At 36.8% G+C, this 72,089-nt stretch overlaps 2 protein-coding genes and 2 pseudogenes across 3 annotated transcripts; all 4 read right to left on the minus strand.

Moving 5' to 3' along the window:
* Positions 1 to 9,609: 9,609 nt before the first annotated feature.
* Positions 9,610 to 10,715, minus strand: LOC138435201 (olfactory receptor 6C2-like; annotated as a pseudogene).
* A 12,204-nt stretch (positions 10,716 to 22,919) lies between these two features.
* On the minus strand, positions 22,920 to 25,379 carry LOC138438257 (olfactory receptor 6C2-like). Of its 2 annotated transcripts, none has more exons than XM_069586430.1 (2): positions 23,126 to 24,045; positions 22,920 to 22,929 (listed from the first exon to the last, which is right to left on the minus strand). In XM_069586430.1, the coding sequence occupies exons 1-2, from the start codon at positions 24,043 to 24,045 to the stop codon at positions 22,920 to 22,922; spliced, it is 930 nt and encodes a 309-aa protein (XP_069442531.1). The 2 variants fall into 2 exon arrangements, with proteins under 2 accessions (XP_069442531.1, XP_069442532.1); XM_069586431.1 differs by lacking the exon at positions 22,920 to 22,929 and adding an exon at positions 25,370 to 25,379 and having other exon boundaries at positions 23,110 to 24,047.
* A 21,767-nt stretch (positions 25,380 to 47,146) lies between these two features.
* LOC138435202 (olfactory receptor 6C2-like) lies at positions 47,147 to 48,084 on the minus strand (annotated as a pseudogene).
* A 21,753-nt stretch (positions 48,085 to 69,837) lies between these two features.
* Positions 69,838 to 70,773, minus strand: LOC138438259 (olfactory receptor 6C2-like). Its single transcript, XM_069586434.1, has one exon. It carries the CDS (start codon positions 70,771 to 70,773, stop codon positions 69,838 to 69,840), a length of 936 nt encoding a protein of 311 aa, XP_069442535.1.
* Between the last annotated feature and the right edge of the window lie 1,316 nt (positions 70,774 to 72,089).

Genomic DNA, 72,089 nt, shown 5'->3' on the forward strand with positions numbered 1-72,089 from the left:
CAAACTGTTAACTGCATCTTGTTTTACCTGTCAAGCAGATGAATAGCTGTATCCTTCTGGGTGACTATTCTTCCTTTCATGGTGAATCTGTCAGTAAGATACTCAAATAGAAAGCCAAGAAATTTGCATATGAATACATAATTTTCAAAAGCTATTCATCTTAAAATATATGCTTTAATTTTAGTCCACTTTATTTATGTATCTCCAGTTTTAAAATCTTTATTTTTGGTAAATTTTTAATACTAAAAAATCTCAACTATATTGAAATAGCTTTGTGAATGCACCACTGTTTTATTTATTTATTTAAATTTATTTTAATTGGAGGCTAATTACTTTACAATATTGTGGTGGTTTTTGCCATAGATTCACATGAATCAGCTATGGGTGTACATGTGTTCCCCATCCTGACTCTTCCTCCCACCTCCCTCCCCATCCCATCCCTCAGGGTCATCCCAGTGCACCAGCCCTGAGCACCCTGTCTCATGCATCAAACCTGGACTCGTGATCTATTTCACATGTGATAATATATACCTTCCAATGCTATTCTGTCAAATCATCCCACCCTTGCCTTCTCCCACAGAGTCCAAAAGTCTGTTCTTTACATCTGTGTCTTTTTTGCTGTCTCGCATATAGGGTCATTGTTACCATCTTTCTAAATTCCATATATATATGTGTTAATATACTGTATTGGTGTTTTTCTTTCTGACTTACTTTGCTCTGTATAATAGGCTCCAGTTTCATCCACCTCATTAGAACTGATTCAAATGCATTCTTTTTAATAGCTGAGTAATATTCCATTGTGTATATGTACCACAGCTTTCTTATCCATTCATCTGCTGATGGACATCTAGGTAGCTTCCATTTCCTGGCTATTGTAAACAGATGTGCCACTGTTTTAAATCAGTTTCCAACACATTATTATGTATTTTGTTTTCTACAATTGATGAAATGTCTGCAAAAGGCATATTTTATAAACGTTATTGCTTGATTTCACAATAATTTCTGGAATTAAAATCTCAAGGTAAAAGAAGATATTTATTTAGAAATTTTGTACTCATTTACCAAAGAATCATCTATAAACTTTATCACTTTTTCCTTCAAATCACTATGTGAATGTGTAATTGTACCCACACTGAAATTACTACAAAGTATCATGTGCTTTTTTCTTAAGATTATTGACACTTGTGTTTGATATAGTGTTACTGAGTCTTAACTCCCACAGTTTACACCATGGAATATTCATTTGATCAGTCTGCATTTAAGGTTTCTAACCTTGTCTTTCACAGGTAAAGGTTTTTCTCCTTAAAATTTCCATTTATGTTTCTTTAATACATATTTCCTTAATATTTTAAAATCAGAGTTTAAGAAATTTCTAGTTCTTGATTAGGCTTAAGAGTTGTTCACTAGTTCTTCCTCAGATCTCATACCGATGTTTTACTAACATATTTCAAATATTTTTTGGTTTTGAAGTACTATCTTCAGGACTGAAGTGTCTCATATAAATTAATAGAAAGCAATTTGCTTTTCAATTTCCTGGTGAAATTCAATTACATATATTATTGGTTGTCATTTGTTCTCTTAAAATACTCACTGTCTCCCAAAGTTAAGGCAGGATTATCTCTTACTGTATGACTGATTATTACTGTTAAACTCAGAGAATTATTGTAACCATTATAGGAAAGGAGAGATGCCAATGATTTTTTTGAAGAACTTTGACATTCCTAGGAACTAACTTTAAGGACACACCAAAATAAATTCAATCAATAATTGTAATTAAAGGGAAGGATACTGTTTTCAGTCTTCCTAATCTGTTATTCCTCCACCCAGTGACATCTAAATCTTTATATGATAATATGCTCTTTTCTTCATCCTTGGTGGTAGCCCTTATTCCAAAATATTCTTCAATTATTGCAGTCATTAATAATGACAGTTTTTAAGAGGCAAAGTTTAAGAAAACATTTCGCATCCTTCAAAGACTTACATATTTTTAAAAAGTGCCTAGATAAATAGTTTTGTCAATGTTATTATGTAAGTTGTCATATTGGATGATTTTGAAATATATATATATATACACACACTTTTTTTCTCTTTAAAAAAGGAAGTGAGAATGTGGCAGAGATGACTTCTCACTACATATAAATTCACATCATCATTATGTAAACTATAAAAACCAGCATTGAAAAAACACAATGCAGGACTTCTTTGGTGGTCCAGTGGTAAAGAACCCACCTGCTAATGAAGGGGACACAGGTTCTGGCCATGATCTGGGAAGATTCCACGTGCTGTGGAGCAACTAAGTCCAGACACCACAACTACTGAGCCTGGGCTCTAGAGTCCATGAGCCATAACTGCTCAGCCTGCGTGTTGCAGCTACTGAAGTCTGTGTGCCCTTGAGTCCATGCTCTGCAACAAGTGAAACCACCAGGATAAGAAGCCTGCACATGGCAGCTAGAGAGTAGCCCCCCACTCACCCAACTGGAAAAAGCCCATGCACGGCAACAAAGAGCCCGTAGAACAACAAATAAATACATAAGGTGGAATATGTTTTAAAAATATATAATGCAGACATACTTGTGGATCTTCATGTAATGATTCAAATATTAATTGATTTGGGTAAATCTGATGAAATCTGCTTCTCAGAGAAAAATCATCCAATAGATCTATTAAACATGAAAGTAAAAGAAATGGCCACTTTTCTTACTCCTCTGAGAGTTAATAATAGCTTAAGCAAGTTCTCTAACAAAAAGAATCATAAAGCCTAATTTAATGAAGCGAATCTATTAGAAAAAGTTTGTGAGAGACTTCATTTTCAGCTTATGACTTCACTTACCCGACTGGTGCTGTGGGAGGGTCACGGTAATTAAAACTCTGAGTCTTTTAATCTCCAATACACAGAGATTTTCAAACCAGGAACTTTATCACCTTTACACCTAGCAAATATTTCTGGCTCTGTCTTGACTGAAACTAAAATACTGTTCAACCATTTTCCCCTCTTGCTCTGAAATCATTGATATTATGACTTCTCTGTTTAGGGTAAAAGGCTTTTACACTATTAAGATTTATATTTGATTTATTTGCTAAATCTCCAAGTAAATAATAAACAACTGGGTCCTTGGTGACCCAGATTCAAACATCACTAATGAATCTCCTTTGTAATGAACCTGCGTAAAAATCCTGAGAGATGCAATAGGTGGGCAGTGTCCTTAGAGACACGAAGATGTTACAATAGCAACAAGCACAGGTGAAGACAAAACGGTAAAAAACCAGAAGGTCAAGAAGTAGTTTGCTTTTTCTGCATTTCTTCCTTAGCACATGAAAGATCACAACTTTATCTCACTTGCTACTTTTGTCTCAATCGTTAAGTAAGATAACAAATTTGGAAAACACTAGAAAACTCAAAGCAAGTGATAACTCTCTTTCATATCCTAAAAATATGAATATTTTTAAAATACTATTTTTGTCTCCCCTTTGAACATTCTTAAGATGTGGCTATATGGGTTCATATAAAGATAGTTTTCTTTTAATTCAAATAAAGATATGCTTTATTTTCATGATAAATTTGTGGGAGTAAATTTGGAGTAAACCTGTGTACTTAAAAAAACCCTGTAGTATATGCACTAGTAATTTCTTGAGCTGTGGGTTGTAAATGGTAACCTTTCTTTCATTTTATATACTAGAGGGATGGAGAGAGAGAGAACAAACAAGAGAGAAAACATATGAGTCAAATAAGAAAGCAGAAAGTGAGAGGGTAGATTTAAACATGACTCTAGCAGTACTTACAGAAAATGCAAATGTATTAAACATTGCCAAATTAAACAGAAAACAAACCCAATCATACAATTTTAAAAAGACATTCATAATGACTATTTTCTGTTTATGAGACTCTTTATATAAGTACATGCATTGGTAAGAAAAGCAGGGGGCAAATAGATTTAAGGGATTAGATTTGGTAGACAGCATGCCTGAAGAACTATGGATGAAGGTTCATAACATTGTTCAGGAGGTGGCGACCAAAACTATCTGTAAGAAAAAGAAATGCAAGAAGGCAGAGTGGTTGTCTGAGGACTCCTTACAATAGTTGAGAAAAGAGGAGAAAGTGAAGTGAGTGAAAGGGAAAGATATACCCAACTGAATGCACAGTTCCAAAGAATATCAGGGAGAGATAGGAAAGCGTTCTTAAGTGAACTGTGCAAAGAAAGAGGGGAAAATAAGAGAGTGAGAAAGACTAGAGATCTCTTCAAGAAAATTGAAGATACAAAGGGAACATTTCTTGCAAAGATGAGCACAATAAAAGAAATGGTATGGACCCAACAGAAGCAGAAGATATTAAGAAGAGGTGGCAAGCATATACAGAAGAACTGTGCAAAAAAGTCTTAAAGACCCAGATAATCACGACGATGTGATCACCCAAGTAGAGTCAGACATATTGGAGTGGGAAGTCAAGTGGGCCTTAGGAAGAATTACCATGGACAAAGCTAATGGAGATGATAGAATTTAAGCTGAGCTATTTCAATCCAAAAGATGATGCTGTGGAAGTGCTGAATTAAAAATGCCAGCAAATTTGGAAAACTCAGCAGTGGCCACAGGACTGGAAAAGGTCAGTTGTCATTCTGATACCAAACAAGGGCAATGCCAAAGAATGTTCAAACTAGTGCACAATTGCACACATTTCACATGCTAGCAAGGTAATGCTCAAATCTTTCAAGCTAGGCTTCAACAGTATGTGAATTGAGAACTTCCAGATGTTACAAGGTGGATTTAGAAAAGGCAGAGGAACCAGAGATCAAATTGCCAACATCAGTTGGATCACAGAGGAAGCAAAGGACTTAAAAAAAGTATATACTTCTTTCTTCATTGACTATGCTAAAGCCATGGACTGTGTGTGTGTGTGTGTGTGTGTGTGTGTTAGTTGCCTAGTCATGTCTGACTCTTTGCAGTCCCATAGACTGTAACCCACCAGGCCCCTCCGTCCATGGGACTCTCCAGGCAAGAACACTGGAGTGGGTTGCCATTTCCTTCTCCAAAAGGAACTATGGAAAGAAAGTGAAGTTGCTCAGTTGTGTCCGACTCTTTGCGACTCCATGGACTGTAGCCCACCAGGCTCCTCCATCCATGGAATTCTCCAAGCAAGAGTACTGCAGTGGGTTGCCATTTCCTTCTCCAATTACTGTGTGGATCACAACAAACCAGAAAATTCTTTAAGAGATGAGAACACCAGAGCACCTTACCTGCCTCCTGAGAAACCTGCATTCAGGTCAAGAAGCAACATTTAGAACTGGACATGGAACAAAGGACAGGTTCAAAATCGGGAAAGAAGTGCATCAATGCTATATATTGTCACCTTGCTTATTTAACTTATATGCAGAGTGTGTGCATCGTATCCGACTCTTTGCAACCCCATGGACTATAGCCTGCCAGTCTCCTCTGTCTATGAAATTCTCCAGGCAAAAATACTGGAGTGGGTTTCCATGCCTTCCTTCAGGGGATTTTTCTGACCCACGACTGAACCTATGTTTCCTGCAGCTCCTGCATTGTAGGTGGATTCTTTACCACTGAGCCACCAGGGAAGCCTGCACATGCAGAGTACATCATGTGAAATGCAGGGCTAGATGGAGCTCAAACTGAAATCAAGATTGCTGGGAGAAATATAAATAACTTCAGATATGCAGATGATACCACCACAATGGCAGAAAGTGAAGAAGAACTTAAGAGCCTTTTGATGAAGGTGAAAGAGGAAAGTGAAAAAGCTGGCTTAAAACTCAACATTCCAAAAATTAAGATCATGGCATCTGGTCCCATCACTTTATGGAAAATAGATGGGGAAAAATGGAAACAGTGACAGATTTTATTTTCTTGGGCTTCAAAGTCACTGCAGATGGTGACTGAAACCATGAAATTAAAAGACACGTGATTCTTGGAAGAAAAGGTATGAGAAACCTAGACAGTGTATTAAAAAGCAGAGGGATCAATTGCTGACAAATGTCTGTATATTCAAAGCTATGATTTTCCCATAGTCATGTACAGATGTGAAAGTTGGACCATAAGGAAGGCCAAACAGTGAAGATTGGATACTTTTGAACTGTGATGCTGGAGAAGACTCCTGTGAGTCCCTTGGACAGCAAGGAGGTCAAACCAGTCAATCCTAAAGGAAATCAATCCTGAATATTCCTTGGAAGGACTGATGCTGATCCTGAAGCTCCAGTGCTTTGGCCACCTGATATGAAGAGCCAACTCTTTGGAAAAGACGCTGATGCTGGCAAGATTGAAGGCAGGAGGTGAAGGGGCAACAGAGGATGAGATGATTGGATGGTATCACTGACTCAGTTATCATGAGTTTGAGCAAACTTCAGGAGATGGTGAAGGACAGGGAAGCCAGCTTGCTGCAGTCCATGGGATCACAAAGAATTTGACATGACTGAAAGACCGAACAACGACAACAAGCAGAATGAAGGATACAGACAACATGACCATGTCATTAAATGCAGAAAATGCTTTTGACAAATTGAAACCACTTCATGATTAAAATTAGTCAACATACTGGCTACAGAAGAAAGGTATGCTTATGTTAGCTGGATTGATGGAGAATGACAGAAATGGCACCTGCCAGTGATGGGCTAGCTGTGTGGTGAGGAGTAAAGCAATGATGTCTGCCAGCACTTCCATACTGGAGAAATTTCCTGCAGATCCCTGCTCATCAGGTATCTGCCCTAAAGTTAGTCAATTGATCTCTTTGTCCTGTCACCCAAGTTCTTGTTAAGCCACTGTCTCTGCGCTAGGACTTAGAGTGAGTTTGTGCAAGACCCTTCAAGAGTGGAATCTCAGTTTTCCACAGCCCTCAGGCTCTCCCTAACACAAACCCTGTTAGTTTTCAAAGCTGGAAGTTTCCAAGTTCTTTTTCCTGGTGCAGGTCCCCAGAGCTGGGGAGTTTGATAAGGGGAGCTTCAGACCCCTTGCTCCTTAGTGAGTACCACAGTAGTTGTGGTATCCATCCTGCTTGTGGGTCCTCATGTCATGGGTGTGGGATCTGACTGGACTGCATTTCTGTCTTTCTCACCAATCTTGATGTGGCCTTTCAAAAATATTCTTTGTTGTAGAAAACCTGTTCTGTTAGTCTTAGTCATTCTCAGGGGCAATTGTTCTGTATAGAGCTGTAGTTTTTTAAAAAAATATAAATTTATTTATTTTAATTGGAGGTTAATTACTTTACAATATTGTATTGGTTTCGCCATACATCAACATGAATCTGCCACAGGCATACACGTGTTCCCCATCCTGAACACCTCTCCTCCTCCCTCCCTGTACCATCCCTCTGGGTCGTCTCAGCGCACCAGCCCTAAGCATCCAGTATCATGCATTGAATCTGGACTGGCAATTCATTTCATATATGATATTATACATGTTTCTATAATATCATATATGAAACAGCTGTAGTGTTGATATGTCCATGAGATGAAGGAAACTCAGGACCTTCCTGGACTGTCACTTTAATCTGTAATCCCATCCATTTGACTCTTTATAATTATTTTTTTTCATGTAAGAGTTTGGGATTTTCCTTAATAAATAATTCTTTTTCAAGAATTGTGAGATTTTTTTCATTTAATATATTTGAAGGTAATGTTTTCAGTATAATTTGTTTACTGCTTTTATATACATGCATTTTGTATACAGTTTTTGTCATTGTGGCAGATTTTAAATTTGCAATATAAAAAAAAAGTTTTAGTGACATTGTTACAGAAGAGAAAGCTTAGTTCAAAGCAGCAGTTTGAATAGATAATTTCTTCAGACCTGGTTTATATGTTTGTGTGATTTTGATTGGGGTGGAGGAGAAGAAATGCCCTTTAAGTGGAAATGAAATGCAAATTGAGACCTATATGAAAACTAGAAGTATAATGGAAGGATGAGGGAAAGAACATTTATTTTTTACAGAAGCAACAGCAAATGCAAAATCATAGAGATAACAAGAGAAAGTCCAAAGGATGGCCATGAGACATTCTTCTTAGAAGGGTTTCAGAAAACTTAACATGAAAGGTTAAATAGTAGTTTTATGAACTCTTTGAGAAAAATTGACATTTTGCCATCTTCTAATCTATAAGCTATTGATTTCAAGAAAAAATTAACTTATTTTTTTTAACTTTTCATTCATATTACTTTTTAATTATCTTAGACTTCCATGTATATTGCTGGTTTGGTTTTCTTGATTTTTCTTAAAAATTTTTGTTCCAATGATATACAAAAAATTATTGCTTAATGTGTGTACATTTAGAATTTGAATGTCATATTTTATTTTAGCAATTGAGCAATTTTGAAAATAGTAGCAGATTCTTTAATTCCTCAACTGCAATTAATGTTTAGACATTGTACTTAAAATAATTGCATATGCATTTAGAAAAGAGTTTTTCCTTACATTTATTCAAGATACTATTTATTCTGTATAATCTGTGAATTTAAAATTTTTAAATTATTTACATTGTGTATGTTCTTTTATTTTTGAATAAACTGCAGGATCCTAGATATCATATTCTGCTGCCATTTAAAACGGCACTTATTTGGACATGTATTGATTTTAATTTTCTTTACTTTTCAATGGAATCATGTTCAGTTCAGTTCAGTTGCTCAGTCGTGTCCGACTCTTTGCGACCCCATGAATCGCAGCACAACAGGCCTCCCTGTCCATCACCAACGCCCAGAGTTCACTAAGACTCACGTCTATCGAGTCAGTGATGCCATCCAGCCCTCTCGTCCTCTGTTGTCCCCTTCTCCTCCTGTCCCCAATCCCTCCAGCATCAGAGTCTTTTCCAATGAGTCAACTCTTCGCATGAGGTGGCCAGAGTACTGGAGTTTCAATTTTAGCATCATTTCTTCCAAAGAAATCCCAGGGCTGATCTCCTTTAGAATGGACTGGTTGGATCTCCTTGCAGTCCAAGGGACTCTCAAGAGTCTTCTCCAACACCACAGTTCAAAAGCATCAATTCTTTGGTGCTCAGCTTTTTTCACAGTCCAACTCTCACATCCATACATGACCACTGGAAAAACTATAGCCTTAACTAGACGGAGCTTTGTTGGCAAAGTAATGTCTCTGCTTTTCAATATGTTACTCCCTGCTAAATGTGATTTAAAACTTTTTTAGTACTATAGGATGATTGGTGAGGTAAACATGTTTAGGAATATTACCAATTTAAAAGAAGTCTGGATGATGAACTGTCAAGAGATAAGCACTCAAAAAATTTAAATCAGTTAAAAATTTCAGCAACATTTATATTGGAAGATAGGAAGAGCACTTTAATTTTTTGCAAGTCCAATAAAATTTAATTTCCATATTTGATTTGCATTAAAATTTTTCTTTCCTTCAATTGTGTTTGCTGGATTAGAGTAGAATCAAGTTTATTTTTATTAGATAATTATTATCATGTCTTCTGACTGAGTTTTTTTTCTAGGAAGACTTGTTTGCAGAGGGATTAAAGGAGAGAACTCATTAGTAGATAGTGTTCTTTCTGGGTGTAAGTAAAGTTTGAGAAAACTGAGAGATCAGATCAAAAAGAGATAGACAGATTTGGGGACTTAATGGCTTATGCTTGATTTGATATTTTATTACTGGACATAAGCACTCTTTTACTTCTTGGACACCAGTGCAAGTTTTTTGAAAGAATCGCCGAAGGCTTGTTTTACTTGTTTTGTCTTTCAGAGTGTAAATGAATGGGTTCAACATGGAAGCAATAGATGTCAGCACTGTCACACCCTTGTTAATAGCCACTGATTCTCTTGCTGAAGGTTTGATGTAGATGAAGATACAGGTTCCATAGGTGATGGAAACCACAATCATATAAGAAAAACAGGTAGAAAAAAGCTCTTTTGCTTTGCTGAGCAGAAAGGAGTCTTAGAATGCTTTTGATGATGTAAATGCAGGATAGAACAACACATACAAAGGTCAGAATGAAGATCAGCACAGCAGAGACAATAACCAACTGCTCTATGAGCCATGTGTCTAAGAATGAAATCTTCAAGATAAGAGATGCATCACAGAAAAAATAATCAATTACTTGAGTCACAGAATTTTAAATTTAGGAACAGAACAAGTGTGGTAATATGATCAACAAGCTGGACATCCAACAGCAGAGGACAAGCCTCTGGCAGATTCTCCTGTTCATGATGGTCACATAATGAAGGGGTTTGCAGATGGCCACATAACTGTCATAGGACATGGTGGCCAGAAGGAAACTCTGTTACTCCAAAGACATCAGTATAAAACGTTTGAATAATACAAATAGTATATGTAATTGTCTTGTCACCTGTTGCTATGTTGTACAAATATCTAGGGATATCTAACAGTTGTAAATGAAATTTCTAATAAAGGGGTGTTTTAAGGTGAAAGTGAAGTTGCTCAGTCATGTCTGACTCTTTGCAACCCCGTTGACTGGAGCCTACCAGGCTCCTTCAACCATGGAATTTTCTTTGCAAGAGTACTGGAGTGGGTTGCCATTTCCTTCTCCAAGAGCTCTTCCTGACCCAGGGATCAAACCCAGGTCTCCTGCATTGCAGGCAGACACTTTACCGTCTGAGCCAAGGTGTGGATCCACTGAAGTGAGGAAAATGATGGTCAGATTCCCAGTTATACTCAACATGTATGTGAGAAATAGAAACATGATAATTAGAATCTGAAGTTGAGGGTCATCCATCAGTGCCAACACAATGAAGGTTGTGATTGTATGATTTTTCATCACTGACAACTGAATTCTATTCTATTCATATAAAATTTAAAAATATTTTATCAGATGTTTATTTGAATAAAGTGGTATTAAAGTCAGACAGTGATAAAGAATGATTACTAGAAATTAATTCATAGGCAGTTTCTTCTCTAAAGTAGTCATTGATATTGCCAATACTCTGGTGGCTAGGTTACTCAATTGTTTATTTTATTGTTTTGGCAGTTTTGTGATAGAAACTAAACATATCTTAAAAATTATTCTATAATCCCATTTTCATATTTGATTTCACATTTTTAACCTATATACAAGATAGAATTTTCTCATGTAATTAGATTTGATCTACCATGGTTGTGATTTAACACACTTAAGGTTTTTCTTACAGCTAATATTCCTTTCTAATTTGAAGATGAATATTTAAATATAATAATTTGCTTCATGTCTTTTCTAGAAGATCTGGTCATGTTTTATTTTGTGTTTTAACATGCAACTTTCACACTGTTGGATGACTGCTCTGACTCACCTTATGTTTCTCTGCTAGTGTGCAATTTACACTCAGTGTCCACTGGATACACAATTTAGAGAAAATTTTAATGCACAATTTATTTGCTACAAGTGAAGAAGTGTTTGGTCCAATGATATATAACGGAAAAAACTGCACATATTTCTCTTATGCGTTCAGTCCGTTAAGTATGGTAATGCTCTAACACCTTGTTATCACAGTCACTAAGTTCAAAATCAAATTTAATACTAAATGTACTCTCCATGCACCTGTCTTGATTTTCTCTATAAGTCTTCATGGTAGTGGCAGCTGTCTGGCGATAAGAGCAGATCTGAGGCGAGATTTTCATCATTCAACACCTGGCTTTCCAACCTTTGTTGGTATGAACTTGGGATGTGTCTTGAATTCTCAGGCCTTCAGTTGGGAATAATAATAATCTCTATCATATATTTTAAAAATGACCAGAAGAAGTAATACATTTATAATAAAATCTGATGCATGGGCTCTGCTTCATAAATATCAGCTGTTATTTTCTGGACTCCTACAGATAACTGATGTGATATAAAACTCACAAATCCAATGTGGATTTTGCTCTGTGTAACTCATATCTTCTTTCTATTCCTTATTCCTTATAATCAAGAGAAGAGATTCTATTTAGTGAGAAATTACCATGAGATAGGTATTGCAAGTAAGTGCTTCACAATGATTATATGTTTGAAAAAAATCTCTCCTCTTATCTCTCTTCTACACTGATACTACTTCCCAGTCTCCCAAACAACCTGGTCTCAACTATTCATTTGTGACTTTCACTTTCAGTATCATTTCTACTGAAAAGTCTTCTAGTCTATGACTAAACCCCCTGAATGTGCCCATTTTGTCTGAAAAGTCTTCTAAAACTATTGCCCATAAAACTATCAACTGGACCTTATTTGTGCTCCCATAACAAGTAATTGCTACTTCTGTCTTAATGTTTCCTCAAAGAAATTAAGTCTGTTAAATTAATCAGGGACTGTTGTCCTTTTTTCTAGCTTTACTACCCAAACTAACACAATTCTAGACTTATAGTCAATGATAAGATACATTGTTGTATAAACATACTTATTTATTTGCTTATATAATACATTCAAACCTATGTTCTGCCCTATTTGGATTTTATCTTGAAACTGTTTTGTCACTGATTTTGATTCTTTCAATTTTATATATCCCTGTATTTAAAATGGAGGAATATTTTCTTTTTTACATTTGAAACAGTAGTTTTGCTAGTGAATAAAATTATGCGTACCATGAAATTATCACCCTCTTTGTTTATGTTATTACCTTCCATGCTGGCCAAATTCTTTTTATTTATTTAAATATGAATTTATTTATTTTAATTGGAGGTTAATTACTTTACTTTTTTTATTAAAAAATAAATTTGTTTATTTTAATTGGAGGTTAATTACTTTACAATATTGTATTGGTTTTGCCATACATCAACATGAATCCGCCACAGGTATACACGTGTTCCCCATCCTGAACCCCCCTCCTTCCTCCCTCCCCATACAGTCCCTCTGGGTCGTCTCAGTGCACCAGCCCCAAGCATCCAGTATGATGCATCAAACCTAGACTGGCAATTCGTTTCATATATGATATTATACATGTTTCAGTGGGATTCTCCCAAATCATCCAACCCTCGTCCTCTCCCACGGAGTCCAAAAGACTGTTCTATACATCTGTGTCTCTTTTGTTGTCTTGCATCTCTTCATTGTTTTAGCTGTCAAGTAGTTGAATAGTGGTATCCTTCTTTTTTGCTTTCGGGTTGAATCTGGTAGTAAGACACTTAAGCTGAAGGTCAAATTTGCATAGATTAATACACAATTTTTGCAAGCTATTCACCTTAAAATAAATAATAAATATTTTTACATCTCTAGAAGATAAGTACACAATTTACATCTATTTAATTTCAAGTCACTGTATTTGTATAGCTATAGTCTTTAAATCTGTTTTTAGTTTTGATAAATTCTTATTATTTAAAAATCTTACCTTTATTGAAATAGCTTTGTGAATGCACAACAATTTTAAATCAGTTTCCAGCAAACTTTTATGTATCTTTGTTTTCTATAATTGATAAAATGTCTGCAAAAGGCATCTTTTTATAGACATTATTGCATAATTTCATAATAATTCAAATATTAATTTAGAACTTTTATACATATTTACCAAGTTATCATCTATAAACTGTATATCATTTTTTATTTCAACTCACTGTGTGACTATGTAATTGTATCCACTCTGAAATTGCCACAAAGGATCATGTGCCTTTTTTTCAGGATTATCAATGGTTGTATTTGATACAGGTTTTGGTGTCTTTAGGTCTTAATTCATGCAATTACACCATGGAATATTCATTTGTTCAGTCTACATTTAAAGTTTTCATCCTTGTCTTTCACAGATTAAGATTTTTCTTCCCTCTGAAATTTCTATTTCTTCAATGCTTATTTGCATAATATTTTATTTTTTTATTTTTATTTTTTTATTTTTTAAATTTTAAAATCTTTAATTCTTACATGCATTCCCAAACATGAACCCCCCTCCCACCTCCCTCCCCATAACATCTCTCTGGGTCATCCCCATGCACGAGCCCCAAGCATGCTGCATCCTGCGTCAGACATAGACTGGCGATTCAATTCTTACATGATAGAATACATGTTAGAATGTCATTCTCCCAAATCATCCCACCCTCTCCCTCTCCCTCTGAGTCCAAAAGTCCGTTATATACATCTGTGTCTCTTTCCCTGTCTTGCATACAGGGTCGTCATTGCCATCTTCCTAAATTCCATATATATGTGTTAGTATACTGTATTGGTGTTTTTCTTTCTGGCTTACTTCACTCTGTATAATCGGCTACACTTCCATCCATCTCATCAGAACTGATTCAAATGAATTCTTTTTAATGGCTGAGTAATACTCCATTGTGTATATGTACCACAGCTTTCTTATCCATTCATCTGCTGATGGACATCTAGGTTGTTTCCATGTCCTGGCTATTATCAACAGTGCTGCGATGAACATTGGGGTACATGTGTCTCTTTCAATTCTGGTTTCCTCGGTGTGTATGCCCAGAAGTGGGATTGCTGGGTCATAAGGTAGTTCTATTTGCAATTTTTTAAGGAATCTCCACACTGTTCTCCATAGTGGCTGTACTAGTTTGCATTCCCACCAACAGTGTAGGAGGGTTCCCTTTTCTCCACACCCTCTCCAGCATTTATTGCTTGCAGATTTTTGGATCGCAGCCATTCTGACTGGTGTGAAGTGGTACCTTGTTGTGGTTTTGATTTGCATTTCTCTAATAATGAGTGATGTTGAGCATCTTTTCATGTGTTTGTTAGCCATCCGTATGTCTTCTTTGGAGAAATGTCTATTTAGTTCTTTGGCCCATTTTTTGATTGGGTCATTTATTTTTCTGGAGTTGAGCTGCATAAGTTGCTTGTATATTTTTGAGATTAGTTGTTTGTCAGTTGCTTCATTTGCTATTATTTTCTCCCATTCAGAAGGCTGTCTTTTCACCTTGCTTATATTTTCCTTTGTTGTGCAGAAGCTTTTAATTTTGATTAGATCCCATTTGTTTATTTTTGCTTTTATTTCCAGAATTCTGGGAGGTGGATCATAGAGGATCCTGCTGTGATTTATGTCTGAGAGTGTTTTGCCTATGTTCTCCTCTAGGAGTTTTATAGTTTCTGATCTTACATTTAGATCTTTAATCCATTTTGAGTTTATTTTTGTGTGCGGTGTTAGGAAGTGATCTAGTTTCATTCTTTTACAAGTGGTTGACCAGTTTTCCCAGCACCACTTGTTAAAGAGATTGTCTTTACTCCATTGTATATTCTTGCCTCCTTTGTCAAAGATAAGGTGTCCATATGTGTGTAGATTTATCTCTGGGCTTTCTATTTTGCATAATATTTTAAAACCAGAGTTTAAGAACTTTCTAATTCTTGATTTGATAGAGTAGTTGTTCAATAGCTCTTCCTCAGCTATCACACCAATTCTTGACTAACATACTCAAATATTTTTTAAGTTTAAACTAGTGATTCCAGGATTTGGACATCTCATCAAAATGAATAGAAAGCAATTTTCTTTTCAATTTCCTACTGAGATTCAGTTAGTCATATGATTGGCTCACATTTGTTCTTTTAAAATATTCACTTTCTCCAGAGGTTAGGACAAGATAGTCTCTTACTTTATGACCAGTTATTATAGTAAAACCTGAAGGTTTATTGTAACTATCATTGGAAAGGAGAGATGACAAGGATTTTTTTTTGAAGAACTTTGACATTCCTAGGAACTGTAGAGACACACCAAAATAGCTACATTAGATACTTTTAATCAAAGGAAAGGATTCTCTTTTCAGTATTTTTAATCCATTATCCTCTGCCCAGTGACATCTAGAACTTCACATGATAACAAACTCTTTCCTGTACCCCCTGGGCAGTAACCTTGATTCCAAAACATTCTTCATTATTGCAGTCATTAATAATGAAATGTTTTGAGAGGAAAAGTTCAAGAAAATATTTTGCATTTTTTAAAGACATTCATAGTTTTTGAAAGTGCAAGGATAACTAGTTTTGTCAATATTGTGGGCTAAATTTTCATATTGGGTGATTTTACCAAAGATACACATTTTTTTCTCTTTAAAAAGAAAAGTGACAGTATGGCAGAGATAATTTTTCACCACATATAAATTCACATTAAATTTATGTAAGCTATAAAAATAAGCATTCAAATATACAATGCAGAAAGATCTATGAACCTTCATATAATAATTAAAACATTAGTTATATCTGATTTTGGTAGAAAATCTGAAAAGTAAATCAGATTTACTGAAGGCAAAAGTAAATGCAATGGCCATTATACTTACTCTTCTGAGGGTTAATAATAGCTTCAGCTGATTCTTTACCGAAAAGAGTCGTAAAGCCCAATTTGATGAAGAGAATCTATTAGGAAAAGTTTGTGTGAGACTTCGTTTTTCAGCTTATTACTCTACTTACCCTGACTGGTGCTGTGGGAGGATCAGGGTAACTAGAACTCTGAGTTTTGTCCTCTCCAACACACTGAGAAATTTTCAAACTGAAAATTTTGGTCACCTTTATGCTTAGCAAATATATTCTAGCTCTGTCTTGATTGAAAGTAAAATATTGTTCAACTATTTCCCCCTCTTGCTCTGAGGTCACTGATATTATGGCTACTCTGTAAGTGGTTTAAGATTTATTTAACTTAATTTAACTTTAACTTTAGTTAAACTTATTTAACTTTATTTAACTACTAAGATTTATATTGATTCATTTGCTAAACCTCCAAGTAAATAATAAGCAACTGGATCCTTGGTGACCTAGATTCAAATATGACTAATTTGTAATGAACTTTGTCTCCTTTGTAATGAACTTGGGCAAAAATCCTGAGAGATGTACTAATGTGGGCAGAGTCCTTAGAGACACAAAGATGCCACAATAGCAACAGGCACAGGTGAAGACAAAACAGTAAAAACCAGATGGTCAAGTGGTTTTCTTTTTCTGCATTTCTTCCTTAACATATGAAAGATCACAACTTTATCCCACTTGCTACTCTTGTCTCAATTATTAAGTAATATTACAAATTTGGAAAGTATTAGAAAAAGTCAGTGATAACTCTTAATATTCTAAAAATATGAATATTTAAAAAACTACTATTTTTATCTCTCCCTTGAGCACTCTTAAGATGTGGCTATGTGGGTTCATGTAAAGATAGTTTTCTTTTAATTCAAATAAAGATATGCTTTCTTTTCACAGTAAGCTTAATTGTGGATTCTATCATATATCATTTTTATATCAAGATATTTATACTTTCTTTCCATGATAAACACTGGTGTGGGTGTTTGCTGCTGCTTTTCAGTCTTCATCTTATTTTCTTGGATTAATACTGTGTACTTAAAAAAGAAAAAACTATAGTATAGGCACTAGTAATTTCTTGAGCTGTGGGCTGTAAATGCTAATTTTTCTTGCATCTTAGATATTAGAGGGATGGAGAGAGAGAATAAACAAGAGAAAGAGGAAGTAACATATGAGTCAAATAAGAAAGCAAATAGTGAGAGAAAATATTTAAACACAATTTTAGCAGTAATTGTGAGAAATGCAAATATAGTAAATATTGTCAGATTAAACAGAAATCAAACCCAGTCATAAACTTTTAATAAGAAACATAGTAAATTTTTTGCTTATGTGACACTTTATATAAGTATACACATTGGTAACAAAGGATAAAAGTTACCTGGAGATATATTGTGTAATGCTATAAAAAAACTTTAGTAATTATACTATTATCAGACAAAGCAAACTTTAAACAAGTTATTGTTTACATGAACAACTGTTCATATCAGCTTTATTTGAGCTATTGTTGTTATTAGGTCTCTCAGTTTATCCAACTCTTTGTGACCTCATGGCTTGCAGCACGCCAGGCCTCCTCTGTTGTCCCCTTCTCCTCCTGCCTGTATCTTTCCCAGCATCAGAGGATGAAAGGGTTGGATGGCATCACTAACTCAATGGACATGAATTTGAGCAAACTCCAGGAGATAGTGAAGGACAGAGAAGCCTTGTGTGCTGCTGTCCATGGGGTCACAGAGTCAGAAATGACTTTGTGACTGAACAGCAACAAAACTTGGAAAAGTTGCTTAATAAAAATCAACATACAAAAACATAGTACCTCTACACAGTAGCCAGAAACAATTAGAAAATAAAAATTAAAAATCCATATAAAAACTTTATTAATTACATAGGAATAAATCCACCAAAATATCCCAGGAAATGTCTATCAATATTGTGCAAGGCCTCTACACACTTAAAACTGAAATTTTTTGAAAGTAATGAAGACACCAGTGGGTTGGCTCTATACCATGTTTTAATGTATTGGAACTCTCAGTGTTGTTAAGACATTAATTTCCCCCAACTTGGCCTATATATTCAGTGCAATCTTAAAATCACTAATGATAATTTTTCGTTGCAGAAATCCCTAACGTTTTTAAAGCTTTATGAAAAACAAAGGGCTGAAAAGAACCTAAGTCACATTTAGGAAGCAGAAGAAAGTTGTTTGAATAACAATGAGTGTATCCATGCTCAGTCTTAGTTGCGTCCAACTGTTTGCAACCCCATGGAGTGTAGTCTGCTAGGCTCTTCTGTCCAGGATTTTCCAGGCAAGAATATTGGAGTAGGTTGCCATTTCCTACTCCGGGGAATCTTCCCAAACTTCTAAAATAAATTAAAAACAGAAATCTAATAAAAAGGCAAATTATTTTAGTAGGCACCTTACACAAGGATGTCTGATATCCCAAAAGCATATGATAAGGTGTTCAACATCACTGAAAAGTGAAAGTGAAGTCGCTCAGTCACTCAGTCGTGTCCAACTCTTTGTGACCCCGTGGACTGTAGTCTACCAGGCTCCTCTGTCCATGGGATTCTCCAGGCAAGGATTCTGGAGTGGGGTGCCATTTCCTTCTTCAGGGGATCTTCCTGACCCAGGGATCAAACCTGGGTCTCCCACATTGCAGGCAGACGCTCTACCCTCTGAGCCACCAGGGAAGCCCAGTTATGACTAAAATAAGTAGGTTTGACAAAGTTGCACATTGGCAAAAATGTGGAGCAATGACAACCTTTATCCATTGCTAATAGGAGAGTAAATTGGTACAACATTTTCAATAATTATTTGATAGTTGAACACACAGCTACCATATAGCCTATCAATTCCATTTCTAGTTCTATATGCTAAAGATATGAGTGCATATGTCTGCCAAAAAGAAATATAAGAAAATTCTTAGCAGCTTTATTTATAAGTCAAATATGTGAAAAGCCTGAATTTCTATTATGAGAAAATGATTAATGATTAATGAATTGTGCTATGTTTCCATTATTGACTACAACTTATAAATTTAAAGAATAAATTATTGCTGGCATAACAGCTTGGACTGTACAGACATAATGTTGAGCAAATGAAACGAGACTCAAACCAGTTCATCCTGTGCACTTCTATTCATATAACAATCATGAACATACAAAACTAATAATGTTCAGCATTGTAAGGCAGTATAGCAGATTCATTTGGGAGTATATTTATCTGGAGAGGCATGAAAGAGATTTCTATGCTTCTGAGAGTATGCTATATTTGCATCTGTGTAATGTTTAGATCAAACCAGTCAATCCTAAAGGAAATCAATCCTGAATACTCATTGGAAGGACTGATGCTGAAGCTGAAGCTCTAACACTTTGGCTACCTGATGTGAAGAGCTCACTCATTGGAAAAGATCCTGATGCTGGGAAAGATTGAAGTCAGGAAAAGGGGACAACAGAGGACGAGATGGTTGGAAGGCATCACCAGCTCAATGAGTTTGAGCAAGCTCTGGGAGATGGTGAAGGACAGAGAGGCTTGGTGTGCTGCAGTCCATGGGGTCGCCAAGAGTAGAACATGTCTGAGTGACTGAACAACAGCAACAAAGATTTACGTGGGTATCTATACTTACAAGAAGTCATCAAACCTTACACAGTGAATTTTTTTCTTTATATTACACCTGAATGTTTGAAAAATATTTGTGGTTTTAGAGACACATACTGAAATATTATAGATGAATTAATATGTACATCTATTTCAAATAATCAGTTAGGGGTTGAGAGGAATGGACCAGTTTGTGGATGGGACAATATTGGCTATAAATTGATGCTTGACACTGTGATGCATACAGCAGTGAACGTTATGAAATTTTCTGTATTTATATCAGTTTAAAATTAATGAAATAAAAGTATGTAACACATGGCTTGGTACAGAATAAGCACCTCAAAATATATGTCTTTGAAATTAGAGTTTTTTAAAATACACGTTTGGACATTTCAAAGAACTTAGGAGACTAGTTCTGATTAGGGCTGAAAAAGGCTGGCATTTTGAACAAGGACTGTAGGGGTAGTACTTATCAGTCTGGGTCCTCTGTTAAACTTTTCGTGAGCCTGAGCAGCAAGGGACTGTTATTTCTGCAATGCAATACAGGCCTCCTCCAAGACACCTGTCTCAAGATAGGTGAGGGGTATTATTGCAATCTAAATTTCTAGAAACTGAACTTTTCTAGTAACTTCTTTTGTTGTTCAATTGGTAAATCGTGTCTGATTCTTTGTGACCCTATGGACGGCATCATGCCAGGCTTCTCTGTTGTTCATTATCTCCCAAAGTTTGCTCAGACTCATGTCCATTGAATTGTTGATGCCATCCAACAATCTCATCCTCTGTTGCTCCCTTCTCCTCCTGCCTTCAATCTTTCCCAATATCAAGGTCTTTTCCAATGAGGTGGATCTTTACGATAACATTGTCGAACTGAGGGTGAAGGCATGGACGAGGCCAATTAAGGAAATGTGAGATGATTGGGCAAAGGTGCAAAAATGCTGTGGAGAAAAATAAGTCACCAGAGAATCAGAACTTCTGTAGCAGAATGAACTGGAATAAATGCTGTGGAAAAATTTAAACAATGAGTTGCCAAAAAGCTTTGCCTATGTTAGAAAGAGCTTCTCAAGTTCCCTGAACTCATTTCAACCTGCTGCTTTTATTAACCCCTCAAATACTCATGAGTGTTGCTCTAAGAAGCCACAGGTTCAAATATTCAGATTTCCATTATTTATGTTAATTTATCTGTATTATTTATGCTAGTAGGCCCAACATTTATATTTTCATTCAATAGCTCTTTTAATTTTTATTTCATAGATTGATTTCATTTATTCATTGTCAGTCTTATATTAAAAAGCTTTATTGTATTTTGTAGTTTAAGCTTGTGAGCATTTTTATTATGTATTGCTTATACGTGTGGGGTTTGCTTGAGGAGTTACTTGAAAATATCTTACTGAAAGTGTTTCTCTGGTAAGGCTTCTTTAAGTTAAAAACAAAATTTTTGGTCAAACACACAGAATTTGAATTCTGGATCTGCTACTAACCAGTTTGGTTAATCTGAAGACTTTTAATATAAATATAGCACGAGACATATGTGCAATTCAGAATTTTCTAGTAGCCATATTATAAAATAAAAATGAAATTGTTAATAAATCCAGATTTACTCAGTTGTGTCTGACTCTTTGTGACCACAGACTGTAGCCCACCAGGCTCCTGTGTCCATGGGATTTTCCAAGCAAGAATACTGGAGTGGGTTGCCATTTCCTCCTCCAGTGGATCTTCCTAACCCAGGGATCGAATGTGCGTCTCCTGCATCCACTCATTGGCAGGTGGATTCATTACCACTGAACCACTTGGGAATCTTAAATCCAGTGCATCAAAATATTCTTTCAACCTGATATCAATATAAAATTATTTTTGAGATATGTCACAATCAAATTCCTTGAAGTGTAGTTGATGTCTTATTTGACCTGTTTGTTTCTCAAGGTGTAAATTGTGAAAGTTAATAAATGCAATTTCAACTAATACAAGGTCAAGAGGCCTGTATGGGGTCTCATGTCCTAGGACAGCCCCAGAGCCCAACAGGAAGAAGAAAGACTTCCTCTTTTTCTATGGCAAGAGTTCAGCCTGTAAGAGACTGTCACAACTCAGCCAATGCTAAGTCATATACTCTTTGTTTACTACAGCCCTCCCAACTTCTTTCCCCCTCTTTAAAAGAGTCCCCATTCTTGTGTGAGGACTTCTATATGGCTCACCATAGTTGTAGACTACAAATCACAGTTCTTTTTGATCTTGAATAAACACTTTTTTTTTTTTGCTGGAGAAATAACTGGCAATCTTTTTAAGTAAGCAAAATGAAGGGATTCAGCATAGGAGGCAGTGAGCACTGTCACAACTTTTTAGTAGCTGCTGATTCCTTTACTGATGATTTAACAAAGATGAAAATACAGGGAAGTCCCTCTTCTAATCATTTTCTTACCAGCCAATGCATACTGTTAAAAGTTGATGTGTAGAAACAAATACTGATGTATTGGATTGGCCCCAAAATTCTTTCAGAGTTTTCTGTAAGATGTTCTGGAAAAACCTAAATGAACTTTTGGCCAATCTAATACATAAATAATCATTTTCCTCAAAAATTCACACAGAAAAATTGTTAGCACTTTAATTGCACACATTTTCTGTTTAAATTGATCTGTAAGTCTGGAATTTTTAGAGTATTCAATATTGTAAGAGACTATTTTTATAATTCAGTTTCTATCTTAAGATACAATCATTTGTAATAGTTTCTTTTTTTAACTTAAAAATATATTTTTATTGTTGCTTCTTGTGATGGTTATGTTTTTTCAAATGCTCTGGTCATATATAAGTATATCTTAAGTATATCTTAAGTATCTTAATATATACTTATATTCTTAAGTATATCGCCAGTCCAGGTTCAATGCATGATACTGGATGCTTGGGGCTGGTGCACTGAGGCGACCCAGAAGGATGGTACAGGGAGCGAGGCGGGGGGCGGTTCAGGATGGGGAACACATGTATACCTGTGGCGGATTCATGTTGATGTATGGCAAAACCAATACAATATTGTAAAGTAATTAACCTCCAATGAAAATAAATAAATTTATATAAAAAAAGAAATGTAAAGGCAATACATTTTTGGGTTTTCTATTCTGTTTCTAATACTTGAAATGGTGCCTGACATCAAAAAACACCCTTGAAATTAAAAAAAGGAAAAAGCAATCACACAATTACCCTGTTCAAAACGTACCATGAACTTGTAGGTTTTCCTTCTTTCATTTCATTGTTAGCCCTTTGGTAAACTCTTGTTAGGGTGTAATGTCATTCTTCATACTGTCTTTTTAAGAGAGCTGCCTGAAACAGTTTCCATACCAGGAAAGAAATGACTCAAAAGCTTAAAGATACATACTTAGGAACAAATGATCTTTTTATGAAAAATTGATTCCTTTACATTAGCAAATTCCATTAGATCTTTGAGAATAATGCAATTCTTTTGATTGCATCACCAAAGGCTTGTTTAACTTGCTTGTTTCTCAAGGTGTAAATGAAGGGGTTCAGCATAGGAGCAATTGAAGTAGTGAGCATTGCCACACCTTTATTAATACCTGCTGATTCCTTTGCTGAAGGCTTAACATAGATGAAAATACAGCTTCCATAGGTGATGGAGACCACAATCAAATGGGAAGAACATGTGGAAAATGCCTTTTTCCTTTGCTGGGCAGAAGGGAATTGTAAAATGGTCTTGATGATGTATATATACGACAGAACAACACACATGAGGGTCATGATAAAGGTCAACACTGCAGAGACTATGATCATTTGCTCTATAAGCCACGTTTCTGAGCATGAGATTTTTAGAAGGGGGACTGCATCACAGAAAAAATGGTCAATAACATTGGAGTCACAGAATTCCAGATGCAGGCCCAGGCTAAGTGGAGGGATTATGATCAACAAGCCAGCCATCCAGCAGCAAAGGATGAGTCTTCTACAGACCACGTTGTTCATGATAGTCACGTAATGCAGGGGTTTGCAGATGGCCACGTATTGATCATAGGACATGGTAGCCAGGAGAAAAAACTCAGTTACACCAAAAAGATCAGCAAAAAATATTTGACTGATACAGTTATTATATGCTATTGTCTTATCACCTGTTGATATGTTATACAAATATCTGGGAATACAAGCAGTTGTAAATGAGATTTCTAAGAAGGAGAAATTTTGTAGGAAAAAGTACATGGCAGTTTTCAGATGAGAGTCTATGAAGGTGAGGGAGATGATTGTCAGGTTCCCAGTTACACTCAACATGTAGGTGAGAAATAAAAAGATGAAAATCACAATCTTCAACTGTGGATCATCAGTCAGTCCCAGCAGGGTAAAAGTTGTTACTGTGTGGTTTCTCATCACTGAATCCTGACTTTTATTCGATCTGCATTTACGATTCAGAAATATTTGATGTGCATAGAGTGGTTATTAATGGAGACAAAACTATGCAAACAAACTCACAGGCATTAAAAAATTTTGTTCAGAAATATTTTCAGTACTCTGGTATCCTAGGTTCCACAATTGTGTATTATTGATCATTTCAGGGGAGATTAAAAGATAGGAATTGCTTTATCTATATCATGCTGTGAAATATTATTGGTGCTTCTTTCTCATTACATGTTATGTTTTGTTTCCACTTTATATTTTATCTATATCTTGGATTTGATTTTCCATTATATTGGATTTAGCTGCTAACGTTTTGTGAGAGTAAGAGTTCTTTCTTGCTCACAGACTGAATCCTAAAACTGAATACCAAACTTTCATGTTTACCTTCATGTGTTTCCTGAAAATTTTTTTATTGACACAGTTGATCACAAATAGTTTGTCTCACTAAATGCATTCCATGTCCAATACTGAAGATGCTGAGCTCTAGGATTGCAATTTTAAAAGTCTATGTTGCCTTTAAACAACTTCTTTCTTACTCACCTATGCTCCTGAATCTATCTCATAATTTTCTGTTTAAAAACACTAATTTTCTACTGTGGTACAGAGGACAAGGAATATTTTGATGACAAATACATGGTGTAGAATAACAATATGTGTTGGCTATAAATATATAGGGGTGTAAAAAATCATTACAATTTGTCTTAGTTTTCAATCTGTTTAGTTAAGGTTGAGACACATTCCAAAATATTATTAATGTTACTAACTACAAAAAATTCAGGTTAAATTCTTAAGCATATTCTTCAAGATTGGCTTGATTTCACTGTGACTCAGTTATGCCATTTACAAAGTGGAAATAATATTATCCTTCACATATATATATATGTAATGTTGAAAAATTAAATGTTAATATTTAGAGTACTTATAAAAAGTGCTTGGCTGATAATGAGTAATAAACAAATTATAACGATTTCATTGACCTGGTCCACAATGATTTTTATTTTAGAGACAGACTATACATTCAATCATCGATACATTGTAATCACATTAAAATTTTTTTTAAAAAGTATAAACTTATTTATTTTAATTGGAGATTAATTACTTTACAATATTGTATTGGTTTTGCCATACATCAACATGAATCCGCCACAGGTATACACATGTGGGGAGGGGTTCAGGATGGGGAACACGTGTAATCACATTTTCTAATGAAATGTAAATCTAATGAAACAATTTATGCCAAAGTTCATCAAACACCTTCTTTTGGCTATGAGAGTTCAGGAAACTTCATAGGAAATGCCTAGTTTTAACCATACAATAGTCATAGAGTTCTCTCATAACTTACTTTAATATCACATGTTTTCCTGTCATCATTTGGCTTTCTAATATCTAGACACTTCTTTTTTTTCCCCTGAACTCTATGTTGATAGTTTTTAGCATTTCTTTACCATTTTCCTGAATTTTTTAAATTTAATAAACTTGACATGTAACATTGTATAAACTTAAAGTATATAAGGTATTACTTTGATGCATTTATAATTGCGACATGATTGCTCATGTAGTGGATACTTATCACCTTACATATTTATAATATAATATAATATTACTATCTATACATACATTAGATCTCTTTGATTTACTTACTACTCATTGCAAGTTTTTACCTAAAGCTTTACTTAACATATGTACTCTTTTGGGGTATTTTCTTGAACTTCTAATCTCCAAAATGATTGATCTTCAGTTATATACCCAAATGCATTGCAAATATAAAACATCCAAAATGAAACTCTTGATTTTTCACATTCTCCTCCTATTTTTTAATAACCAAGCCAATGTTTCCCACCTCCATTTCTGTCTGCAGTCTTGAATTTTGTGGGACAAGCACATACTCAGCTACTTGTTTTCAGTTTCCAAGTGTATTAATTTGTCATATACAAATTATGTTATTTTTAGATGATCTCTTATTTATTTGTAGCTCAAAATAATCTTATCAATAACTATATACTGTCCAAGATTAAAGTGCTCTGAAAATGATGTTTAATTGATACCCACATTGGAATTTCCCCTGATAAATTTTGTACAATCAGGAAAGATTAATTTACTAGAGGTAAATATTACCCAAGTCCCCAAAAATGTAGCTGAAATGCAGAATTTATAATACTTACGTTCTTGCAGTTAATCATTCTTATAGCTACAACTTGAATATAACGCAAATAGTATTAGAAGCATGAGAATTTCTGGTTACTACTGATTGAGTGGGTGACAGAGGGTGAGATGGTTGGATGGCTTCCCGGATTCAATGGACATAAACTTGGGCAAACTCTGGGAGATAGCGAGGAACAAGGAAGGCTGGCATGCTGCAGTCTGTTGGGTCAAGAAGAGTCAGACACCACTTGGTAACTCAACAACAACACCACCACCAATTGAATCTGGTCACTCTACAGTAACAGCGGCTTGGGAATGCATAATTTCCTTAAACCTTTTTGTCTTCAGATATGTCAACTTCCTCACAATAGATGTAGTGCTAAGACAAATCTAGGAAATAGCTTTAAAAAAAAAAGAAAAAGTTTCAATAATTGTGAAGAAAAGCAGGCTCAAAGGAACGCTTACTAGTTTTGAACAAGCTGATGTTCTGAACTATTATGCTCAGAGAGAGGATTTTCTCTTAATATTATATTTGTTTCATTTGCTGAATCTGCAACAAAATTAATAAAAGAGAGAGTCCTTGGTGACTCAGGATCAAAAACTACTAATTTAGCATCTGTGTAATCATCTTCTATCAATTAACCTTTGGGTAATTGAAACAAGACAAACTAATATAGTAACAGAGGGAAAATGACCTTTAGAGACAGGGAAAGCAACAGAATCACTCTAGGGACTGGGAGGACAACTGACTTTAATTAAAAACAAAACATAGTCCAGTTTCTTTTAACTAATTATTGTGTAAGGTAAAGATGACAGATCTCTCTTTCTACTTTTTCTATTTGTTATAAAATGAATATATTATATATTTAAGACATTTGATGAGACATATGACAATAAGAAATTAAAGTGAAAAAGAATAAAGGAAGACTTAAAATAGAGTAATAAGAGGTAACATTTTGGAGCATGTCCTTCCATACTTTTCCTCCTGCAGATCTATTCATGTGTATCACATGTAATAATTACAAATGCATGAACATTATTGAAAAATACTTCCATACTGTGGTACTCAGCTAGTCACAGTTATTTTACACTTGGGCTTCCCAGGTGGCTCAGTGGTAATGAATGAACCTGCAATGCCGGAGTCATAGGTTCAATCCCTGGGTTGGAAAAATCCCCTGGAGAAGGAAATGGCAACCTACTCCAGTATTATTGCCTGGGAAATCCCATGGACTGAGGAACATGGTGAGCTACAGTCCATGGGATTGCAAAGAGTTGGCCACAACAGAGTGACTAAACAACAACAATTTTACACTTAGATGTGTGTGAGCCTATTTATGTCTCAATAATTATTTGCATGCATTATTTTAAATCTATTAAATTTCAGTCCAGTGTATTACTATAACAACAGCATTTAAATTCAAATTTATCATTGTTGTAAATAAATGCTGTTTCCAGTTTTACCATTGTAAAATATCACTCTATAGATAATTATGCTGTTTGTAATTACTTTTATATTTTCTACAATTATAAAAAAATTACAAGAAATTTTTTGAAAATATTTCTGCACAATTGTCTAGAAAAATGGATCAAAGTAAAAATTTCTTTGTGATACTGAGATTCATACTTAGAACTATAATCTACTAATACAAATAACTAGTATGCTCCTTCACGTCACATGTATAAGAGTATCTTTCTGCATACACTCAAGAATGCACATCTGCTTTTCCTTTAAATAATTATTCAGTTCAATTCAGTCCCTCAGTCGTGTCTGACTCTTTGCAACCCCATGAACTGCAGCATGCCAGGCCTTCCTGTCTATCACCAACTCCTGGAGTCCACCTAAACCCATGTCCATTGAGTCAGTGATGCCATCCAACAATTTCATCCTCTGTGGTCCCCTTCTCCTCCTGCCCTCAATTTTTCCCAGCATCAGTGTCTTTCCAAATGAGTCAGCTCTTCGCATCAGGTGGCCAAGGTATTCATTTGTGGACTAATAGAGATCAAGGCTGGGTTGCAGATTGAAGTAAAATAAGTGGAACCTTTAAAATATTTTAGTGCATTTTTAAAATATAAACTTCCCTAATCATTACTTTCACTGTAAAGACAATAAACATTTCCATATTCCCACAAATTTCTTTTGTGTCCTTTCCTAGTCAACTTTTTATCCTGGGCAGCTAGTGATCTTTCTTTTTCTTGTGTTTCACTTGAATGAAATGATCATGGCATTTTTCCCTTATAATTTTTTAATATTCAATTTTATTATTGCATGCATTACTGAGAAATATCCATGATTTAGACATATTGCCACTTTGTTAATAGTTTTTTTTTACTTGCTTTGTAATTCCTTTTTTTCCTTTTTTTTTTCTTTTGCCCTCTTCTTTTGTCATTTGATGACTTTCTGTAGTGGAATTTTTCTTTTTTCCCTCCTTTTGTTCTGTTTTCACTGTGTACAGTATGTTTACTTTTATGTTGGAAATGTATATGCTTATAAATGCACCCAAGCTGAACAAGATCTGACACCAAAACAAGACAGAACTTACAAGAGTGGAAAATCAGAGGTCACTCTTTCTCATGAGCATAGGCATAAAAATGAAAGAAAATATTGAATCCAGAACTATATAAAAAGAATGATACATCATTACAAAGCAGAGTTTGGACCAGAAATGCAAGTTTAGTTTTAACATTAGTCAGTAAATGTAACAAATCACATTAACAAAATAAAGGAGAGAAAAATCATCTCAATGCATGTAGAAAAAGCATCTGTCAAAATTCAGCACACACACATGATATTCTCAGAAACTAGAACTAAAAGAGAAATTTTCCAATCTGATGAAACACATGCAAGAAAAACCTACAGCTAACATTATTTTTTTTTATTTTTTAAATGTTTATTTATTTATTTATTTTTAAAAAATGTTAAAATCTTTAATGCTTACATGCGTTCCCAAACATGAACCCCCCTCCCACCTCCCTCCCCATAACATCTCTCTGGGTCATCCCCATGCACCAGCCCAAAGCATGCTGTATCCTGCGTCAGACATAGACTGGCGATTCGATTCTTACATGATAGTATACATGTTAGAATGCCATTCTCCCAAATCATCCCACCCTCTCCCTCTCCCTCTGAGTCCAAAAGTCCGTTATACACATCTGTGTCTTTTTTGCTGTCTTGCATACAGGGTCGTCATTGCCATCTTTCTAAATTCCATATATATGTCTTAGTGTACTGTATTGGTGTTTTTCTTTCTGGCTTACTTCACTCTGTATAATCGCCTCCAGTTTCATCCATCTCATCAGAACTGATTCAAATGAATTCTTCTTAATGGCTGAGTAATACTCCATTGTGTATATGTACCACTGCTTTCTTATCCATTCATCTGCTGATGGACATCTAGGTTGTTTCCATGTCCTGGCTATTATAAACAGTGCTGCGATGAACATTGGGGTACATGTGTCTCTTTCAGTTCTGGTTTCCTCGGTGTGTACGCCCAGAAGTGGGATTGCTGGGTCATAAGGTAGTTCTAGTTGCAATTTTGTAAGGAATCTCCACACTGTTCTCCATAGTGGCTGTACTAGTTTGCATTCCCACCAACAGTGTAGGAGGGTTCCCTTTTCTCCACACCCTCTCCAGCATTTATTGCTTGTAGATTTTTGGATCGCAGACATTCTGACTGGTGTGAAGTGGTACCTCATTGTGGTTTTGATTTGCATTTCTCTAATAATGAGTGATGTTGAGCATCTTTTCATGTGTTTGTTAGCCATCCGTATGTCTTCTTTGGAGAAATGTCTATTTAGTTCTTTGGCCCATTTTTTGATTGGGTCGTTTATTTTTCTGGAATTGAGCTGCATAAGTTGCTTGTATATTTTTGAGATTAGTTGTTTGTCAGTTGCTTCATTTGCTATTATTTTCTCCCACTCAGAAGGCTGTGTTTTCACCTTGCTTATATTTTCCTTTGTTGTGCAGAAGCTTTTAATTTTAATTAGATCCCATTTGTTTATTTTTGCTTTTATTTCCAGAATTCTGGGAGGTGGATCATAGAGGATCCTGCTGTGATTTATGTCTGAGAGTGTTTTGCCTATGTTCTCCTCTAGGAGTTTTATAGTTTCTGGTCTTACATTTAGATCTTTAATCCGTTTTGAGTTTACTTTTGTGTGCGGTGTTAGAAAGTGATCTAGTTTCATTCTTTTACAAGTGGTTGACCAGTTTTCCCAGCACCACTCGTTAAAGAGATTGTCTTTACTCCATTGTATATTCTTGCCTCCTTTGTCAAAGATAAGGTGTCCATATGTGTGTGGATTTATTTCTGGGCTTTCTATTTTGTTCCATTGATCTATATGTCTGTCTTTGTGCCAGTACCATACTGTCTTGATGACTGTGGCTTTGTAGTAGAGCCTGAAGTCAGGCAAGTTGATTCCTCCAGTTCCATTCTTCTTTCTCAAGATTGCTTTGGCAATTCGAGGTTTTTTGTATTTCCATACAAATTGTGAAATTATTTGTTCTAGTTCTGTGAAAAATATGGCTGGTAGCTTGATAGGGATTGCATTGAATTTGTAAATTGCTTTGGGTAGTTTACTCATTTTCACTATATTGATTCTTCTGATCCATGAACATGGTATATTTCTCCATCTATTAGTGTCCTCTTTAATTTCTTTCATTAGTGTTTTGTAGTTTTCTATATACAGGTCTTTAGTTTCTTTAGGTAGACATATTCCTAAGTATTTTATTCTTTTCGTTGCAATGTATAGGAATGCAAGGGATTTCTGTGTGTTGATTTTATATCCTGCAACTTTACTATATTCATTGATGAGCTCTAGTAATTTTCTGGTGGAGTCTTTAGGGTTTTCTATGTAGAGGATCATGTCATCTGCAAACAGTGAGAGTTTTACCTCTTCTTTTCCAATTTGGATTCCTTTTATTTCTTTTTCTGTTCTGATTGCTGTGGCCAAAAGTTCCAGAACTATGTTGAATTGTAGCGGTAAAGTGGGCGCCCTTGTCTTGTTCCTGACTTTAGGGGAAATGCTTTCAATTTTTCACCATTGAGGATAATGTTTGCTGTGGGTTTGTCATAGATAGCTTTTATTATGTTGAGGTATGTTCCTTCTATTCTTGCTTTCTGGAGAGTTTTTATCATAAATGGATGTTGAATTTTGTCAAAGGCCTTCTGTGCATCTATTGAGATAATCATATGGTTTTTATTTTTCAATTTGTTAATGTGGTGAAATACATTGATTGATTTGCGGATATTGAAGAATCCTTGCATCCCTGGGATAAAGCCCACTTGGTCATGGTGTATGATCTTTTTAATGCATTGTTGGATTCTGATTGCTAGAGTTTTGTTGAGGATTTTTGCATCTATGTTCATCAGTGATATTGGCCTGTAGTTTTCTTTTTTTGTAGTATCTTTGTCAGGTTTTGGTATTAAGGTGATGGTGGCCTCATAGAATGAGTTTGGAAGTTTCCCTTCCTCTGCAATTTTCTGGAAGAGTTTGAGGAGGATAGGTGTTAGCTCTTCTCGAAATTTTTGGTAGAATTCAGCTGTGAAGCCGTCTGGACCCGGGCTTTTGTTTGCTGGAAGATTTCTGATTACAGTTTCAATTTCCATGCTTGTGATGGGTCTGTTAAGATTTTCTATTTCTTCCTGGTTCACTTTTGGAAAGTTGTACTTTTCTAAGAATTTGTCCATTTCTTCCACGTTGTCCATTTTATTGGCATACAACTGCTGATAGTAGTCTCTTATGATCCTTTGTATTTCTGTGTTGTCTGTTGTGATCTCTCCATTTTCATTTCTAATTTTATTGATTTGATTTTTCTCTCTTTGCTTCTTGATGAGTCTGGCTAATGGTTTGTCAGTTGTATGTATCCTCTCAGAGAACCAGCTTTTGGCTTTGTTGATTTTTGCTATGGTCTCTTTTGTTTCTTTTGCATTTATTTCTGCCCTAATTTTTAAGATTTCTTTCCTTCTACTAACTCTGGGGTTCTCCAATTCTTCCTTTTCTAGTTGCTTTATTGTAGAATTAGGTTATTTATTTGACTTTTTTCTTATTTCTTGAGGTATGCCTGTATTGCTATGAACTTTCCTCTTAGCACTGCTTTTATAGTGTCCCACAGGTTTTGGGTTGTTGTGTTTTCATTTTCATTCGTTTCTATGCATATTTTGATTTCTGTTTTGATTTCTTCCGTGATTGGTCAGTTATTCAGAAGTGTGTTGTTCAACCTCCATATGTTGGAATTTTTAATAGTTTTTCTCCTGTAATTGAGATCTAATCTTAATGCATTATGGTCAGAAAAGATGCTTGGAATGATTTCGATTTTTTTGAATTTATCAAGTTTAGATTTATGGCCCAGGATGTGATCTATCCTGGAGAAGGTTCCATGAGCACTTGAAAAAAAGGTGAAATTCATTGTTTTGGGGTGAAATGTCCTATAGATATCAATTAGGTCTAACTGATCTAATGTATCATTTAAAGTTTGTGTTCCTTTGTTAATTTTCTGTTTAGTTGATCTGTCCATAGGTGTGAGTGGGGTATTAAAGTCTCCCACTATTATTGTGTTATTGTTGATTTCCCCTTTCATACTTGTTAGCATTTGTCTTACATATTGCGGTGCTCCTATATTGGGTGCATATATATTTATGATTGCTATATCTTCTTCTTGGATTGATCCTTTGATCATTATGTAGTGGCCTTCTTTGTCTCTTTTCACTGCCTTTGTTTTCAAGTCTATTTTATCGGATATGAGTATTGCCACTCCTGCTTTCTTTTGGTCTCTATTTGCGTGGTATATCTTTTTCCAGCCCTTCACCTTCAGTCTGTATGTGTCCCTTGTTTTGAGGTGGGTCTCTTGTAAGCAGCATATAGAGGGGTCTTGTTTTTGTATCCATTCTGCCAGTCTTTGTCTTTTGGTTGGGGCGTTCAACCCATTTATGTTTAAGGTAATTATTGATAAGTATGATCCCGTTACCATTTACTTTATTGTTTTGGGTTCGGGTTTATACACCCTTTTCGTGTTTCCTGTCTAGAGGATATCCTTTAGAATTTGTTGGAGAGCTGGTTTGGTGGTGCTGAATTCTCTCAGCTTTTGCTTGTCTGTAAAGCTTTTGATTTCTCCTTCGTATTTGAATGAGATCCTTGCTGGGTACAGTAATCTGGGCTGTAGGTTATTGTCTTTCATCACTTTAAGTATGTTTTGTCATTCCCTCCTGGCCTGAAGAGTTTCTATTGAAAGATCAGCTGTTATCCTTATGGGAATCCCCTTGTGTGTTATTTGTTGTTTTTCCCTTGCTGCTTTTAATATTTGTTCTTTGTGTTTGATCTTTGTTAATTTGATTAATATGTGTCTTGGGGTGTTTCGCCTTGGGTTTATCCTATTTGGAACTCTCCTTGTTTCTTGGACTTGGGTGATTATTTCCTTCCCCATTTTAGGGAAGTTTTCAACTATTATCTCCTCAAGGATTTTCTCATGATCTTTCTTTCTGTCTTCTTCTTCTGGGACTCCTATAATTCGAATGTTGGAGCGTTTCATATTGTCCTGGAGGTCTCTGAGATTGTCCTTGTTTCTTTTAATTCGTTTTTCTTGTTTCCTCTCTGATTCATTTATTTCTACCATTCTATCTTCTATTTAACTAATCCTATCTTCTGCCTCCGTTATTCTACTATTTGTTGCCTCCAGAGTGTTTCTGATCTCATTTATTGCATTATTCGTTATATTTTGACTCTTTTTTATTTCTTCTATGTCCTTATTAAACCTTTCTTGCATCTTCTCAATCCTTGTCTCTAGGCTATTTATCTGTGATTCTATTTTGATTTCAAGATTTTGGATGATTTTCACTATCAATATTTGGAATTCCTTCTCAGGTAGATTCCCTACTTCTTCCTCTTTTGTTTGGTTTGATGGGCAACTCTCCTGTTCCTTTACCTGCTGAGTATTCCTCTGTCTCTTCATCTTGGTTATATTGCTGCGTTTGGGGTGGCCTTTCTATATTCTGGTAATTTGTGGAGTTCTCTTTATTATGGAGCTTCCTCACTTTGGGTGGGGTTCTATCAGTGGCTTGTCAAGGTTTCCTGGTTAGGGAGGCTTGTGTGGGAGTTCTGGTGGGTGGAGCTGGGTTTCTTCTCTCTGGAGTGCAGTGGAGTGACCAGTAATGGGTTATGAGACATCAAAGGTTTTGGAATAATTTTGAGCTGCCTGTATATTGAAGCTCAGGGGAGTGTTCCTGTGTTGCTGGAGAATTTGCGTGGTATGTCTTGTTTTGGAACTTGTTGGCCCTTGGGTGGAACTTGGTTTCGGTGTAGGTATGAAGGCATTTGATGAGCTCCTATTGCTTAATGTTCCCTGAATTCAAGAGTTCTCTAATGTTTTCAGGCTTTGGATTTAAGCCTCCTGCTTCTGGTTTTCAGTTTTATTTTTACAGTAGCCTTTAGACTTCTCCATCTATACAGCACCGATGATAAAACATCTAGGTTAAAGATGAAAAGTTTCTCCACATTGAGGGACACTCAGAGAGGTTCACTGGGTTACAAGGAGAAGAGAAGATGGAGGGGGTAGTTAGAGGTAACTGGAATGAGATGTGGTGAGATCAAAAGAGGAGAGAGCAAGCTAGCCAGTAGCCACTTCCTTATGTGTGCTCTATAGTCTGGACCGCTCAGAGGTATTTACGGAGTTACACGGGGAAGAGGAGAGGGAGGATGTAGACAGAGGTGGCCACGAGGATAAGAGAGAGGAATGAGAAGGAGAGAGATAAATCCTGCCAGTAACCAGTTCCTTAGGTGTTCTCCACCGTCTGGAACACACAGAGATTCACAGAGTTGGATAGAGAAGAGGTGGGGGAGAAAAAAGACACAGGCCACCTGGTGGAGAAAAAGGAGAGTCCAAAGGAGGAGAGAGTGGTCAAGCCAGTAATCTCGCTCTCAGGTAAACTTGGGTAGTGAAGTTTGGGTTTTTAAATGTACAAAATTGACAACAAAAACCAAAGAGCAAAGATTAAAAATCTGTTTTTGAAGTCAATGGTCTGCTTTTCTGGTTGCCTGATGTCCTCTGCCAGCCTACAGAAGTTGTTTTGTGGAGTTGGCTCAGCGTTGAAATGTTCTTTTGAGGAATTTGTGAGGGAGAAAGTGGTCTTCCCGTCCTATTCCTCCACCATCTTTACAGTTCCCCTAACATTATTTTTAAACAGTGAAAAAAATTGGATGCCATCCTCTAGTATTAGGAACAAGACAGGATATTCACTCATGTAACTTCAGTTCAACACTAGTTGAAGTTTCCAACTATTCCAATAAAGTAAGAAGAAGAATAAATACATAAAAAGATTTGGAATAAGGAGATAGAAGTGCTTTTTTATCATGAATGATTGATTGATTTCAATTGATTGATTGATTTCATGATTGATTTTTCATGTACATGATTGTGTACACAGGAAATGCTAAGGCATTTACAAAAAAATTAAAAAATTAAAAGAAATGCTAAACTAATATGTGAATTTAATAAGATTTCAGATGCAAAATCAATATACAAAACCAAATTGCATTTCTGTACACTAGAAACAAACTTGAAAATGAAATTTAAAATGCCATTTATAATAGCATAAAGTCAGAAAATATTTATAAATATATTTAAGAAAATATGTGTAAAACTTCTCCACCAAAAAAATTACTGAGATACATTTTAAAAGGTTCAAATAAATATGGAATATGTCACATCTATGGGTTGGCAGATTCAGTGTTGTTTGTCATTTCTTCCCAAATTGACTTCTAAATTCAAATGCAATTTCAATCACTATCCCAACAGGCTTAAAAAAAAAAAAATGAAAAGGTATATGTAAAATTTATATGGGAAAGGGAAGCAGCTAATATCAAGTCAAACCAATCTAGAAAATGCTGCAGAATTTATAGCACGTAGTTTCAAGACCCTTTAGAGCTACAGTGATAAAAAGAGTGAGGTACTGATGTAAAGATCAACACACAGATAAATAACATAAAATGGATCATCCAGATTCAGAAATACATGGCCAAATGATTTTGACAAAGGCATTGGAATAATTCAGTGCCTAGGCAAAGATTTCTTGGGACACACAATCAAGCACAAACCATAAAAGGAAAAATTGATACACTGGATTTCAAAAAAAAATTAAAACTGCTCTTCAAAAGACATCATTAAGAAAATAAAAACGCAAATCACAGACTAGGAGAAAATAGTCACAATATATGTATTTGAAAAAGGATTTGTACGAGAAAGCACTGATGTAGAAATTGTTAGACGGTCAGTGTAGAAGTCAGAGTCTCGGTTCTTTTTCTAATTTCAACTTTAATCCTCACACACAAGCGTTTTGGCTCCACTAGCCTAAAGCTGTATTTGTTCCAGTTTCTAGGCGTTCAGAGGAATGCCTCCCTGATCTGGAGTGTCATAAAACATTCAGACCCAGGACAAGACAATCATTAACTGCTGTCCAGTTTATCAAGGAGAAAAATTCCAGGTAGACAATTAGCTCCTAAACATACATCTGTGCACTGTGCTTAGTTGCTCAGTTGTGTCTGACTCTTTGTGGCCCCAGGACTGTAGCCCCACAGGCTCCTCTGTCCATGGGGATTCTCCAGGTGAGAACACTGGAATGGGTTGCCATCTAGCTCCTAAATAATGGTCTGGAGGTCTTGAGAAATGGTCGAGGGGTGGCGTCGATATATCTAGAAAAACTGAGAAACTGGGAGACCCACGAAAGCCATAAAAATCATAAACAGGACATTGCACAATTTAAACTGATTGGTCAAAAATTACACATATCTGGGCTCAAGCCAACCAAAAATGAACAGATCAATTCTAATGAAGTATGAAAACTGCTGTTATTCCCATCTTTGGGGGCTCTTTACCCCCTTTCAGTGTCTATGCTGAGAGCTTTGTATCTCTATTCTTTTAAATGTAAACTTAGCCTGCGTGAGTGTTTGCTGGTTTGTGATATTCATTCTTTGGCTACGTGAACAGAATCCTGTTTCCCGTTTCAGCTCCACCAGATGTTCACCAGCCCAGAAGCTCTCTGAAACTCATCTTTTTGGGGTTTTATGGAGGCTTTATTATGTAGCGATTATTGGTTAAATCCCAAAGAAAGGCAATGCCAAAGAATGCTCAAACTACCACACAATTGCACTCATCTCACATGCTAGTAAAGCAATGCTCAAAATTCTCCAAGCCAGGCTTCAGCAATATGTGAACCGTGAACTTCCTGATGTTCAAGCTGGTTTTAGAAAAGGCAGAGTAACCAGAGATCAAATTGCCAACATCCGTTGGATCATGGAAAAAGCAAGAGAGTTCCAGAAAAACATCTATTTCTGCTTTATTGACTATGCTAAAGCCTCTGATGTCTGGATCACAATAAACTGTGGAAAATTCTGCGAGAGATGGGAATATAAGACCACCTGACCTGCCTCTTGAGAAATCTGTATGAAGGTCAGGAAGCAACAGTTAGAACTGGACATGGAACAACAGACTGGTTCCAAATAGGCAAAGGAGTATGTCAAGGCTGTATATTGTCACCCTGCTTATTTAACTTATATGCAGAGTACATCATGAGAAACGCTGGACTGAAAGAAATACGGCTGGAATCAAGATTGCCGGGAGAAATATCAATAACCTCAGATATGCAGATGACACCACCCTTATGGCAGAAAGTGAAGAGAAGCTAAAAAGCCTCTTGATGTAAGTGAAAGAGGAGAGTGAAAAAGTTGGCTGAAAGCTCAACATTCAGAAAATGAAGATCATGGCATCTGGTCCCATCACTTCATGGGAGATAGATGGGGAAACAGTGGAAACAGTGTCAGATTTTATTTTTGGGGGCTCCAAAATCACTGCAGATGGTGACTGTAGCCATGAAATTAAAACACGCTTACTCCTTGGAAGAAAAGTTATGACCAACCTAGATAGCATATTCAAAAGCAGAGATATTACTTTGCCAACTAAGGTCTGTCTAGTCAGGGCTATGGTTTTTTCTGTGGTCATGTATGGATGTGAGAGTTGGACTGTGAAGAAGGCTGAGCACCAAAGAATTGATGCTTTTGAACTGTGGTGTTGGAGAAGACTCTTGAGAGTCCCTTGGACTGCAAGGAGATTCAACCAGTCCATTCTGAAGGAGATCAGCCCTGGGATTTCTTTGGAAGGAAAGATGCTAAAGCTGAAACTCCAGTACTTTGGCCACCTCATGCGAAGAGTTAACTCATTGGAAAAGACTCTGATGCTGGGAGGGATTGGGGGCAGGAAGAGAAGGGGACAACCGAGGATGAGATGGCTGGATGGCATCACGGTCGATGGAGGTGAGTCTGGGTGAACTCCGGGAGTTGGTGATGGACAGGGAGGCCTGACGTGCTGCAATTCATGGGGTCACAAAGAGTCAGACACGAATGAGTGACTGAACTAAACTGAACTGATTGGTTAAATCACTGGTCTCTGTACATTGAACTGAATCCCCAGTGAGGGCCCTCTCTCTTCGCTGAGGTGAGGGATTTCAATTCAGTTCAGTTCAGTTGCTCAGTTTTGTCTGACTCTTCGCAATCCCTTGGACTGCAGCATGCCAGGCTTCCCTGTCCATCACTAACTCCCGGAGTTCACTCAAACTCATGTCCAAAGTCCAAGAAACACAGAGAGTTCCAAATAGGATTAACCCAAGGCAAAACACCCCAAGACACATATTAATCAAATTAACAAAGATCAAACACAAAGAACAAATATTAAAAGCAGCAAGGGAAAAACAACAAATAACACACAAGGGGATTCCCATAAGGATAACAGCTGATCTTTCAATAGAAACTCTTCAGGCCAGGAGAGAATGGCAAGACATACTTAAAGTGATGAAAGACAATAACCTACAGCCCAGATTACTGTACCCAGCAAGGATCTCATTCAAATACGAAGGAGAAATCAAAAGCTTTACAGACAAGCAAAAGCTGAGAGAATTCAGCACCACCAAACCAGCTCTCCAACAAATTCTAAAGGATATTCTCTAGAAAGGAAACACGAAAAGGGTGTATAAACCTGAACCCAAAACAATAAAGTAAATGGTAACGGGATCATACTTATCAATAATCACCTTAAACGTAAATGGGTTGAACGCCCCAACCAAAAGACAAAGACTGACCGAATGGATACAAAAACAAGACCCCTCTATATGCTGCTTACAAGAGACCCACCTCAAAACAAGGGACACATACAGACTGAAAGTGAAGGGCTGGAAAAAGATATACCACGCAAATAGAGACCAAAAGAAAGCAGGAGTGGCAATACTCATATCCGATAAAATAGACTTTAAAACAAAGGCTGTGAAAAGAGACAAAGAAGGCCACTACATAATGATCAAAGGAACAATCCAAGAAGATATAACAATTATAAATATATATGCACCCAATATAGGAGCACTGCAATATGTAAGACAAATGCTAACAAGTATGAAAGGGGAAATCAACAATAACACAATAATAGTGGGAGACTTTAATACCCCACTCACACCTATGGACAGATCAACTAAACAGAAAATTAACAAAGAAACGCAAACTTTAAATGATACATTAGATCAGTTAGACCTAATTGATATCTACAGGACATTTCACCCCAAAACAATGAATTTCACCTTTTTTTCAAGTGCTCATGGAACCTTCTCCAGGATAGATCACATCCTGGGCCATAAATCTAAACTTGATAAATTCAAAAAAATCGAAATCATTCCAAGCATCTTTTCTGACCATAATGCATTAAGATTAGATCTCAATTACAGGAGAAAAACTATTAAAAATTCCAACATATGGAGGTTGAACAACACACTTCTGAATAACCAACAAATCACAGAAGAAATCAAAAAAGAAATCAAAATATGCATAGAAACTAATGAAAATGAAAACACAACAACCCAAAACCTGTGCGACACTATAAAAGCAGTGCTAAGAGGAAAGTTCATAGCAATACAGGCATACCTCAAGAAACAAGAAAAAAGTCAAATAAACAACCTAACTCTACAACTAAAGCAACTAGAAAAGGAAGAGTTGGAGAACCCCAGAGTTAGTAGAAGGAAAGAAATCTTAAAAATTAGGGCAGAAATAAATGCAAAAGAAACAAAAGAGACCATAGCAAAAATCAACAAAGCCAAAAGCTGGTTCTTTGAAAGGATAAATAAATTGACAAACCATTAGCCAGACTCATCAAGAAGCAAAGAGAGAAAAATCAAATCAATAAAATTAGAAATGAAAATGGAGAGATCACAACAGACAACACAGAAATACAAAGGATCATAAGAGACTACTATCAGCAGTTGTATGCCAATAAAATGGACAACGTGGAAGAAATGGACAAATTCTTAGAAAAGTACAATTTTCCAAAACTGAACCAGGAAGAAATAGAAAATCTTAACAGACCCATCACAAGCACGGAAATTGAAACTGTAATCAGAAATCTTCCAGCAAACAAAAGCCCAGGTCCAGACGGCTTCACAGCTGAATTCTACCAAAAATTTCGAGAAGAGCTAACACCTATCCTCCTCAAACTCTTCCAGAAAATTGCAGAGGAAGGTAAACTTCCAAACTCATTCTATGAGGCCACCATCACCCTAATACCAAAACCTGACAAAGATGTCACAAAAAAAGAAAACTACAGGCCAATATCACTGATGAACATAGATGCAAAAATCCTCAACAAAATTCTAGCAATCACAATCCAACAACACATTAAAAAGATCATACACCATGACCAAGTGGGCTTTATCCCAGGGATGCAAGCATTCTTCAATATCCGCAAATCAATCAATGTAATTCACCACATTAACAAATTGAAAAATAAAAACCATATGATTATCTCAATAGATGCAGAGAAGGCCTTTGACAAAATTCAACATCCATTTATGATAAAAACTCTCCAGAAAGCAGGAATAGAAGGAACATACCTCAACATAATAAAAGCTATCTATGACAAACCCACAGCAAACATTATCCTCAATGGTGAAAAATTGAAAGCATTTCCCCTAAAGTCAGGAACAAGACAAGGGTGTCCACTTTCACCGCTACTATTCAACATAGTTCTGGAAGTTTTGGCCACAGCAATCAGAGCAGAAAAAGAAATAAAAGGAATCCAAATTGGAAAAGAAGAAGTAAAACTCTCACTGTTTGCAGATGACATGATCCTCTACATGGAAAACCCTAAAGACTCCACCAGAAAATTACTAGAGCTCATCAATGAATATAGTAAAGTTGCAGGATACAAAATCAACACACAGAAATCCCTTGCATTCCTATACACGAATAATGAGAAAGTAGAAAAAGAAATTAAGGAAACAATTCCATTCACCATTGCAACGAAAAGAATAAAATACTTAGGAATATATCTACCTAAAGAAACTAAAGACCTATATATAGAAAACTATAAAACACTGATGAAAGAAATCAAAGAGGACACTAATAGATGGAGAAATATACCATGTTCATGGATCGGAAGAATCAATATAGTGAAAATGAATATACTACCCAAAGCAATTTACAAATTCAATGCAATCCCTGTCAAGCTACCAGCCACATTTTTCACAGAACTAGAACAAATAATTTCAAGATTTGTGTGTAAATACAAAAAACCTCGAATAGCCAAAGCAATCTTGAGAAAGAAGAATGGAACGGGAGGAATCAACTTGCCTGACTTCAGGCTCTACTACAAAGCCACAGTCATCAAGACAGTATGGTACTGGCACAAAGACAGACATATAGATCAATGGAACAAAATAGAAAGCCCAGAAATAAATCCACACACATATGGACACCTTATCTTCGACAAAGGAGGCAAGAATATACAATGGAGTAAAGACAATCTCTTTAACAAGTGGTGCTGGGAATACTGGTCAACCACTTGTAAAAGAATGAAACTAGATCACTTTCTAACACTGTACACAAAAATAAACTCAAAATGGATTAAAGATCTAAATGTAAGATCAGAAACTATAAAACTCCTAGAGGAGAATATAGGCAAAACACTCTCAGACATAAATCACAGCAGGATCCTCTATGATCCACATCCCAGAATTCTGGAAATAAAAGCAAAAATAAACAAATGGGATCTAATTAAAATTAAAAGCTTCTGCACAACAAAGGAAAATATAAGCAAGGTGAAAAGACAGCCTTCGGAATGGGAGAAAATAATAGCAAATGAAGCAACTGACAAACAACTAATCTCAAAAATATACAAGCAACTTATGCAGCTCAACTCCAGAAAAATAAACGACCCAATCAAAAAATGGGCCAAAGAACTAAATAGACATTTCTCCAAAGAAGACATACGGATGGCTAACAAACACATGAAAAGATGCTCAACATCACTCATTATTAGAGAAATGCAAATCAAAACCACAATGAGGTACCATTTCACACCAGTCAGAATGGCTGCGATCCAAAAATCTACAAGCAATAAATGCTGGAGAGGGTGTGGAGAAAAGGGAACCCTCCTACACTGTTGGTGGGAATGCAAACTAGTACAGCCACTATGGAGAACAGTGTGGAGATTCCTTAAAAAATTGCAAATAGAACTACCTTATGACCCAGCAATCCCACTTCTGGGCATACACACCGAGGAAACCAGAATTGAAAGAGACACATGTACCCCAATATTCATCGCAGCACTGTTTATAATAGCCAGGACATGGAAACAACCTAGATGTCCATCAGCAGATGAATGGATAAGAAAGCAGTGGTACATATACACAATGGAGTATTACTCAGCCGTTAAAAAGAATTCATTTGAATCAGTTTTGATGAGATGGATGAAACTGGAGCCGATTATACAGAGTGAAGTAAGCCAGAAAGAAAAACACCAATACAGTATACTAACACATATATATGGAATTTAGAAAGATGGCAATGACGACCCTGTATGCAAGTCAGGAAAAAAGACACAGCTGTGTATAACGGACTTTTGGACTCAGAGGGAGAGGGAGAGGGTGGGATGATTTGGGAGAATGGGAATTCTAACATGTATACTATCATGTAAGAATTGAATCGCCAGTCCATGTCTGACGCAGGATGCAGCATGCTTGGGGCTGGTGCATGGGGATGACCCAGAGAGATGTTGTGGGGAGGGAGGTGGGAGGGGGGTCATGTTTGGGAACGCATGTTAGAATTAAAGATTTAAAAAAAAAACAAAACTAAAAACAAAAAAACTCATGTCCATCGAGTTGGTGACGCCATCCAACCATCTCATTCTCTGTCGTCCCCTTCTCCTCCTACCTTCAATGTTTCCCAGCAGCAGGGTCTTTTCCAATTTTGGGACTATAAATTCCAATCTTCTAATCAGGTGATTGATTTCCCTGGCAACCAGGCTTCATCTTTAGGTGACCTAAGGGCTTCCCATATCTTCTCATTAACATAACAAAAGATACCTTTATTGCTTTCATCCCTTAAGAAACTCCAAGGGCTGTAGGGGCATCATGTCTGGAACTGGATAATGACAAATAGATATATTTTTACTATTATTATTTTTTACTATAAATCACAAAATCACACAACTCAGAGATCTGTATTGTTCATGATAAGATAATAGTATCAATGTTATGATTACTGTGTTGTTTTCTGAGCCCATTTTGTTTTTTTGGCAAATATACAATAGGTATTCTGATGATCCTTTCATAAAATTTCAAGGGTGAAGCATAGACATGTTGTAAAAATGTGAAATCTGAAAGGAATAGCCCTTGTAGTAACAGTAGGTATGGCTGAATAATGGGTAGGTTATCATGTACAAGAATATTAACTAGCATCAAGGTTTAGATCTAGCTATTCACTGAAATCATATTTATAATGGCTTTTCTCTTATCTGAAAAATGTATATGTGTGTATATTTTCTGAGACGTTTTTATTGTGGTAAGAACACCTTGTGACAGATTTTTAGTGTAGAATACATTATTGTTGATTATAGGTACAATGTTGTAAAGTAGGTCTTTAGAGTTTATTAATTTTACTTAACTAAAATTTTATGCCTTTTCATTAATAATTCCCCATTCCCCTGACTCCTTCATTCCTGTTCCCTGGTAATCACTATCCAGTCTTTAATTTTATTAATTTGACTATTTTAGAAATTTCATGTAAATGAAATCATGAAGTTTTTGTCTTTCTGTACCTAGTTTATTTCACTTAAGATACTGTCTTCAAGGTCCATCTACATTGTCACATGTTGCTGAATTTTCTTCTTTTCGAAGGCCGAGTAATATTCCATTGTGTGTATATACCACATTTAACTTATCCATTAATCAGTAAGTAGCCATTTAGGTTGTTTCTACATATTAGTTATTGTGAATATTGCTTCAATGAACATGAGTGTGCACACATCTCTTTGAGATCCTTTTCAGTTCTTTTGGATATATACCAGGAAGTGGGATGGTTGGATCATAGGGTAGTGTGCTATGTTTATTTTTTTTAAGGAACCTGAGTGATTTTAAATAAAAAAACTGAAGAAAAAATGAGTGCTCCAATAAAGAATGAGAGTATATATAAAATACAGGGAAACAGCAGTTGGAAAAGACTAAATGTGAACCTGTTGAACACGGGTTCAAGAGCCTATTGCATGAATTGCAGAGAATGGAGGAAATAGTTTCAGATGATGATCTGTGTAATTTTCTTTTTCTAGGAGATGTGGTAAATAGTGTGTGTTCTTCCAATATATAACCGTTTATATCATTAAAAATTGGAATACCTTTATGTACAGCTCTTTGTATTTCTTTTGAAAACATTTGTAAGTTTCCAAGATTCCATATATCTGGCTGTTTTTACTTTATTTCTTTTACTTAATTTTTGATGTGTGCTTGCCAATTTTAGAGACATTGTGTGTTGGCATTTCAATATATGTGTCTGCATCTGGCAGGCTTTTATAATATCAAAATATTTAAATTCTTCATAATAGTTGTTATCCATTCTCACAGTTTTCCCTTTCATTTCTTTCTTTCTTTTCTTTTTTTTTTTTTTTTGAGAAACTCATAACATTTAAGAGGCTTCCCAGGTGGTGCAGTGGTAAAGCTTCTGCGTGTCAATGCAGAAGACATAAGATACACCAGTTTGGTGCCTGGGTTTGGAAGATACCCTGGAGTAGGAAATGGCAACCCACTCCAGTATTCTTGCCCGGAAAATCCCATGGACAGAGGAGCCAGATGGGCTACAGTCCATGGGGTCAGAAAGAGTTGGGCAAACTGCGCATATGCATTACTACTACCATAACATTTAAAAGTCTTGTTATTAAAAATTTAATATGCAATTTGTATAATTTTTGTTTTAATATTTAGTATTGCTATAGATTAATTGAAAATAGGTGCCTGAGTTTATTTCTGGGTTCTCTACTCTCTTCCCTTGGTCAGTATGTCTGTTTTTGTCCCTGTACCAAACTGTTTAGTTTTTAATATTAAGCAAAATACTGTTTATTTATTATTCCCATAATTGTGAAGGTTTATAATTCTCCTTCATAAAAAAGTTAACCTTTGCTTTCTTTAACATAGTGTTGTTTCTGTTCACTCCCGAAGGTACATGGGAATAAAATTCTGCTGGTTGTTCTCTATTTCTAGTGCCTAAAGCAGTACCTACCCCAAAGAAATTACCCAATACATATTTGTTTTGTGAATCAATGAATGAATCATTTGAAAATTTTGGATTTAAAAAACTAATGGCAACCATTACTTATTCTTTCTCTGGAAAATGTAAGAATTTATCAACTTAATGTTCTCTCTTGGTAGGTCTAATTTGAAGATATGCTTCTGTTTTACCTGTTGTGCTTCAATTTTGATACTTTTAATTTGGAGGTGAAATGGGCCAAAGAACTAAACAGACATTTCTCCAAAGAAGACATATGGATGGCTAACAAACACATGAAAAGATGCTCAGCATCACTCATTATCAGAGAAATGCAAATCAAAACCACAATGAGGTACCATTTCACACCAGTCAGAATGGCTGCTATCCAAAAGTCTACAAGCAATAAATGCTGGAGAGGGTGTGGAGAAAAGGGAACCCTCCTACACTTTGGTGGGAATGCAGAGTAGTACAGTCACTATGGAGAAGAGCGTGGAGATTCCTTGAAAAACTGGAAATAGAACTGCTTTATGACCCAGCAATCCCACTGCTGGGCATACACACCAAGGAAACCAGAATTGAAAGAGACACGTGTACCCCAATGTTCATCGCAGCACTGTTTATAATAGCCAGGACATGGAAACAACCTAGATGTCCATCAGCAGATGAATGGATAAGAAAGCTGTAGTACATATACACAATGAAGTATTACTCAGCCATTAAAAAGAATACATTTGAATCAGTTCTAATGAGGTGGATGAAACTGGAGCTGATTATACGGAGTGAAGTAAGCCAGAAAGCAAAACACCAATACAGTATACTAATGCATATATATGGAATTTAGAAAGATGGTAACAATAACCCTGTGTGCGAGACAGCAAAAGAGACACAGATGTATAGAACAGTCTTTTGGACTCTGTGGGAGAGGGAGAGGGTGGGATGATTAGGGAGAATGGCATTGAAATATGTATAATATCATATAAGAAATGAATCGCCAGTCTAGGTTTGATGCAGAATGCAGGATGCTTGCAGCTGGTGCACTGGGATGACCAAGAGGGATGGTATGGGGAGGGAGGTTGGGAGAGGGTTTCAGGATTGGGTACATGTGTACAGCCGTGGCAGATTCATGTTGATGTATGGCAAAACCAATACAATATTGTAAAGTAATTAGCCTCCAATTAAAATAAATAAATTTAAATTGGAGGTGAAGCCAGGATTTAAATTAAAAAAAAATTATTAGCATGCTGGGTTATGGAAGGATCTTAAATGATGTTTCTGAAGAAGCTGTCACTAGATTAAGATGAATGAGAGTGTTTTGAGTAAATTAACCTGATGGCCAAACTTTGTCGTTCAGTATGTGTTTATTTGGCTTTACATTCTCTTATTATTTTTTTTTGCAAAATATCGCAATTCTTTTGATTGAGTTATTGAAGGCTTGCTTGACTTGCTTGTTTCTCAGTGCATAAATGAAAGGGTTCAGCACTGGAGCGATGGAAGTAGTGAGCATGGTCACACCTTTGTTAATGGCCACTGAGTCCTTCGCTGAAGGTTTGATGTAGATGAAGATGCAGCTACCATAGGTGATTGAAACCACAATCATGTGGGAAGAGCAAGTAGAAAAGGCTTTTTTCTTTTGTTGGGCAGAAGGGAATCCTAAAATTGTCTTGATGATATAAATATAGGACAGAGCCACACACATCAGTGTCATAATGAAGGTCAGCACAGCACAGATGATAACAGTCTGTTCCATGTACCAAGTATTTGAAAACGAGATTTTCAGGAGGGGAGATGCATCACAGACAAAATGATCAATGGTATTAGAATCACAAAATTCCAATTCTAGGCCTAGGCTAAGTGGGGGGATTACAATGAATAGACCGGCTATCCAACAACAAAAGACAAGTCTTCTGCAGACCGTGCTACTCATGATGGTCACATAATGCAGGGGTTTGCAGATGGCCACATAGCGATCATAGGACATAGCAGCTAGGAGAAAAAATTCGTTTACACCAAAGAGATCAGTAAAAAATACTTGGCTGGCACAGGCATTGTAGGTAATGACCTGTCACCTGTCACGATGTTATACAGGTATCTGGGAATACAAGCTGATGTGAATGAGATCTCCAAGAAGGAGAAATTTTGTAAGAAATAGTACATGGCTGTCTTAAGGTGGGAATCCAGGAAGATGAGGAAGATGATGGTCAGATTCCCAGTTATGCTTAGCATGTAGGTGAGAAAGAGAAAGATAAAAAGCAAAACCTGCAGTTGAGGGTCATCTGTCAGTCCCAGCAGAATGAATGTGGTTACTGTACTATTTCTCATTGCTGACTGCTGAGTTCTGTTAAATCTGCATGTTAATGTTGAAATGCTTCATTTAAGATTATTTTAACAGTATGGAAGGTATCATATTCAAGTTTTTCCTTATTTATCATTATTTAAAAATATTTACAATTTAAATATTCATTCTGTAAAGGACTACTGTTGACTGTGGTGGGTATGTCATTTCGTAGGAGCAAAGATATCTTGTGATATTCAAGAGTTCTCTGGTTGATGTTGTTGCTTGACATTTTGTTCTTTATTAAAGTATTAAGATGTGTAAGATCTTTTGGGTTCAATGTGCACACAACTCTGTAGTCACTTGAAATCTCTGTTTGAGCTCTATGATTAAAGAATTTTGTTTTCTGTTTTTGTTCATTGCATACAAGTCCCTGCAACACCTCTAAACTCTGTCATGTGTGCACAAACACACACTCACACATACACACACAAAACTTCTTCAGCTCCCCACCTGACACTGCTTCTGTCAAGGTTTTTCTGTCCCTAAGTAATCATTTATAACCCACAGTGATGCAAAATATAGAATGTCTTAATGAGCAATACAGTTGTACTTATGCACAATATACATGTATATTTTCATGAAATGGTCTGGTAAATAAACTTCAAAGAGAGTACAGATGATCTATTTCTCTGGCTTTTATCTGTCTGTTAGTATTCTCTTCACTTCTTTCACATCTCACCATAGTAATATTCCCTTTGTATTTTCATTAATTCTTATGTTTTGTTATGTCTTTCAGATGGTCATTTCTAAATCGATATCTTTATTTTGTAATACTTGATTCTAAGATGAAATTTGACATATCTATTTGAGCATTCACATGGACTATGTCACAAATAGAACTCATGCTCTTTACCTCTCTCCCTTCTCCTCTTAAAATGTTCCTTTCAACAAAGATAATAGATTACATTTATTGAGCATATTCTATGTGACAGAGTTTTTGGTAAATACTTCTCACACATCATGTTTTCTGTCTTCAACTAACTTGAATAAATTCTATTGATTTTCAGTTTCACCTTGAAGCCCTCTGGAAAGTTTCCTGAAGGTCTAATCACTATGCTATCTCTTATCCCAGCCTCTGTGTTCCCATAGAAAGCAATGCTTGCTACCATTTTAACACTTAAGAAAGAACACTTATTTGTGTATTAAGTTTCCTCTGGACCCCTCAATTCATGTGTATGTGGACTCACTTTACTGGTGAACTATTGTATTGTTTTACTGATATGGGACAGGGTCAGCTCTGACTGTCTCAGTAGAAGATGAAGCTAAGGCCTCAGGGTTACAGTACCTGACGTGAAGAAGAATTGAATGAGGCTCATGGTTTGTCTCATAGAACAGCTTAAGAGGATTGGAAATATATCAGCAAATAAATTAGATTAAGTTGATATGTAGGAGAAATATTTCTTCTGCTCCTCTCCTATCTTCCTCCAACTCTTTTCCTAAATCTCAGGCAACATATCCATCATGTCACTGAATGAACTTAGCCCTGTCACTACCATTGGATATCATTCAATGTTCTAAAAAGTCTGTTTTTCCTTCTAAAGTTACACCAAGTATAGTAAAGCAAGATTTAAAAGAAGACTCACTGATATGTGGTTAACTGGTTTTTGTTTATCCTACTTTTTAAATGAGGACAAGAATCTCTGATGAGGATGCAATTTTAGCCACATAATTCTTTGGGTAAACTGAGGAGTATACTTACACAATTAAATGAATATACCCTTTATTTTTTGCTGTGAACTTAATATATTTCTGGATGGTCATCAAATTTTAATATCATTAGATGCCAGTATATTTTTGTGCATAAAACTCCAGTAAAGTGATAATTTTATATCCAAAGGAAGTGTTCTAAAAACATGAAAAAAAGTATATTTTACCAAATATAGAAATTTATCACTCACATTTTCAATTTTTAAAAGATAGGTAAAATATATTTTCCAAAGCATAGCAAGACTTAAATAACACAAAACTGAATAAAGTTGAAATGACCAATCTCACTTACTATTATGACTGTCAATCATAGTTTCTGTTGTTTGTTGAAACATATGCAGTCTTAAAATTCCTAAATTGAAAATGACAGTTAGAATGAAGCTTTTCATATGAACTTTTGGTTACTTTTGCTTATGAATCCACTGTCATGTTCACAACAAATCTAAGATGCCTCTTAGAGGTATCTTTCTGAAGCATCCATCTTCAAACAATTACATGGATTTCCTTGTATTCTTATAACCTCTCTCAAAAAAGAAAGAAATATAATATTTATGAGGGCGATGGAATGTCAGAAATCTTCTCTAGTTTGAGGAAAGTTGCTATGTTGACCTCGCAGGTCTATGAACACATCGGCTATATCTAGCTTGACATTTGCTTCATTTGTTAAAAATACAACCAAGTGAATAAACAAAGAGCCCCTGGTGACCCAAGAACAAAGTCACTAATGAATCTTTTGAGTTATAAAATTTGTGGTAGAAAAAAGTGGTAACTATATCTTCTTTGGATATTGTTTCCTTGGAGACAGGAGGATGCTGCAGATAAAAGCCAGTAGGAAAACAGAAGGGGCTTCCCCAGTGGCTCAGTGGTAAAGAAGCTGCCTGCAATGCAGGAGCCACAAGAGACACGGGTTTGATCCCTGGGTCAGGAAGATCCCCTGGAGAAAGGCATGGCAACTCACTCCAGTATTCTTGCCTGGAGAATCCCAAGGACAGAGGAGCCTGGCGGGCTACAGTCCATAGGTCGCAAAGAGTCGAACACAACTGAAGTGACTTAGCATGCATGCACGCAGGGCAACAGAAGAATCTGGTTGTAAAATGAAATTTTAGCTTCTTCTTACTGTCACATGGAATAAACTGATACACATGGTATCAGTTCAGTTCAGTTGCTCAGTTGTGTCCGATTCTTTGTGATCCTATAGACTGCAGTATGCTAGGCCTCCCTCTCCATCACCAACTGCTGGAGTTTACTCAAACTCCATTGAGTTGGTGCATTGAGTTGGTGATGCCTTCCAACCATGTTAACCTCTCTTGTCCCCTTCTCCTCCTGCTTGCAATCTTTCCCAGCATCAGGGTCTTTTCAAATGAGTCAACTCTTCACATCAGGTGGCCAGAGTATTGGAGCTTCAGCTTCAGCATCAGTCCTTTCAATGAATATTCAGGACTGATCTCCTTTAGGATGGACTGGTGGATTTCCTTGCAATCCAAGGGACTCTCAGGAGTCTCCAACACCACAGTTCAAAAGCATCAATTCTTCACCACTCAGCTTTCTTTATAGTTCAACTCTCACATCCATACATGACTACTGGGAAAACCATAGCTTTGACTAGACGGACGTCTGTTGAAAAAGTAACATTTCTGATTTTTAATATGTTGTGTGGGTTGGTCATAACTTTTCTTCCAAGTAGTAAGCATCTTTTAATTTCATGGCTGCAATCACCACCTGCAGTGATTTTGGAGCCCCCAAAAACAAAGTCTGACACTGTTTCCCCATCTACTTCCCATGTAGTGATGGGACCAGATGCCACGATCTTTGTTTTCTGAATGTTGAGCTTTAAGCCAACTTTTTCACTCTCCACTTTCACTTTTATCAAGAAGTTCTTTAGTTCCTCTTCACTTTCTGCCATAAAGGTGGTGTCATCTGCATATTTGAGGTTATTGATATTTCTCCTGGCAATCTTGATTCCATCTTGTGCTTCTTCCAGCCCAGCGTTTCTCATGATGTACTCTGCATATAAGTTAAATAAGCTGGGTAACAATATACAGTCTTGATGTACTCCTTTTCCTACTTGGAATAGTCTGTTGTTCCATGTTCAGTTCTAACTGTTGCTTCCTGACCTGCATATAGGTTTCTCAAGAGGCAGGTCAGGTGGCCTGGTATTCCCATCTTTTTCAGAAAGAAATTTTACTACTAACTGAAGCCAAATACCAAAACCAAATCTTAGCCTTCTCAATGGTTTACTATTTCTTTTTGTAGCTTGGTTATAAAGTGAAAGTAAGACCCAAAATAGTTTGAAGCTTATTATACAGGCTTTCCTTATCCACTGCTTGAGATTTGAGTACTAGCATTAATCCACTTTTTAAAACTAGTATTTTATTCTCTAAATAACTTTCTCCTCATTCACTTCTTCCCTTGTCCCTCTCATGACTTTTTGTTTAAAACTTGTAGAATATAGGCAATATTTTGGTCAGAAAATTGTTAAAATACTTTAGATGTGGCATTCACAAGATTTTATGACATTATCACAATTGTTTTAACTTCTAACCCATTAAATTAAGATTTAAACATTCCAATGTCTTGATGCAAATGTCATTAATTAGAATAATATCAGATTTGGAGTACTAGTTACATTCCCCAACCACTGTTTGCTTTCACCATGATTCAGTTTGTCACGGAAATAAGAACAGTATCCTTTATATGCTAAGAATTAAATTTGTGTACTTCTGAAACTTTTAGAACTATTAGCTCATAATAACTAGTATCTCATAATACTACTAGCTCTTAATAACTAGTAACTCATAATACTTCTAGCTCATAATAAACATATTATCACTTTTTCAGTGTCCTTGTTCACATTGATTTTTTTCTTTTGTTGTTCACCATCCATTCACTCACCATATTGTAATCACACTTTTGCCCTCATCATTCTAATGAAACAGTTTTTGACAAAGTCTATCAAAGACTCTTTTTTTGGGGGGGTATAAAATAGCAGCTGCTGCTGCTGCCAAGTCGCTTCAGTCATGTCTGACTCTATGCGACCCCACAGACAGCAGCCCACCAGGCTCCGCCATCCCTGGGATTCTCCAGGCAAGAACGCTGGAGTGGGTTGCCATTTCCTTCTCCAGTGCATAAAAGTGAAAAGTAGCAGCAGACTTCTATATTAACTGTATAGTTTTGACTGCACATTATTCATAACATTTTCTCCTAACTTATCTTATTATTACACACATTGTTTTCTTCCTACCTTTTTGTTTCTATTTTCTGGGTCTTTCTCTTCTTGATCGTCTCTACTGTGTTTATATTTCTCAGTCTCCTCTCTTCTTTCCTTTAACATAACATGGCCACTTGGTGGATATATTTTTCAACTTCAAGTTACTTAATTTCCAAAAAATAATTGCTTTCACAATTTCAGGTATGTAATCAAATGCATCTTGAACAAAATTTCCACATTTCCCTCCTGTTTCTTTCCTTGGTTTCTTGCCATTAAACTAGTAGGTTTGACCAAGTATTGAACTAAACACTTTATGTGGATTATCTATCCAGAATAATTTTTCCTGTTATACTATTTCTTCATTTATCTCTGTTCCTCAAGCTCCACTTCCACTTGGGGTGCAAATAATTGGCCACTAGTTTTTAGTTAAAGCATATATTCTTGAATCCTCATGCAACTCTGATATAAGGGTGGGTGTCATTCAAAACAATCAATTTTTACTCCTATTTTGTTACAGACAGTCCCAGACTTAGTATGGTTACACTTATGAGGGTTTTTTTTTTTCTTCTTTAGCTTCCCCCTATATTTATTTATTTATTTAATATTTTTAGTTTTTTATTTTTTTAATTTTAAAATCTTTAATTCTTACTTGTGTTCCCAAACATGAACCCCCCTCCCACCTCCCTCCCCATAACATCTCTCTGGGTCATCCCCATGCACCAGCCCAAAGCATGCTGTATCCTGCGTCAGACATAGACTGGCGATTCAATACTTACATGATAGTATACATGTTAGAATGCCATTCTCCCAAATCATCTCACCCTCTCCCTCTCCCTCTGAGTCCAAAAGTCCGTTATACACATCTGTGTCTTTTTTGCTGTCTTGCATACAGGGTCGTCATTGCCACCTTTCTAAATTCCATATATATGTGTTAGTGTACTGTATTGGTGTTTTTCTTTCTGGCTTACTTCACTCTGTATAATCGGCTCCAGTTTCATCCATCTCATCAGAACTGATTCAAATGAATTCTTTTTAACGGCTGAGTAATACTCCATTGTGTATATGTACCACTGCTTTCTTATCCATTCATCTGCTGATGGACATCTAGGTTGTTTCCATGACCTGGCTATTATCAACAGTGCTGCAATGAATATTGGGGTACATGTGTCTCTTTCAATTCTGGTTTCCTCGGTGTGTATGCCCAGAAGTGGGATTGCTGGGTCATAAGGTAGTTCTATTTGCAATTTTTTAAGGACTCTCCACACTGTTCTCCATAGTGGCTGTCCTAGTTTGCATTCCCACCAACAGTGTAGGAGGGTTCCCTTTTCTCCACACCCTCTCCAGCATTTATTGCTTGCAGATTTTTGGATCGCAGCCATTCTGACTGGTGTGAAGTGGTACCTCATTGTGGTTTTGATTTGCATTTCTCTGATAATGAGTGATGTTGAGCATCTTTTCATGTGTTTGTTAGCCATCCGTATGTCTTCTTTGGAGAAATGTCTATTTAGTTCTTTGGCCCATTTTTTGATTGGGTCGTTTACTTTTCTGGAATTGAGCTGCATAAGTTGCTTGTATATTTTTGAGATTAGTTGTTTGTCAGTTGCTTCATTTGCTATTATTTTCTCCCATTCCGAAGGCTGTCTTTTCACCTTGCTTATATTTTCCCTTGTTGTGCAAAAGCTTTTAATTTTAATTAGATCCCATTTGTTTATTTTTGCTTTTATTTCCAGAATTCTGGGAGGTGGATCATAGAGGATCCTGCTGTGATTTATGTCTGAGAGTGTTTTGCCTATGTTCTCCTCTAGGAGTTTTATAGTTTCAGGTCTTACATTTAGATCTTTAATCCATTTTGAGTTTTTTTTGTGTGTGCGGTGTTAGAAAGTGATCTAGTTTCATTCTTTTACAAGTGGTTGACCAGTTTTCCCAGCACCACTTGTTAAAGAGATTGTCTTTACTCCATTGTATATTCTTGCCTCCTTTGTCAAAGATAAGGTGTCCATAGGTGTGTGGATTTATCTCTGGGCTTTCTATTTTGTTCCATTGATCTACATTTCTGTCTTTGTGCCAGTACCATACTGTCTTGATGACTGTGGCTTTGTAGTAGAGCCTGAAGTCAGGCAAGTTGATTCCTCCAGTTCCATTCTTCTTTCTCAAGATTGCTTTGGCTATTCAAGGTTTTTGAAGAATCCTTTTTGTAGCCTAGCTTCCTCACTGATTCTCTTCCTTCTCAATTCTCTGATCCCTTCTCAAGGGATCTTTGTTTATCTGCAGCAATCAATACAGCCCAACTGACTTCGAGTAGCGTTCAGGTCTTTCAGATATTAAAACTGTATTTCCAAGAGAAGTCTCATATTATAGTGAGAGGGTTGAGTAATAATATTGTCTGCATTATTACTAACTGAAAGTGAAAGAGAAGTCTCTCAGTTGTGTCCGACTCTTTGCGACCCCACGGACTGTAGCTTACCAGGTTCCTCTGCCCATGGGATTTTCCAGGCAATAGTACTGGAGTGGGTTGCTATTTCCTGCTCCAGGGGAATCTTCCTGATCCAGGGATCGAACCTGGGCCTCCTATATTGTAGACAGACATTTTACCGTCTGAACCACTAGGGAAGTCCTGTTATTACTGATTGATATTTATATTATTTTTAAGAGGTCTAAAAATTTGGATATCTAATGAGATGATACAATGTGCACCAAGTTGTGAAATTCTTTTTTGCTGCCTTTTGGGGATATTCAGTTCAGTTCAGTTCAGTCACTCAGTCGTGTCTGACTCTTTGTGACCCCATAAATCGCAGCATGCCCTGCCTCCCTGTCCATCACCAATTCCCGGAGCTTACTCAAACTCATGTTCGTAGAGTCAGTGATGCCATCCAGCCATCTCATCCTCTGTCATCCCCTTCTCCTCCTGCCCCCAATCCCTCACAGCATCAGGGTCTTTTCCAATGAGTCAGCTCTTCACATGAGGTGGCCAAAGTACTGGAGTTTCAGTTTTAGCATCAGTCCTTCCAATGAACACCCAAGACTGATCTTCTTCAGGATGGACTGGTTGGATCTCCTTGCAGTCCAAGGGACTCTCAAGAGTCTTCTCCAACACCACACTTCAAAAGCATCAATTCTTCGGCGCTCAGCTTTCTTCACAGTCCAACTCTCACATCCATATATGACCACTGGAAAAACCATAGCCTTGACTAGAAAGACCTTTGTTGGCAAAGTAATGTCTCTGATTTTTAATATGCTATCTAGATTGGTCATAACTTTCCTTCCAAGGAGTAAAGTAAGTGTTAGTTGCTCAGTCGTGCCCATCTCTTGGCGACCCCATGGACTGCAGCCCACCAGGCTCCTCTGTCTATGAGATTTTCCAGGCAAGGATACTGGAGTGGGTTGCCATTTCCTTCTCCAGGGGTCTTCCCAACCCAGGGATCGAACCCGGGTCTCCTGCACTGCAGGCAGATTCTTTACTGACTGAGCTACAAGGGAAGCCCAAGGAGTAAGGAGTAAGCATCTTTTAATTTCATGGCTGCAATCACCATCTGCAGTGATTTTGGAGCTCCCCAAAATAAAGTCTGTCACTGTTTCCACTGTTTCCCCATCTATCTCCCATGAAGTAATGGGACCAGGTGCCATGATCTTCGTTTTCTGAATGTTGAGCTTTAAGCCAACTTTTTCACTCTCCACTTTCACTTTCATCAAGAGGCTTTTTAGTTCCTTTTCACTTTCTTCCATAAGGGTGGTGTCACCTGCATATCTGAGGTGACTGATATTTCTCCCAGCAATCTTGATTCCAGCTTGTGCTTCATCTAGCCTAGCATTTCTCATGTTATACTCTGCATATAAGTTAAATAAGCAGGGTGACCATATATAGCCTTGACATACTCCTTTTCCTATTTGGAACCAGTCCGTTGTTCCATGTCCAGTTCTAACTGTTGCTTCCTGACCTGCATATAGATTTCTCAAGAGGTAGAGTTTCTGTTTTCAATCAATTGGATAAACTTCCTCAAGATGCACTTTCATAAACTCAGGAAATATTTTCTTTTATATCCATTGTTAAAAAGAAATGCTAGTACAAATGACGGAGAAGGCAATGGCGACCCACTCCGGTACTCTTGCCTGGAAAATCCCATGGACGGTTGAGCCTGGTTGGCTGTAGTCCTTGGGATCGTGAAGCGTTGAGCACGACTGAGAGACTTCACTTTCACTTTTCACTTTCATGCATTGGAGAAGGAAACGGCAACACACTCCAGTATTCTTGCCTGGAGAATCCCAGGGACAGAGGAGCCTAGTTGGCTGCCGTCTATGGGGTCACACAGAATCAGACACAATTGAAGTGACTTAGCAGCAGCAGCAGCAGCAGCAGTACAAAGGAACCTCCAATAATTTTGGAAAGGATGATGTCCTGAAGTATCTTTGCTCAGGGAGAGGTTTCCTAAATTCAAGCTCAATATTTATTTTCCAAATCTGTATAAATGTTACTTATGAACAAGAGAGTCCTCGGTTATCAGGTTCAAAAATCACTAATGAGTCATTTGTATAATGAACTTTGGGAGAAATCTGACAATGTAGTAACTTGGGGACACAGCCTTTAGAGACAGGATTTGGAATATCTTAAAAAGATTGCTGGGAAAACAGTAAGACTTTAACTTTAAAAAGAAATTAATTGCTATCTTGCAGAGCTTCCCTGGTGCCTCAGTGGTAAAGAATCTGCCTGCCAATGCAATAGCCGTAGGTTTGATCCCTGAGTCAGGAAGATCCCCCAGGGAAGGAAATGGCAACCCACTGGACTTTTCTTGCCTGGAAAATTCCATGGACAGAGGAACCTGGGGGGCCACAGTTCATGGGGTGGCAAAGAGTCAGACACTACTGAGCATGCACACACAAACACATATATCCCTATAATCAGAACCACATTAACCACAGAGCATTTCCATCTCTGAAAAAAATGTATCTTTTATGTTTTCATTCTCATTCACCGTAGCTCCTGTCTCAGGCAGACATTCACGTATTTTAGTCTTTATAGATTCAGTTTATAAAAAGTCTACTGTGCTTTCTAGAGTTTTATATGGTTAAATTATACAGTATGTATAGTTCTGAGTCTGGCATCTTTCACTTATCATAAAATTTTTTGAAATCCATCCTTGTTATTGCATGTAACTGTAACTCATTTTTAAAATTAAGGTTTTATTTAAAAAGTGTGAATAATGTAAAATTTATTATTTTAAAGTATACAATTTGGTGAGCTTTAGATTATTAATAGTATTTTGTTTTATCACCATGATCTAATTTTTAAAAAAATTAATACTAAAAGAAAACCATTAACAGTCACTTTCATTCCCCTCTATTTTTGGTTGCTGGCAACCAATAATCTATTTTCTGTCTCTGTGAAATTGTCAGTTCTGAACCTTTTGTATAAATAAAATAGGATTTGTGACTATATGTGACTGGCACTTCTTCCTAGCATAATACTTTCAAGGTTCATTCATGTTGTAGCATATTTTAGTTCTTTATTTTTTGGACAAATAATTGCTCTCACTTCTTTCTGTTATTTTAGAAGTTCTATTGTGTCATAATTCATTTGAATATGAATTATTTCATAACTCAGAATATGATCAGATTCCTTATACATGTTTAATGTATTTTTTCACCACATATTTTACAGCTTTCATCTCTAAAAGTACAATTTAAGTCTTTGTAATATATTTAATGTACATCAGACACAATTCTAAGATAGCATTAGCCTGGATTTTCCAGAGACAGAACCAATAGGGTATACACAGTAAGGAACTTGCAGTTGTCTCATGTGCTTACAGAGGATTGCAAGTCCAAAATTTGTAGGCTGGAGACCCAGGGATAACTGCTGTTTGAGTTCAAGGGCAGTTTGCTGAAGAATCTGAAAAAGAGTGGGTTTGTAGATTAAGTCTGGTGGTAGTCTGCTGTAGAATTTTCTCACTAGAGGGTAGTTGGATGAAGTCCACCCCTTCATGAAAGACAATTTATTTACTCAAATTCACCAGTTTAAATGTTAATCTCACTCAGATACACAATTAAAGAGACAGTCAGGATAATGTTTGGCTCCCTGGTCACCCTTTACTCCAGGGATCTCTTGACTTCCTACTTTTGCATCCCAGTCCCCTATGATGAAAATGATATCTTTTCTTGGTGTTAGTTATAGACGGTCTTGTAGGTCTTCATAGAACCATTCAACTTCAGCTTCTTCAGCATTAGTGGTTGGGGTATAGACTTGGATTACTGTGATATTGAATGGTTTGCTTTGGAAACTAACAAAAATCATTCTGTGATTTTTGAGATTGCACCTAAGTACTGCATTTCAGACTTTTTTTTGTTGAATATGAGGGCTACTCCATTTCTTCTAAGAGATTCTTGCCCACAGTAGTAGATATAATGGTCATTTGAATTAAAATTGCCCATTACTGTCCATCCAAATCTATGCCCCAACCAGTAACTCTGAAGAAGCTGAAGTTGAACGGTTCTATGAAGACCTACAAGACCTTTTAGTACTAACACCCCCAAAAGATGTCCTTTTCACTAGAGGGGACTGGAATGCAAAAGTAGGAAGTCAAGAAACACCTGGAGTAACAGGCAAATTTGGCCTTGGAGTGCGGAATGAAGCAGGGCAAAGACTAATAGAGTTTTGCCAAGAAAACGCACTGGTCATAGCAAACACCCTCTTCCAACAACACAAAGGAAGACTCTACACATGGACATCACCAGATGGTCAACACCGAAATCAGATTGATTATATTCTTTGCAGCCAAAGATGGAGAAGCTCTATACTGTCAACAAAAACAAGACCAGGAGCTGACTATGGCTCAGATCATGAACTCCTTATTACCAAATTCAGACTTAAATTGAAGAAAGTGGGGAAAACCGCTAGACCATTCAGGTATGACCTAAATCAAATCCCTTATGATTATACAGTGGAAGTGAGAAGTAGATTTAAGGGCCTAGATCTGATAGATAGAATGCCTGATGAACTATGGAATGAGGTGCGTGACATTGTACAGGAGACAGGGATCAAGACCATCCCCACGGAAAAGAAATGCAAAAAAGCAAAATGGCTGTCTGGGGAGGCCTTACAAATAGCTGTGAAAAGAAGAGAGGTGAAAAGCAAAGGAGAAAAGGAACAATATAAGCATCTGAATGCAGAGTTCCAAAGAATAGCAAGGAGAGATAATATGCCTTCCTCAGCGATCAATGCAAAGAAATAGAGGAAAAGAACAGAATGGGAAAGACTAGAGATCTCTTCAAGAAAATTAGAGATACCAAGGGAACATTTCATGCAAAGATGGGCTCGATAGAGGACAGAAATGGTATGGACGTAACAGAAGCAGAGGATATTAAGAAGAGGTGGCAAGAATACACAGAAGAACTGTACAAAAAAGATCTTCATGACCTGGATAATCACAAAGGTGTGATCGCTCATCTAGAGCCAGACATCCTGGAATGTGAAGTCAAGTGGGCCTTAGAAAGCATCACTAGGAACAAAGCTAGTGGAGGTGATGGAATTCCAGTTGAGCTCTTTCAAATCCTGAAAGATGATGCTGTGAAAATGCTACACTCAATATGCCAGCAAATTTGGAAAACTCAGCAGTGGCCACAGGACTGGAAAAGGTCAGTTTTCACTCCAATCCCAAAGAAAGGCAATGCCAAAGAATGCTCAAACTACCACACAATTGCACTCATCTCACATGCTAGTAAAGTAATGCTCAAAACTCTCCAAACCAGGCTTCAGCAATACATGAACCATGAACTCCCTGATGTCCAAGCTGGTTTTAGAAAAGGCAGAGGAACCAGAGATCAAATTGCCAACGTCTTCTTGATCATGGAAAAAGCAAAAGAGTTCCAGAAAAACATCTACTTCTGCTTTCTTGACTATGCCAAAAACTTTGACTGTGTGGATCACAATAAACTGTGGAAAATTCTGAGAGAGATGGGAATACCAGACCACCTGACCTGCCTCTTGAGAAATCTGTATGCAGGCCAGGAAGCAACAGTTAGAACTGGACATGGAACAGCAGACTGGTTCCAAATAGGAAAAGGAGTACATCAAGGCTGTATATTGTCACCCTGCTTATTTAACTTATATGCAGAGTACATCATGAGAAACGCTGGACTAGAAGAAGCACAAGCTGGAATCAAGATTTCCGGGAGAAATATCAATAACCTCAGATATGCAGATGACACCACCCTTATGGCAGAAAGTGAAGAAGAACTAAAGAGCTTCTTGATGAAAGTGAAAGTGGAAAGTGAAAAAGTTGGCTTAAAGCTCAACATTCAGAAAACAAAGATCATGGCATCCAGTCCCATCACTTCATGGGAAATAGATGGGGAAACAGTGGAAACAGTGTCAGACTTTAATATTTTGGACTCCAAAATCACTGCAGATGGTGACTGCTATCATGAAATTAAAAGTCACTTACTCCTTGGAAGAAAAGTTATGACCAACCTAGATAGCATATTCAAAAGCAGAGATATTACTTTGCCGACTAAGGTCCATCTAGTCAAGGCTATGGTGTTTCCAGTAGTCACGTATGGATGTGAGAGTTGGACTGTGAAGAAGGCTGAGTGCTGAAGAATTGATGCATTAGAACTGTGGTGTTGGAGAAGACTTTTGAGAGTCCCTTGGACTGCGAGGAGAGCCAACCAGTCCATTCTGAAGCAGATCAGCCCTGGGATTTCTTTGGAAGGAATGATGCTAAAGCTGAAACTCCAGTATTTTGGCCACCTCATGCGAAGAGTTGACTCATTGGAAAAGACTCTGATGCTGGGAGGGATTGGGGGCAGGAGGAGAAGGGGACGACAGAGGATGAGATGGCTGGATGGCATCACTGACCTGATGGATTTGAGTCTGAGTGAACTCCAGGTGTTGGTGATGGACAGGGAGGCCTGGCATGTTGCAGTTCATGGGGTCGCAAAGAGTCGGACACGACAGAGCGAATGAACTAAACTGAACTAAACTGAACTGAACTGATTCCTAACGTGTTGATGTTCACTCTTGCCATCTCCTGCTTGATCTCTTCCAGTTTACCTTGCTTCATGGACCTAATATTTCAGGTTCCTATTCAATATTCTTTACAGCATCGGAGTTTACTTTCACCACCAGACACATCCACAACTTGGCTTTGTTTCCACTTTAGCTCATCCTCTTCACTCCTTCTGGAGCTACTTCTCCACTCTCCTCCAGTAGCATAATAGACACCTACTGACCTCAGGGCTTTGTCTTTCAGTGTCATATCTTTTTGCTTTTTCATATTGTCCATGGGGTTCTCAAGGCAAGAATGCTGAAGTGTTTTGCCATTCTCTTCTCAAGTGGACTCTGTTCTGTCAGAATTCTCCACCATGACCCATCCGTGTTGGATGTGTTCAGTTCAGTTCAGTCACTCAGTCGTGTCCAACTCTTTCTGACCTCATGGACTGCAGCACATCAGGCTTCCCTGTACATCACCAAATTCTGAAGTCCACTCAAACTCAGGGCCATCGAATTGGTGATGCCATCCAACTATCTCATCCTCTGTCATATCCTTTGCCTCCTGCCTTCAATCTTTCCCAGCATCAGGGCCTTTTCCAATTAGTCAGTTCTTCACATCAGGTGGCCAAAGTTTTGGAGCTTGTTTCAGCATCAGCCCATCCAATGAATACTCAGGACTGATTTCCTTTAGGATGGACTGGTTGGATCTCCTTGCAGTCCAAGGGACTCTCAAGAGTCTTCTCCAATACCACAGTTCAAAAGCATCAATTCTTTGGTACTTAGCTTTCTTTATAGTCCAAATCTCACATCCATTCATGACTACTGGGAAAACTATAGCTTTGACTAGATGGACATTTGTTAGCAGAGTAATATCTCTGCTTTTTAATATGCAGATATCCAGATGACACCACACTTATGGCAGAAAGAGAAGAGGAATTAAAGAACCTCTAGATGAAGGTGAAAGAGGAGAGTGGAAAAACCTGGCTTAAAACTCAACATTCAGAAAATGAAGATCATGGCATCTGGTCCCACCACTTCATGGCAAATAGATGAGGACAAAATGGAAACAGTGACAGATTTTACTTTCTTGGGCTTTCAACATCACTGCAGATGGTGGATGCAGCCATGAAATTAAAAGACCCTTGAACCTTGGAAGGAAAGCTATCACAAACCTGCTGCTACTGCAAAGTCGCTTCAGTCGTGTCTGACTCTGTGCGACCCCGTAGATGGCAGCCCATCAGGCTCCCCCGTCCCTGAGATTCTCCAGGCAAGAACACTGGAATGGGTTGCCATTTCCTTCTCCAATGCATGAAAGTGGAAAGTGAAAAGTGAAAGTGAAGTCGCTGAGTCGTGTCTGACTCTTAGCGACCCCATGGACTGCAGCCTACCAGGCTCCTCCGTCCATGGGATTTCCCAGGCAAGAGTACTGGAGTAGAGTGCCATTGCCTTCTCTGATCACAAACCTAGACAGTGTATTAGAAAGCACAGACATCACTTTTTGGAAAATGGTCCATCTAGTCAAAGCTATGATTTTCCAGTAGTCATTTATGGATGTGAGAGCTGGACAATAAAAAGGGCTGAGTGCCGAAGACTCTTCAAACTGTGATACTGGAGAAGACTCTTCAGAGGCCCTTGGACTGCAAGGAGATCAAATCAGTCAATCCTAAAGGCAATCAACTCTGGATATTCATTGGAAGAACTGATGCTGTATCTGAAGCTCCAATACTTTGGCCACTTGATGCAAAGATCCAACTTATTGGAAAAGACCCTGATGCTGGGAAAAATGGAAGGCAGGAAGAGAAGGGGATGACAGAGAATGAGATGGTTGGATGGCGAAACCCAATGGCCACGAGTCTGAGCAAAACTGTGGGAGATAGTGAAGGACAGGGAAGCCTGGTGTGCTGCAGTTCATGCGGGCACAAAGAGTCAGATACGACTTAGTGATTGAACAACAGCGGCAATCTGGTTCTTTTGCCTCTTTAATGATAAATCTTGGTTGCTTTTCCAAATGTTGTATGGAGATTAGTACATGTAAGTTTTCTACATCTTGAGTTAATTATAAAATTTTGTGTTTCTAAGTCCTGGTTCATTAACTCTGGGTCTTCACAGTTTATTGTTGTTGCTGTACAGTTGTGATAAAAAACCTACAAAGTTATACTAATTTATTTTCTGCTAGAATTTATATCTTCTTTCTGATTTGCAACTTTACATATTTTTCTCTGTTAACTTCTGAGAAGTTTACAATTTTTCTTATTTCTCTTAAAATTTAAAACAACCCACTTTTAGATTTATTTATCTTTAAAAATTTATTTAATTTCTATCCTTAGTAAATACATATTCTATATACTTTAAAATAATTTTATGGTTTATGAAAATTTTTCAATGAGTGGAAGTTTCTTTATTTTCTGTTCTGTTTATTTTTTTAATATAATAAATATGTCTATGAATAAAAGTGTGTCCCAGGTGGCACTATTGGTAAAAAATCTGCCTGCTAATGCAGGAGTAGCAAGTGATATGGGTTTGATCCCTGGGTCAGGAGGATTCCTTGGAGTAAGAAAGGGCAACCCACTCCAGCATTCTCGCCTGAAAAATTCCATGGACAGAGGAACCTGGGAGGCTACAGTCCATGAGATTGCAAAGAGTGGAACATAACTGAGCTACTGTGCACAGAACATGCATAAAAATTTTTTGCTTTCTTCTTTTTATAACCTTTAAAATTCTATTGAATTGTTATGAAGTGTCTATCTCACACTGCTATTCAACATAGTTTTGGAAGTTTTAGCTACAGCAATCAGAGAAAAAAAAAAAAGAAATAAAAAGGAATCCAGATTGGAAAAGAAGAAGTAAAACCCTCAGTGTTTGGAGATGATATGATCCTCTACATAGAAAACCCTAAAGACTCCACCATAAAATTACTAGAGCTAATCAGTGAATATAGTAAAGTTGCAGTATATAAAATTAACATACAGAAATCCCTTGCATTCCTATACATTAACAATGAGAAAACAGAAAGAGAAATTAAGGAAAAATTCCATTAGCCATTGCAATGAAAAGAATAAAATACTTAGGAATAAAGCTACTTAAAGAAATAAAAGACCTACATATAGGAAACAATAAAACACTGATGAAAGAAATCAAGGAGGACACAAATAGATGGAGAAACATACCATGTTCATGGATCAGAAGAATCAATATAATGCAAATGAGTATACTACCCAAAGCAATCTATAGATTCAATGAAATCCCCATCAAGCTGCCAACTGTATTTCTCAGAGAACTATAACAAATACTTTCAGGATTGGTATGGAAATACAAAAAACCTTGAATAGCCAAAGCAATCTTGAGAAAGAAGAATAGAATTGGAGGAATCAACCTGCCTGACTTCAGGCTCTACTACAAAGCCACAGTCATCAAGACAGTATGGTACTGGTAGAGAGACAGAAAATTAGATCAATGAAACAAAATAGAAAGCCCAGAGATAAATCCATGCACCCATGGACTCCTTGTCTTTAACAATAGAGGCAAGAATATACAATGGAGAAAAGACAATCTGTTTAACAAGCGGTGCTAGGAAAACTGTTCAACCAGTAAAAGAATGAAACCAGAACACTTTCAAACATCATACACAAAAATAAACTCAAAATGGATTAGAGATCTAAATGTAAGACCAGAAACTATAAAATTCCTAAAGGAAAACATAGGCAAACCCTCTCTGACATACATCACAGCAGGATCCTCTATGACCCACCTCCCAGAGTACTGGAAATAAAAGCAAAAATAAACAAACGGGGCCCAATTAAACCTAAAAGCTTTTGCACAACGAAGGAAACTATAAGCAAGGTGAAAAGATAACCTTCAGAATGGGAGAAAATAATAGCAAATGAAGCAAGTGACAAAGAATTCATCTCAAAAATATACAAGCAACTCCCGCTGCTCAATTCCAGAAGAAGAAGCAACCCAATAAAAAAAAGGGCCAAAGAACTAAACAAACATTTCTCCAGAGAAGACATACAGAGGGCTAACAAACACATGAAAAGATGCTCAACATCACTCATTATCAGAGAAATGCAAATCAAAACCACAGTGAGGGACCATCTCACGCTGGTCAGAATGGCTGCTATCAAAAAGTCTACAAACAATAAAACCTGGAGAGGGTGCAGAGAAAAAGGAACCCTCTCACACTGTTGGTGGGAATGCAAACTAGTACAGCCACTGTGGAGAACAGTGCAGAGATTCCTTAAAAACTGGAAATAGAACTGGCATACAACCCGGGAATGCCACTTCTGGGCATACACACTGAGGAAACCAGAATTGAAAGAGACACGTGTGCCCCAATGTTCATCGCAGCCCTGTTTACAATAGCCAGGACATGGAAACAACCTAGATGTCCATCGGCAGATGAATGGATAAGAAGGCTGTGGTACATATACACAATGGAAATATTACTCAGCTATTAAAAAGAGTGCATTTGAATCAGTTCTAATGAGGTGGATGAAACTGGAGCCTATTATACAGAGCAAAGTAAGTCAGAAAGAAAAACACCAATTCAGTATATTAATGCATATATGTGGAATTTAGAAAGATGGTAATGATGACCCTATATGCGAGACAGTAAAAGAGACACAGATGTAAAGAACAGAATTTGGACTCTGGGGGAGAAGGCGAGAGTGGGATGATTTGAGAGAATAGCACTGAAATATGTATATTATCATATATGAAATAGATCACCAGTCCAGGTTCAATGCATGAGACAGGGTGCTCAGGGCTGGTGTACTGGGATGACTGTGAGGAATGGGATGGGGAAGGATGTGGGAGGGAGGTTCAGGATGGAGAACACATGTACACCTATGGCTGATGCATGTGAATGTATGGCAAAAACCACCGCAATATTGTAAAGCAATCAGCCTCCAATTAAAATAAAAAAATTAAATGAATAAAAAGTCCAACAGCATAGCTAAATCTCACCCAAATGAATGTGATGAGTAAAAGACAAATGCTCAATATTTTATTGGAAAATCTGAGACATGCAATAATAAGAAAACAAAATAATCCGGCAAAATATGAGGGAGAATAAATAAATGATTGCATTTGATTGATTTCAAAGTCTTGTTCAAAATTTGCTTCTCTGAAATGGAGGTCTTACATGTCATGCAATGAAGGATATTAATCATGGTTCAGTTTAATCAAGAACATTTTGTTTTCAATAGTAATATGCAGTAAAATTGTGTGTCTTAAATTGATGTCTTAAAATTGATGAAATTTGATAGTTTTTTTAAATCTTGAGGAAATTCTTACATATCAGAAAACTCAAGAAACACTAATAGGGAAGCAGTGTAATTAATAAGGGAATTTGGTTTCTAGATGAAAACTGGAAATTATTTAAAAATCAGTAGACAATCATAGCAACAAGCAATGGAAAAACGTTAATATGAGCAAGTACATGTGTATTTATGTATTGGGGAATAAATAATCTATAAGTAATTATAGATTATGTATTGAGAATCACATATTACTTTATTTGTGTACAATCATTAAACAAATAGAACATTAAAACAAAAACAAATTTTAATACAGGACATCTGAAGCAGAAACTAAGCGATACAGTCAGAAAGATGAATGGGTAAAATAAGACAAAAAAACTATAATGAAACATAGATCTTAAAACCCTATGGAATATGAGAGTTTCAGTTCAGTTCAGTTCAGTCATTCAGTCGTGCCTGACTCTTTGCGACCCCATGGATCGTAGCATGCCTGGCCTCCCTGTCCATCACCAACTCCCAGAGTTCCTCAAACTCCTGTCCATTGAGTCGGTGATGCCATCCAGCCATCTCATCCTCTGTCATCTCCTTTTCCTCCTGCCCCCAATCCCTCCCAGCATCAGAGTCTTTTCCAATGAGTCAACTCTTCGCATGAGGGGGCCAAAGTACTGGAGTTTCAGCTTTAGCATCATTCCTTCCAAAGAAATCCCAGGGTTGATCTCCTTCAGAATGGACTGGTTGGATCTCCTTGAAGTCCAAGGGACTCTCAAGAGTCTTCTCCAACACCGCAGTTCAAAAGCATCAATTCTTCGGTGCTCAGCCTTCTTCACAGTCCAGCTCTCGCATCCATACATGACCACTGTAAAAACCATAGCCTTGACTAGACGGACCTTTATTGGCAAAGTAATGTCTCTGCTTTTGAATATGCTATCTAGGTTGGTCATAACTTTCCTTCCAAGGAATAAGCGTCTTTTAATTTCATGGCTGCAATCACCATCTGCAGTGATTTTGGAGCCCCCCTGCCCCCACCCCCGAAAAAGTCTGACACTGTTTCCACTGTTTCCCCATCTATTTGCCATGAAGTGATGGGATCAGATGCCATGATCTTTGTTTTCTGAATGTTGAGCTTTAAGCCAACTTTTTCACTCTTCTCTTTCACTTTCATCAAGAGGCTTTTTAGCTCCTCTTCACTTTCTGCCATAAGGGTGGTGTCATCTGCATATCTGAGGTTATTGATATTTCTCCCGGCAATCTTGATTCCAACTTGTGTTTCTTCCAGCCCAGCGTTTCTCATGATGTACTCTGTGTACATGTTAAATAAGCAGGGTGACAATATACAGTTTTGACGTACTCCTTTCCCTATTTGGATCCAGTCTATTGTTCCATGCCCAGTTCTAACTGTTGCTTCCTGATCTGTGTATAGGTTTCTCAAGAGGCAGGTTAGGCGGTCTGGTATTCCCATCTCTTTCAGAATTTTGATTGTGATCCATACAGTCAATAAAGCAGAAATAGATGTTTTTCTGGAACTCTCTCACTTTTTCCATGATTCAGTGGATTTGACAGTTGGATCTCTGGTTCCTCTGTCTTTTCAAAACCAGCTTAAACATCTGGAAGTTCGCAGTTCACATATTGCTGAAGCCTGGCTTGGAGAACTTTGAGCAGTACTCTACTAGCATGGGAGATGAGTGCAATTGTGCGGTAGTTTGAGCATTTTTTGGCATTGCCTTTCTTTGGGATTGGAATGAAAACTGACCTTTTCCAGTCCTGTGGCTACTGCTGAGTTTTCCAAATTTGCTGGCAAATTGAGTGCAGCACTTTCACAGCATCATCTTTCAGGATTTGAAATAGCTCTACTGGAATTCCATCACCTCCACTAGCTTTGTTCATAGTGATGCTTTCTAAGGCTCACTTGATTTCACATTACAGGATGTCTGGCTCTAGGTGAGTGATCACACCATTGTGATTATCTTGGTTGTGATATGGTTTAAAAACAATAATTTTCAAGAAATTACATTTGTGTGGATTTTTCTAGTTGTTGTATCTAATGATTTAGATAATTATGATAGAATCTGGAATATAAAGGCTTAATGGGTGTTAGATGTTGGCACAAGTATCACATATACTGGGGAATGTTTTTTCCTTGATTCACAGCTGTCAAAGCTACAGATAATACTTCTCAGGAAAAAATTAAATCTTCCCATGAAAATAAGTATAGTTTTCTAATTCAAACATTCATTAAATGTGCATCTATTGTGTCACAAGTGCTGTTACTACAGTAATCCTGAGACTTCAGCCTTAACTCTCTGTGATCTATAGTGAAACCTCTGTTCCCATATGCCTGCTTATACTATCCTGATTATCCATATGCTTTTATAGATTATTGCTCTATTTAGTTAAATCATTATTTCTAATACATTCTATTGACAATTTTTAACTTAGATTCAAAAGAATATTTATTAAATTTTATCTGCTATATATGTATGTTCATTGTAATAATATGTATTTTGCTATTAATAAATTATAAGCTTCAAAACTGTTCCCTTCCTATCCTTTTGAGATGATATTTTAAAAATATTTTTTCTTACTTAGATGAGAACAAGGCGATTCTTTTGATTGAGTCCTTAAAGGCTTTCTTAACTTGGTTGTTTCTCAAGGTATAAATAAATGGGTTCAACATAGGTGAAACAGAAAAAATGAGGAGTGAAACCACTTTTTTAATGGCCACTTCTTCCTTTGCTGTAGGATTCATATAGATGAAGATGCATGTGCCATAGGTGATAGAAACCACAATCATGTGAGAAGAACAGGTTGAAAAGGCCTTTTTCCTTTGCTGAGCAGAAGGGAACCTCAAAATTGTCTTCACAATGCAAGCATATGACAGAACTACACAAGTAAGGGTCATATTTAGGGTCAGCACAGCACAGATTATAACCGTCTGTTCCATCAGCCATGTTTCTGAGCATGAGATTTTCACTAAAGGAAATGCATCACAGCCAAAATGATCAATCTTGTTAGAGTCACAAAATTTTAGATTTAAACCCAGGCTAAGTGGTGGGATTAATACACACAAACCAGCCATCCAGCAAGAGATGATGAGAATTCTGCAAACTCTTTTGCTCATGATGGTCACATAGTGCAATGGCTTGCAGATGGCCAAGTAGCGGTCACAGGACATGGTGGCCAGCATAAAAAATTCTGTTACTCCACATAGATCAGTAAAAAATACTTGAAGGGCACAAGCATTATAGGTAATGACCCTGTCACCTGTGGCTATGCTATACAGGTATCTGGGGATACAAGATGATGTGAAGGAGATCTCCAAGAAGGAGAAATTTTTCAAGAAAAAGTACATTGGCGTTTTCAGGTGGGAATCCACAAAGGTGAGTGTGATGATGGTCAGGTTTCCAGTTAAACTCAGTGTGTAGGTAAGGAATAGAAAGATAAAAATTAAACCCTGCAGCTCAGGGTCATCTGTCAGTCCCAGCAGAATGAATTTTCTTACTGTACCATTTCTCATCACTGACTTCTGACTTCTCTCCAATCTGTATGTGATATTCAGAGAAATTTGCTTATAGACTATTTTAACTGATTTAAAATTTAATGCATTTAATCATTTAGTCTATATATATAACGTGTTATATATATATATATGTATATATATAAACACGTGTATTTTGCCTGTCTATCATGTGTTTAAAATTTTCCATTGTGACTTAGTTGATGCTGAGGAGCTACACTTTTATGGGTTGCAATAATATCTTTTGACTTTCAAGATTTTTCCTTATTCAGAAATGAAATCAGAAAATTGCATCCTTGATTTTGTATCTTTTCTTGGCACTTTGAATCTTTTTTAAAACAGTGCTAGAATAAGTAGGGTTTACTTCATAGACTCTAGAGAAAAATCTGAGGTCTTTGTTCCAAAAGAAAATTTTGTATGCTAGTTTCTTTTTAGGTTAAGTGTGCTTAATTCTTACAAATAAACTAAGACCTGCTGCTTGCACATCACCCACTGCTACATAGTCCACCTTTTTTTTTTTTTTTCATCATTGCCTTTACTGAACATGTGTGTTAGCCTGCTGCTGATATATATGATAATCGCCTTATCTTCCCTTCTACATCTTCCAGCCAAGGAATTAATCTTCATTGATACTACACCAGTAGAGACTCAAATATTTCTAATATACAATTAGTGTTTCTTATATTGAGATTGTCTAACATCAATAAATAGAAAAAATTTCACCCTTTTTTTGCCTGGTTCATTTGTTTTACAAGTGTATTTACTTTATTGTTTAACTTATTGTATTCTTTTCTTACTGAGGTTGGTCAGGATTCATTGTAACTACTTACTCAGGTCCAATGTTTCTGATAGAGTAAAATCACTGACTGAGGATTACAGCTTACTTGAAAGTTAAAATCTTCTTAAGGAATTTACTCTTCCATTCAACAGCTGTCAAGTATTTATATCAAATTGATATGTAGAAGAAATAGGCATACATATGTATTTGCAACCCATCCACCTTCCTTTCATCTTTCATAATAATCTCTCAGGTGATATGTACATCATTGTGAAATTTTACTCTGCACTTCAAACTTTGACCATCACGCAATTCTTGAAATACATCTAACTTTTTTTTTACAAGACTATTTTATAATAGAAGTTAGTAAGCATATTGACAATAAAATGTTAGTATCTGATTTCTGATTATTCTTTCAAACAAATGTTCAACATGGACACAGGGCTATGTAATGAGATGTGTCATTTTAGTAATTATGTTATTTCTGGGTGTATGTAAAGAGGAATGAAAGGGTATGCTTAAATACTTCTATATACAG

Source organism: Ovis canadensis, chromosome 3, assembly GCF_042477335.2.
Source record: "Ovis canadensis isolate MfBH-ARS-UI-01 breed Bighorn chromosome 3, ARS-UI_OviCan_v2, whole genome shotgun sequence".
In the NCBI taxonomy this organism is placed as follows: Eukaryota; Metazoa; Chordata; class Mammalia; order Artiodactyla; family Bovidae; genus Ovis; species Ovis canadensis.

What these genes read in the sequence shown, in the direction of transcription:
- LOC138438259 (XM_069586434.1), bottom strand. Translation starts at nt 70,773, where the DNA reads ATGAGAAATGGTACAGTAAGAAAATTCATTCTGCTGGGACTGACAGAT.
- LOC138438257 (XM_069586431.1), bottom strand. Translation starts at nt 24,045, where the DNA reads ATGAGAAACCACACAGTAACAACTTTTACCCTGCTGGGACTGACTGAT.